The sequence below is a fragment of the Prenolepis imparis genome, unplaced genomic scaffold (genome assembly GCF_030444845.1).
Source record: "Prenolepis imparis isolate NDT839.2.m4 unplaced genomic scaffold, iyPreImpa1.0 SCAF_5, whole genome shotgun sequence".
Classification (NCBI taxonomy): domain Eukaryota; kingdom Metazoa; phylum Arthropoda; class Insecta; order Hymenoptera; family Formicidae; genus Prenolepis; species Prenolepis imparis.
In genome coordinates, this window is record NW_028141163.1 from 19484592 (window position 1) to 19556680 (window position 72089).

Consider the following 72089-nt stretch of genomic DNA (forward strand, 5'->3'; position numbering starts at 1 on the left):
GTAGTGAACAGAATTATATTCGAAGTTGATAAACATCAGGAATGGCGTTTAGAACAGTTAAAAGATCCTATAGTTTCAGTTTTCCTTTTAGGAAAAGAAATTGAAAAGCGACCTGAAAGACAAGAAGTAGAAAAAGATGTGACAGCTAAAATTTATTACAATTATTGGGAATCATTATTTGTTGAGAACGGAGTTCTGTTTAAGAAATGGGTGTCTTCAAATCTTAAAACAAATATTTTTCAGATAATCGTTCCACAAAGAAAATTCAGGAAATTTTGAAAGAGGCTCATGACTCTCCTTCTGGTGGCCACTTTGGAATTAATAAGACCTTGGAAAGAATTCGAAAAAGATTCTATTGGGCAACTTGTAAGAAAGATGTCGAGAATTGGTGTAATTCTTGTGAAATTTGTATAGCAAGGAAAGGACCTTCAGATAAAGGAAAAGCACCCATGCAAATCTATAATGTAGGAGCTCCTTTTGAAAGAATGCAAATGGATATTCTTGGTCCACTTCCTGTTACTTCTTCTGGAAATAAATACTTGTTAGTTATTGACTGTTTTACAAAATGGGTTGAAGCATTTCCTCTTAAAAATATAAAAGCTACAACAGTAGCAGAAACTTTTGTTCAACAAATAATTACTCGCTATGGTGTTCCTCTTGAGTTATATACTGATCAAGGAAGGAATTTTGATTCGAAATTATTTCAAGAATTAGCGTGTTTGTTAGGAATTAGGAAAACTAGAACTACAGCACTTCATCCTCAGTCTGACGGTCAGGTAGAACGTCAACAGAGAACCATTTTAGATTATTTAGCAAAGTTTATTAGTGATAATCAAAGAGATTGGGATAGATGGATTCCAATGTATTTGTTAGCTTACAGATCTTCAAAACATGAAACTACAGGGGCGACTCCAGCTGAATTGTGCTTTCTCAGGATTTAAGATTACCTTTGGATCTTCACTCGACGGTCGTCCAATACAATATCATGGATTTTATTGACTATTTCTTCAGTTGTGACCTCATTCGGACGTCCCGGGCGCTCAGCATCATTCGTGCTTGTACGACCACAACGAAATTCAGTGAACCACTTGTGAACCATTCCATGCGACAGAGCAGAGTCCCCATAATACTTTTTTAGCTTTTCTTCAGTTTCTTTAATGGTTTTTCCACGCAAAAAGTAATGTTTTATTAGCACACGAAATTCACTTTTTTCCATTTTAGCAAAAAACTTATCCGCTTTAGAACGCTGTCAAAAAATTTCTATTTGACAGATCTACTTGAAACTTGGTGTGTATACTTAAATAAGATGGTAAATATCAGAAATAAAATTAGATTGCGATTTGAGTGCCATATCTTGTAAAAGTCACTGACTTATCGAACTGCCCTCGTATAAGTACTTTCTTGTTATGATACCATCCTATATTATTTTTTTCATAAGAATATATCAATGTTAATATAATAAAGTAAGAGGACTTCCGTTTCCGGTTGCGTGATAGAAGGTTGAAGTGCTGTCAGAGAGTGTGTTGTGAGTGGTTATTAGAGGTAGGAGGAAGAGAAAAGGTGAGAGAGAGTGAGTCAGTGAGAGTCTGGAGTGAGTGCATGCCGGGGGAGTGCAGGCGAGTTGGTTGAGAAGGGAAAAGAGCGGTGAGAAGGGAGTAAAGTGGTGCAGGTGGAGTGAGTCAGCAGTTAGGGAGATAGGTCAGGGGCGCAGAGGAAGAGGAGGGGAACTAGGAAAGGTGGGAACAGGTGTAGAGGGACCGGAGCAGGTGTAGTAGGTATAGGGAAAGAGAAAGAGGTAGGTGGCGCGAGAAAAGTCACTAGACATAGAGTAAGGGAAGTATAGAAGGGAAATGGATGAGGTGCAAAGAATAAAGAATGTTGAGAAGAGGGAGAGAAGGGGTAGCACGGGGACGCCGGAAGAGGTTTTGAAAAGGAAAAGGGATGAATTAGAAGATATAGGATTGAGAAAAGAGATGGAGGAGAAAGGGGATTTACAGTGGATATTTAGGAAAAGTAAAGAGGTGATAAGATCACCAGATACAGAAAGGAGAGAGAAGGCAGGAGGGATGGGGGAGAGCATAAGAGAGATGGGGAGGGAATGGAAAGAGGAAATAATCAGAGAGATGAGAGAGATAAGAAGAGAAATTAAAGAGGAGATTAAGGAGGGAATAAGAGGACAGGAAGAAATAAGAGAGGAGATAAGGGAGCTGAAGAAAGAAATGGAGGAGAAGGAGAGAAGGTGGGGGAGGGAGAAGGAGGGGTTGGAGGGGAGGATTTTAGAATTAGGGATGAAAGTGGAAGAATTGGAGCTGAGGAAGAGGGGGGAGAAGAGGGGGGAGGAAAAGGGAGAGGAGATGGTTGAGATGAAAGGTAGGATTAATATGATGGAATGGAGGTGGGAGAGGAAGGAAAGGGAGGAAAAGAGAGGGAACATTATAGTAAAAGGTATAAAGGGTGGGGAAGGAGGAGTAAAAGGGGAAGTGGAGAGAATATTAAAAGAGATTGTTGAAGAGGGGCCGGTGGGGGAGGTGAGAAAAATTGGGGGAGGGAAGGAGAGATGGGACTAGTATGGCATTAGTAAGGGTAGGAAATATGGAGGTTAAAAAGGAAATAATGGAAAAGAAAAGAAGATTGAGGGGGAGAGAGGAGAGGATTGAGGAAGATCTTACGTGGAAAGAAAGAAGGATGATGTGGAGATTAGGAAAGATCGCTAGGGGGGAAGAAAGAGAGGGAGGGAGGACGTGGGTACGATATGGAAGAATATGGATGAGGGGTAAATGGTGGAGGTGGGATGAGGTGAGAGAGGAGATGAAGGAGGAAGGGGGAGAAGAAGGGAAGGGGGTAGAGAGGAGAGGAGGGGACGAGGAGGAAATGGAGGTAGACATATTGCAGGAAGCAAAAAAGGAAGGGAGAGAACGAGTAGGAGAAGGAAGGTGAAAAAGGGAAAAGGGAGAGAGGGGGGGAGGGAGAGAGGGAGAGTTGGGGAGAGGAGGAGAAGAAAGAAAGAGCGATGAAGAGGGAAGGGAGGAAGGATGGAAAGTGGCATTTTGGAATGTGGCGGGGCTAAAGAATAAGGATGCGGAATTCTGGGAAGCGATAAGGGAATGGGACGTAATGTTCTTGTTAGAAACATGGATAGATGAGAAAGGGTGGGAGAAGATAAGAGGGAGGTTGCCTTTGGGATTTAAGTGGGAGGTGCAATATGCGAGGAAGAAAAATAGGAAAGGAAGGGCAATGGGGGGAATAATAGTAGGGGTAAGAAAAGGGTTAGGAATAGAAGGAAAGGGCGGGGCGGATAAGGAAGGAATGATGGAGGTGATGATAAAAAAAAGGGGGAGGGATGGAGATTGGTGGGTGTGTACGTAAATGGGGATTTAGAAGAAAAATTAGGAGAGATGAGGGAGTGGATGGAGGAGGAGGGAGGTGGGATTAGAACGATAATAGGGGGGGATTTTAATGCTAGAACAGGAGAATTGGGGGGAAGGGTAAGGATAGAGGAGGAGGGAGAAGAGGAGGGAAAGGAAAGAAGGTCGAAGGATGCAAAGGTAAATGGGGAAGGGAAATTGTTAGTGAGAAGATTAGAGGAAATAGGGTGGGCAATAGTGAATGGAGGGGTAGCAGGAGATGAGGAGGGGAGCTGGACGTACATGGGGCCGAATGGGAGATCAGTCATTGATTATGTGATAGTGAAGGAGGAAATTATGAGGGTAGAGATAGGAGATAGGATTGACTCGGACCACATGCCGGTAGTGGTAAGGATCAGAGGGGAAAGAGGAGGATTGGAGAAGAAGGTAAAAAAGAGGGAAAGGAGGTGGAACTGGTCGGGCGAGGGGAAGAAGTAGTTCAGGGAGAGGTTAGGAGTGATAGGGGAGAGGCAGGGAGAGGAACAAGAAGAGAGAGGGGTAGAGGAGGAGTGGGAGAGGATGGAAAAAAATACAGGAAGTTCTAAGTAAGGGAAATGGGGGGGAAAGTAGGGAGGAGAGAAGAAAAAGGGGAGGGTGGTTTGATGAGGAGTGCAGAGAAGATAAGGGGGAGGTGGCAAAGGAGTTGAAAAGATGGAAGAGTGAAGGGGGGAGGGAAAGGAATATAAGAGAAGAAAGAAGGAGTACAAGGGATTATGTAGGAAGAAGAAAGAGGAGGAGAATGAAGAGTGGACTAGGAGGGCAATGGAAGCGGGGACGGAGGGGCAGGTATGGGAGGTAATTAGGAAAGAGAGGAGAAGGGGGAAATGAGGGGGGGAGAAGGGATTGAGATGGAAGAATGGAACAGTTATTTTAGGGATTTATTAGGGGGGGTGGAGTCGAGAGTGGTGTTGGGAAGAAGTAGGAGGGTAAGGGGGAAGGTGGAAGATCAGGAAGACCAGATAGAAAAGGGAGAAATTAGGAGGGCGATAGGAAGGATAAAAGATAGGAAGGCGGTGGGGGTGGATGGAATACCAGGAGAAGTGTAGAAATATGGTGGAGAGGGGCTAGAGGAGTGGGTGTGGGAATTATGTAATAGGATATGGAAGGGGGAAGGGTGGATTAGGGAATGGTGTGAGGGGTTGGTGATACCAATTTTGAAAAGAGGAGAGGGAAGGGAGGTCTCAGATTACAGGGGAGTAACGCTGGCACCGTCGTTATACAAAGTGAATGCGACGGTGTTAGCAGAGAGGCTGAGGGGTGAAGTGGAGGAAGGAGGGATGGTGCCACCGAATCAAACGGGGTTCAGGAGAGGGATGGGGACAGTAGATAATATTTACGTGTTAAACTATCTGATAAATAGACAGATAAGCAGGAAAGGAAGACAAATGGTGCTATTTTTTGTGGACCTGAGGGCGGCGTTTGATTCGGTGGACAGGGTGAAATTAATAGCGGCGTTGAGAGGGAGGGGGGTGAAGGAAGGGATGGTAAGGAGATGTGAGGAGATAGTAGGGGAGATAGGATTCAGGGTTAGAATAGGGGAGGAGAGGGGAGAAAAGTTCTGGACAGGGAGGGGAGTGAGGCAGGGGTGTCCTCTGAGTCCGCTGCTATTTAATATGATGATGGCGGACTTGGAGGAGGAGATGAGGAAAGGGAGATGGGGAGGAGTGAGGTTGGGAGAGGATAGGATATATACGCTAGCGTACGCGGATGATGTGGTGATGATGGCAGAGGATTAGGGGGGAATGAGGTGTATGATGGAAAGATTAGGAAGATATTTGGAGGAGAAGGGATTGGAGTTGAATGAGAGCAAGTCGAAGGTGATGAGGTGCAGGAAGGGGGGAGGGAGGCTGAAGAAAGCTAGTTGGTATTGGAAGAGAAAGAAGTTGGAGGAGGTAAAGGAGTACAAATATTTAGGCTATGTAGTACAAAGGAATGGGAGGCAGGATGGACAGGTGAGGGAGAGGTTGAGGAGGGGGGCAGCAGTAATGGGGCAAGTATAGGGGATAGGAAAGAGAAGATTTGGGGGTAATTGGGGGAGGAGATTATGGCTTTTTGATGCGTTAGTGTGGACGGTTTTAGGGTATGGGGTTGAGATATGGGGGTGGGAGGAGAGAGAGGGATTGGAAAGGGTACAGGAAAGGTATATGAGATGGATGTTAGGAGTGGATTGGGGAACGCCGGGGTATATGATAAGGGAGGAGCTTCAAAGGGAAAAGATAAGATCAAGGATGGGAAGGAGGGCGTGGGGATATGAGAGGAGGTTGGAGGAGGGAAAGGGGGGGGTTGGCAAGAGTATGTTTAGAGGAAATTAAGGAGAGGGCTAAAAAGGGAGGGGAAATATCGGAGTGGGAGAAAGAAAGAAAAGAGTTTTTTGAGGGTAAATGGATGAATTTAAGGGAGGTGGAGGAAAGAAGGGAAAGAGGGGAGTTTAGGTGGGAGGAGGTTGAGGAATGGGAAAAGAAAGGACAGAGGGAGGAGAGATGGGAAAAGATTGAGAATTCGGAGTATAATAAATGGTACAAGCAGGTAAAGGGGGAGGGAGTACCGAGGTATCTGAGGAAAGGGTGGACGGAAGGAAGGTGGCAGAGGATGGCGAAGTACAAATTGGGGAATGGGATGAGGGGAAATTGATATTGGGAGAAGGAGGAGGAAAGGAGATGTAGGATGTGTGGGGGAGGGGCGGAGACGTGGGAACATGTATGGGAGGAATGTATGGAATGGGGAAGGGAAGAGAGCTGGCAGGAAATGGTGAGGGAGGTACTAGGAGAGGAAGGAGAAGGGGAATTGTGGGTAAAATTGTTGGAGGAAGCGAGAGGGGACGGGGAAGGAGGTGAGGGGAAGGGGGAGAGTGAGTGAGAGAGAGAGAGAGAGGGAGGGAGGGAGAGGGAGAGAGAGAGAGAGAGAGAGAGAGAGAGAGAGAGAGAGAGAGTGGAGGAGGAAAGGCAAAAGTAGCCGGAAGCGGAGGTCCCACTTTAGAGTAAGTTAGTTGTAAGTTAGTTATAAGTATAAGTATAAGATATAAGACTGAGTAAGATAGGAGGGAAAGAGCGAGAGAGTAAATGGTGCGGCGAGATAAGGCAAGCGTGAGGCGGAGTTAAATATTGTATATAGGTTAAGTTATAGGTTAAGGATTATGTAAAGGATAAAGGTTTGGGACCGCTCCTTAGGAAAAAAGCGCCTTGTAATCCCCAATTGGGGCAGCAATAAAATTATCTAATCTATCTATAATAAAGTAAGAAAATGAATAAAATCTTATAATATAATAAATAACGTAAAGAGAAAAGTCATAAAGAATATGCATTTTTAATAGTAGCAAGATTTACATTTTCTACATACAGGTGATATTCAATCAATACTACATATATATGATATACTAATTTCTTTCGTTATAATATTTTCTTGTTACGCTGCCATCCTACTGTTTCTTTCATAAGTACATAAATGTTGGTATAATTTTTTATCATTTATTGACTTCTTTATTTTATATCAGTAATTATTTATGAAATAACAACTAGTTGGATGATTTTATATAACATGTGCAGTTTAAGTGCGCGAATTGCGGTGTAGTGCGCGGACGCGAGTGCGAGAGAGACAGTACAAGAAAGACAGAATCGAACGACACAAAAGAATAATTGAAACAGCACTATATTTACAGATAATGTACAATGTGGTTTTATATTTATGCTCAATATAAAACGCGGTGAGTGATATTCGGCGATTGCGAGAAGTGCAATGATTGCGCGATTCTTATTTATCCGCTGGAAGTGCGAAATGAAAAAGAGACTGTCTGCGAACTGCGATCTATCGGTGTGAACGACGTCAAGACGAGTGAGAGCGAGCGGCGCTAAACGGGCAGCTTTATCCTTCCGACCTTCGAGAAAGTTCCAAAAAATGAGATTATCAATTTTGGTCTCATGACGGAGCGATAAAGGACTCTCTCGAAAGCCGGAGGACAAAGCTGTTTGTTTTCCCCGCGTTTGTTTTCTCGCGATGATTCGAAAGGCCGGTGTTTCGAGCGAGCGATATTTGTCAACGCGCTAGAGCGAGAGCGCGCGGGTTTGCGCCGACGTACAGACCGGCGGCTCTAATTCATCAGCCGTCGCGCTGAATATGATCGCCGGAATTACATATGCATTGTTAGCACAAAATGTGCACGCTTACCCACCCACCCACCCACACACACACACACACACACACACACACACACACACACACACACACACGCACACGCACACACACACACACACACACGCACGCACATGCATGCTTATATTTGCGATATAACAAGAAAGTATAATTTTATTATAAAAGAAATATAGTACATCACATGTATGTAGTATCGCATATCACATGTATATATTTCTTTTATATTAAATACTTTATCTTATATATTAAACTTTGATTTACATTGAATTTTAATCTCTTTCATGTGCAATAAATTTCATGAAAATAATATTAAATTAATAATTTAAACAAACATTTTACATTCAATATCTCATTATTATTTAAATAATAAGCTAATATTATTCAAAGAACATAGTTTTTCTATTCAGTGATTAAAGATTACATTGGTTTTGATGGACAGCACTTTTTGAATATCTTTTGCAATAAATTTCATGAAAATAAATGTTAAGTTAAAATATTATATTCTTTGTAATACTTTTAAACTAAGCCAGTTTTCGTTATTGTCAGGTCTTTAATTGCTTCATGTGTCTCTGTGTATATATATATATAATTTTTTTCATTTGACAAATTTATATTCTCTGAAAGAAATAACGTAAATGACGTAAAAAAGAAAAGTCATAAAAATTTGATAACTTATAATTACATATTATAAGTCCTATAAGCTATAAGCTATCAAGTTTTAGAAAGCGGTTTATTGTTTCAAAAAAACATAAGAGGTAATTATCATCAGTATTAGAAAATTGTTTTTAATTTGATACTTTATTTAGGAAACACTTTGTATATACATTTGTTTATATCACCTAGTATTTCTTTCTTCTGACATCATCATTAAAAACCCATATTAACCTGGCACTTACATCACAAAAAATCAGATTTGGCTATAGTGTATAATTAAGTTCTGATTTGTTGTTAATTTATTGCTCTAAACGCGAATTTATTGCTTCTACCTATTAGCAGGAAAATGAAATTAAAGATGGGGATACTGACTTGCCATTAAGCACAAATTAGACATTACATATCTTGAAACCAATAAATTAGGGAGATATTTTAATACTAAAATTATAACAACAATTGCGTTGATATAGTTTCCCACGCAACAATTCGACGTTCTTTGGATGTCTAAAGGACGTCCTGTTTATCATACATGGACAGCCTTATGACGTACGAAACATATACCAAAGACGTACAATGTACCGCCCAAGTACGTCCAATAGACATTATTAGTACATTCATTGTATCGCTTTAAAACATTCAGTAGACGTAGTATGTACATCGTTAGTACATACGTACAATGACGTAGTATGTACATCGTTAGTACATACATACAATGACATATCTAATGGACGTCTATATATAAGCAATATATATAGGTCTGTTTTTTATTGCTGAACTGGCTGAATTAGTTCAAAGTTTATTTTTTACTCCATATTGGAAGAAAAAAAAAACTCTCAACTTATCAGCTATTCAGCCGCAGTTCAGGCAGCAATAAAAAACAGACCTAATGTATCGCTCAGACATCCAATCAATAATGTCAATTTGTTATGTTATGGAAGCCAAAATCTATAGTCGAAATATAACTAAAACAATTGCAATTTGTATTCAATGAGCAAGAAATATTATTAAATGGAGATTATTATATTCGCAAGAAAACGCGACGGAAAAAATAAAATTAGATTAATATAATTATTTTTTATTTTGAAAAAATAGTTTATAATGTACATTTTACTTTTGGAATTATAAAATAAATATAATATATTGCTGTGAAATGTTCAAAAGAAATTTCAGATATTTCTTTTATTTTATAAAACTAAATAGATAAACAAAACAAATAGATAAACTAAATAAAACATAAAATAAAAAGTAATTTCTTATTGAAAAAAAATTACTATTACAAGTGACTTTACTTACCATTAACTTAAGACAATAGATAAAAATAGAAATAGATAAAAATAGTAGAAAGTATATGATCGTATAAAATAATAATGACTAAAGTAGAACTTAGTTATTCGTATCGCGATTTTTCGGAATCCTGTCCGCTGCTCGTCGGAACCAATCAATTATTGTACTTTCAATGGTACGATCATCAATTTTTCGGTACCGCTTTTTTACAGCATTTGTAAATTGTATATACGTATATTTTTTGAAAGTATACAAATTCATATATTATAATGAAGTACATATAATTAATGCAGTACATTTAAAAATTACTTTATTTTTATAATGAGTTTTTCTTTTGAAGGAAGATGTTAATTGTACAAATATAAATTTGAATAACACCTCGTTTATTAACAGTAAATGGATCATAAAACATTCCAGATTTGTCTAGGACAGAAAATCCATATTTTGAGTGGATTTAAAATATGGAATTGCAGATTCCAAAAATACGGGTTTTTAACCTGCATAAATCTTGACAAATGTGAAGTTTTCGATAGGATCTGTGTACTTTAAGTTAATAAACAAGGTTTCAATAAATTTGTAGAATTAAGATTTCCTTTAAAAGAGAACTCATTTTATATTTATTTGTAAGAAAACTAATTTTTTACTTATTATATATAGACTTCCATATTTTTAAAATTCCATTTTAAAAAGATATTTACCAAATAGTATACGGGCGAAATGAATTCCTTCCAATCTCTGGTTTTTCTTTCTTCCCAACCATGAAATTTGAAGAGACAAATGAGGAGTGAAAATATATACCAGCATACGTCGTATTAATTCGGCCGGAACTTTTCCTCCGCGGTTATAAAATATATTTTCCTTTCAAAAGAAAAAATGAGATGGCAGATTGACTTAATTATAGTTAATTTTTAATATGTTAGGGTGGATCGAAAATGGGAGTTAACATTTAAACAATAAAGAGTATAAAAACTTAATGTACTTTTATAGCAGTAACTTTTTTTTTATATTATATTAACTATGTCAATGTGATAAAATGATAATACATGATCAAACTGATCAGACTTACAAGTTGTGCGCGTGCGATGTCTTTAGTTTGTAATAAATTTTCCAAATCAAGAAAATTTTGCCAGTTTTCTAAAGGAAAAGTTGGCAAAATATTTTCTTTTGATTTTTCTTCGCCCGTTGATGTTTTAAGATTCATTTTTCTCACTCCAGGTCTGGCTCAATGTTGTCACTATTTCTAGAATTGCTCGCATATCAAATTTGATTATTGTCAAATCCCTGACTATCTGTTTCTCGAATTCTATTGAAAAATTAAAATGTAAAACTTACAAAGTGTTTGAGATTTCCCGCGATCGCGACAATCACCGCGACGAAGAGATGAGCGATCGATAATCCGATCGATGGCGACATCCTTAGGCGCCTAACGCAAATGATGTAACCGCACCTAATTCCGCTTTCGCCCACGTGGGTTAGCGCAATACATACGCCGAGCGCGTGGCGTTACGTAATTGGGTCGCGAACCGAATTCTGCCGCTGATAGGCGATAAAAAGGAACTAGCCGATTAGATGCTTCCGGAAAAGAAGCCTACCGGCAGATTACGCTCAGATCTCGCCCTGTTAACACGGTTTCGACAAGTGAACGAATTACACATTCAAACAGCTCTAATCTTTCGATCCTTTCGAGAGTATCGATCTCGCGATACAATCTCTGCAATATGTGGTGATCATCAACGTAATGCTTTCGAACAGTCAGTAGTGGCGATCAACTATTGATCGAACTCATGAATGTGCGAGTTAACAATTACATTCCTTGTGTCCATTAACGGAAAATAAAACTACCGGTGATACCGGAACATTGGAGAATAAATCAGTGGTGCTGACTTCCCGTCTTATCCATCTTTCTCTGACTTGCGATAACCAAAAGAGCCGATCAGACTCGGATCGTCCGAGTCCCGTTCGAGTCGGAGAAAAGTTGCAAGCAGAGCTTCTCAAACATAAATTTGGTCCTTCGAGCCGGATTATCGGTAAGTGAAGTACCCGGTTTACTCATTAAGTAAGAAAATTCTCTAAGTCTCTCTCTTTCTCTCTCACATATCATCGCGTGGCGCGGCGAGTCTGGCAGAAGATCTCCGTCGGCCATTTTCAGAACATTCTCCGAGTCGTCCAATAGCAGTTAGCTATTGAGAAAGAAGATTTCCGGTCGAGCTAAATAATAAATTCCTAAACTAAAATTAATTTTTATACATAAAATTAATAAATTTAAATCAAAAGATCCATTCAATTTAAATAATTTTACGATATAAATAAATAAGGGTACAGAAATAAATATAGTATATATTAATAAATAATATGCAGCAGTTAAACGCTCATAATTTATACCCCAATAAATAATTATTATAAATGTAGGAATTAATCTTAATTCAAATATTAAATAAAATATTATTAAATTTAATGAAGAAAAGAATAATAATAAAATTATTAATATAAAAATAAATATTAATAATTTTTCCTTATAATTTTTTTCTTCTCTTTCTATTTGGATTACTATAAATATTAACCTCAAAACTCATATTCTTAAAATTAATAAAAAAAAAGAATAAAAATCTCTCCCAAATATCAGTCTTAAGTTAATTCATAAAATATCCTTAAATATAAATTTGAATATAAATAAAACACTCAAAAGAAAACATATATTATAATAAAATATATTTTTTTTATTAAATAAACTTATTAATCTTAAAAATAAAATTATAAAAATAAATTTTATCATATAAACTTAAAATTTTCTTATATTATATATATAATATAATTCATTTCCATATATTCGTACAATTAAAATTAATAACGATAAACCTAAGACCCCTTCACAAACTCTAAAAACTAAATAATAAATTATATATACTTCCAAATTATAAAATCTAAAAATCATATATATTATTAAAGATAAAATTAAAATTACTAATTCTACTACTATTAAAACTACTAATATATATTTATATATAAAAAATAATATAATTAATATAATTATATAAAAATAAATATAAATTAAAATATCAAAACCTATAGCTTTATATAGTTTATAAAAACATTAATTTTGTAAATTAAAAATATTAATATATTAATTATTAGCTAATCTTAATTTTTTTTATTAATTAATTTAATTATTATTAATCAAAAAAATAATTTAATTAAATTATACCTTTAATCTCCAAAATTAATATTCTTATTTAACTGTTTTTTGAAATAATTTAAAATTAATCATTTATATTTTTAAACTTTTTATATCTTATATATGAATAAAGAATTCCAAATTTTATTTATTATTATTATCTTAATATTAATATTTATATTATTTTTTATATCAATAAATATTATACTTATACATCCTACTATTATTATAATTAATCTTTTAATTTATTCATTCTTAATTTGTATAGAAATATCTTTATGAAAATCAAATTACTTATACTCAATTATATTATTTCTAATTATAATTAGAGGTTTACTTATTATCTTTCTTTACTTTTCAAGTTTAATTTCTAATGAACAAATTAATTTTAAATTAAATATATTTCTCTCATATTCCTTTATTTTAAATTATACAATTTTAATTATATATATATATATACTATTAATTTTATAATACCAATAAAATTTAATTTTAATGAAATTAAAATAGTTTATAAATTAAATGAAAAAATTTTTCAAAATATTTTAAATTTATATGAATATCCTTTAAATAACTTAACAATTATAACTATATTTTATCTTCTATTAGCTTTATTTATTATTATTAAAATTAGATCAACTAAATCAATTTCTCTACGTAAAATTAATTAATTTTAAATAACTACTAATCTTAATAATATCTATTATTAAATTAACTTATATGAATAAAAATTTACTTACTCTTATTAATTTAACATTATTAAAATTACCAACACCTATTAATATCTCTTATTGATGAAATTTCGGATCATTACTAGGCTTATTTTTAATAATTCAAATTATTAGAGGATTTTTTTTATCTATACATTACTGTCCTAATACTATATATGCATTTAATAGTATTGTTCATATTATTCAAAATATTAAACTAGGATGATTAATACATAATATTCATATTAATAGGACTTCTATATTTTTTATTTGTATATATTTTCATATTGGTCGAGGACTTTACTATAACTCTTATAAATTTTTTAATACATGATTAATTGGGGTATCTATTTATTTACTATCTATAGCTACCGCCTTTCTTGGTTATGTTTTACCATGAGGTCAAATATCTTTTTGAGGTGCTACAGTAATTACTAATTTAGTCACAACAATTCCTTATATTGGCAATTTAATTGTAGAGTGAATTTGAGGAGGATTTTCAATTAATAATGCTACTTTAAATCGATTTTATTCAATTCATTTTATTTTACCTTTTATTATTTCAATAATAGTAATCATACATTTATTTTTTCTTCATTTAACTGGCTCTTCCAACCCTCTAGGAACTAATAGAAATCTAAATAAAATTCCTTTCCATATTTATTTCACTTCTAAAGATATTTACGGATTTATAATTTTTTTCTTAATTTTTTCTATTATCAATCTTGAATCTCCCTATATATTTACAGATCCTGATAACTTTTTACCGGCAAATTCTATAGTTACCCCAATTCACATTCAACCAGAATGATATTTTTTATTTGCTTATGCAATTTTACGATCAATTCCTAATAAGCTAGGAGGAGTAATTGCACTACTTTTATCAATTATTATTTTATATTTTATACCCATAATTTCTATAAAATTCAATTCTCTATTATTTTACCCATTTAGACAACATATATTTTGAATTTTTCTAAATATTTTTATCCTTTTAATTTGAGCAGGAGCACAATCAGTTGAACCCCCTTATATTTTTATTAGACAATTATTATCTTCTTGTTATTTTATTTATTTTATTCTTTCATTTTTTTCATAAAAATTTGAGATATAATAATATTTAAAAATTTAAATTTATTATAATTTTTAATTAAGCTTAAATCTTAAACTATTATTAAAAATTATATTATTATTTAAAAAAAAAATTTTTTTCTATTAATTATATTATTTTATTAATTAATAATTCTATACTTATATATTTATTAAATTTATTAAATTAATTTAACTAAAATACTTATAATTATTAATTAGTTAATGATCTTGACTTAAGTCTATGTTTTGAAAACATATTAAAGAAATTTAAATTTTCTATTAACTTAAAAAAATAATTATATACATTTTATATTAAATAAATTAATTATCTAATAAAATCTTTTCTAACTAAATATTAATATTAAAAATTTAAATCTAAAAATAAATAATACATAAATTAAAATTAAAGGTAAAATAATTTTTCAACATAAATATATTAACTCATCATATCGTATACGCGGTAACATACCTCGTATAAAAATAATTAAAAAACAAATTAAATTAACTATAAAAAAAATTATAAATAATGAATTTAATAATAAATTAGTAAATATTAACACACAAACTAAACTAAAAAAAATAATTATTCCATATTCAGATAAAAAAATTAATGTAAAACCTCCTCTAAAATATTCAATATTAAACCCTGAAACTAATTCTGACTCTCCTTCAATAAAATCTATAGGCCTTCGATTTAATTCTGCTAAAATTCTAATAAAAAATATTAAAAATAAAGAATATATAATTATATATATATCAAAAATACTCTTGATATAAAACAAAACCAATGAATGAATATCTCTCACTTATAACTATTAAAACCAAAATAATTAAAATAAATCTCACCTCATAAGATAATATCTGAGAAACAGACCGAATAGACCCTATTATTGAGTACACAGAATTTGCCGATCAACCTATAAATACTACTACATAACTACTAATTGTTATTAAAATAATTATTAATAAAACAGAATAATTTAAGAAATAAATATTAGTAATGTAAGGAAACAATAATCACCTTATCAATATAAAAATAAATATAATTAAAGGACTTAAATAAAAAAAATTATAATTAGATTTATAAATATAAAATAATTCTTTTCTAAGTAATTTAATAGCATCTCTAAAAGGCTGAAAAATCCCAATAATCCCTACTTTATTTGGACCTTTTCGAATTTGAATATAAAAATTTTCCGCTCTAATAAAGTTAAAAAAGCAATTCCTATTAATAAAATTAATACTAAAATCACTAAACTTAAAATATTTAATTTTAAATAACTATAAAAATTTAAATAAATTATTACTTGTATAAATTACAATAAAATAATATTTTTATACTTAATTAAATTCTAAATTTAATACACTTAAATCTGCCAAAGTAATATATTAAAAAATTAATTTTATTCTTTAAATAAAAATTAAATTTTAGAAAAAAGTCCTTTCGTACAAAATTTCTTTATTAAATCTATTATAGATAGAAACCGATCTGGCTTACGCCGATCTGAACTCAAATCATGTAAAATTTTAATAGTCGAACAGACTAAAATATTAAACTTCTTCATTTAATTTTTATTTTAATTCAACATCGAGGTCGCAAACATTTTTATCAATAAGATCTTTTTAAAAATATTACGCTGTTATCCCTAAGGTAATTAATTCTTTAATAATTTTTTTAATTATAAAATTATTCAATTATTCATACATTAATGTTTTATTATTTAAATTAAATTAAAGTTAATTATATTTAAATGTCCTCCCAACAAAATATATTATATATATAATATTCCTTATTCCAATATTACTTTATACATATAATATATTAAATTCAATAGGGTCTTCTCGTCCCATAATTTTATTTAAGAATTTTAACTTAAAATTTAAATTTTAAATTAATAATTAAGACAGTTTTAATTTCATAAATTCCTTCATTCTAGTTTTTAATTAAAAAACAATTGATTATGCTACCTTAGCACAGTTAATATACTGCGGCTATTTAACCCAAAATCATTGAGCAGAACTAATTTTAAAATATTAAATCAAAAAACCATGTTTTTGATAAACAGGTGAACTAAATATATTTAACTAATAAATATAAATTTTTGCCTAATTCCTTACTTATAAATATTAATAAAATTACTCTTTAAATCAAATACTATTATATATTTTTTAAATAATATAAATTTATACTACAATAATATTATCATTATTTATTTTAATAAATAATTTTTTAAAATATTTATTTAATTAATTTAAATCAATTTATAAATTATATATATTTATTATCATAAATTATTAAATTTTTATAAAAAATTTTAAATACTAAAAATATTTATAATTTAATAAACTTTTTAACTATTTCTTTTTATATTTATTTTAAATTTAATTTATAGATTATCCCATAAATTTTTTATATAAATTTATTAATAAAATATATCATTTTAATAATTTAATTAATTTATAATTTATATATAAATTAAATTTATATAAAAAAAAAACTAGATATCATAAAAATTGAATAATATATCACTTCTAAATATAAATTTAAAATAATTATTTAACATTAATTTTAATTAATATTTAATTCATTTTATTTCGAGAATTTTTAATTTTTTAAAATATTTAATTTAATAATTCCTGATACAAAAGGTACAATAAATAAAATCTACTTTATTATACTTAATATAATAATTATTCACTTACATTACTATCATTATAATTTAATTAATTATTTAATTATTATTAACTTAAACTTTTTTATTTTTTAATATAACTTTATTGATTAATAAAAATATTTTAATTAAAAATTAAAAATTTATTTTAACTTAAATTAAAATTTTAATAATTTATTAATTAATCTTTTCATTGTAAATGAAATATTTTATTTTAAAATAAAATCTTAAATATAAATAAAACTAATATATTTCTAAATTATCTAAATGCATCTTCCAATACATTTATTTTGTTACGACTTTTCCTATACAAATTTTATTTAATAAGAATGACGGGCAATTTGTACATAATTTAAATAAAATTCAATTTATAAATTTATATAAATTTACATTTAAATTCATTTTAAAATAAATCTTTAATTAAAATTTTTATTTACCAAAACTTTTTTTTATTGTAACTCATTAAATCTTAATAATTCTACATTTTGATTTGAATTAAAATTAAATTCTTTAATTTTCAAATTATTTATCTCTTAATATAAATTTTCAACAACAATATATAAAATATATTTATTAAGTATTTCTACTTGTGGATTATCAAATTAATTAACAAATTCCTCTAATATTATAAATTACCGCCAAATTTTTTATCTTTAATGTTTTACATTTAATATTTAATTTTATATATTCTTTAATTTAAATAATAGGGTATCTAATCCTAATTTCTCTTTAACTTAATTAAAATTATTTAAAATCATCTTAAAATTTTTTAATCTAATCTATATTAATATTTCACCATAAGTATAAACTCTTAATAATTTTATATTTTTTTACCTATAAAACTTAATAAATTAAATATAATTTATTTTTATTATCAGTCTAACCGCAATTGCTGGCACCTAAATTTATTAATAAATATTATATAATTTTCTATTATAATTTTCATTAAAATAATTATTCTAAATATTAATATTTTTATATTAAAAATCATTTAAATTTTTAAAATATTGTAAATTTTTATTTATACTTAAATTTTAAAATAAATTTTATAAAAAAAAATTAATTTATCATATTTATCTATTTAATTTATTTTTTAATCAATATATAATTTTTTAATTTATTAAATTTTAATATATATATAAATTATAAATACACTAAAATATAAATATATAAATTTTAATTTTTTTTAAAAATTATTTAATTTTATATATATTTATATATAAATAATTTATATATATATATATATAAATATAAATAATTAAATTATTTATATAATTTAAATATATAATAAATTTATATAATAATAATTAAAAAATTTATTTTAATATATATAAAATATTTTATTATCATTATTTCTTTCTTATATATAAATATTTTATATAATTAAATAAACATTAAAGTTAATTTATATTAATTATTTATAATAAATTAATAATTATAAATAAATATATTAAATATTAATTATATTTATATATATATATAAAAATATATAAATATTTAATTATTATAAAATATTTAATAATAATTATTTTTAATGACACTTATAATTTTTATTTTTTTTTTTTTTAAATATATTTAAATTTCAATTAATTTATTATATTTAATTTTATTAAATTTTAATTATATATTTCTATATAAATTATTTTAATAATTTGAAATATAATAAATTTAAGGTTTTTATTATATATATTAATTATATTTATCAACCCCCCCCATATACCGAAAAAATTTTTTTATTATTTATTATAATTTACTTTTATTAATTATAATATTAAACTTTATACATTTAAAATAATTCATTAAAAATAATTTATTTTTAATGATATGCCTGAAAAAAGGATTATTTTGATAGAATAAATTATACATTTTCTTAATGTTTTCATTATTCATTATTAATCACTTTTTAATATTTCATATAATTTTTATCTATATAAATTCATAATTAATTTAAATAATTTTTTTTTTATTTTTTTTTAAATAAGTAAGCTAAAATTTAAAGCTTTTAGGTTCATACCCTAAATATAGAAATTTTATTAATTTTCTCTTATTTACTTATTTATTTTATATTTATTTATTAATTTAACTAACTTACTTTTTATTTTTCTTTTTTAATCATGAATTAAATTTCTAATTATATTTAATAGAATTAAACTATTTCTTGAAACTTCAAAAATTTCTATGCTTCATCTACATTAAAATATACTTAAATATTTATTTAATTATAATTTTTATTAATTTAAATGATTTTTTAAATCATTATTTTAAATATTAATTTAATTTTAATATTTAATTTATTTATTAAATATTTTATTATATTTAATTTAATTATATTTTCTTTCATTTCTTTATTTATTCATGATATTTTATTAATTTGATTTTTAATAGAAATTAATAATTTTATATTTATCTGTTATATATGTATAGAAATAAAATTAAAAAAAAATATTTTTTTATTTTATATTATTCAAGTTTTAACATCCTTATTATTAATTTTTCCTTTAATTATTAATTATTCTTTTTTAATAAATAAAAATTCTATAATTTTAAATTTTTATCTTTCTTTAATATTAAAATTAGGTATTCCACCATTTCATATATGAATAATTTATATATCTTTTCATATAACATGAATACTTTTATTTATTTTTTTAACTTTTCAAAAAATTATTCCTTTTTATATATTATCTTTAATCGAATTAAATATATTAATTTTAATATTTTTAATTTTAATATCATCATATATTCCTATTATTAAAATATTTAATTTATTAAACTTTAAAATTTTATTGACATATTCATCTATTAATCAATCAAGATGAATATTATTGTTAATTTTTTTTAAAAATTTATTTTGATTTATATATATATTTATTTATAGATTAATTTTATTAATAATTATTTTTTATATTAATTTTTTTAAATCTAAATATAATTTTTACATTAATTTTTTTAAAAAACTAAATTTTAATTTTTTATCAATTTTTTTAATATTCAATTTTTCTAGAATTCCCCCTTTATCTTTCTTTATTATAAAATGATTTTCAATTTTTATTTTTTTATATAACTCTAAAATATTTTTTATTTTTATTTTAATAATATTTAATTCTTTTATTTTAATTTATATTTATATTAATATAATATCTTTAATAATATTTTTCTATTTATATAAATCTAAATTAAATTTATTTAATTATTTTAAATCATCATCAAATTTACTTTTTCCTAATATTATATTATTAAGATTTTTTTCTTCTTTATTTATAATTATAATTTAACTTTAATCAAAGATTTTAAGTTAAACCTTCAAAGTTTATTATATAATTTTTATTTTATAAATCTTATATTTTAATTTTATTATAAAATTTCTTTAAATTTGCAATTTAATATTTTACTTACTTATAAACTATAAAATATATAAATTTTTAAATTTATCTTAAATAATAAAAATAAAAAATAATAATATTAGAAAATATATTTTTCTTAAATAAATTTACAATTTATTACTTAAATCAGACATAATATTTCTATATGAACAAATGAATATATTCTACAAATCATAAAGATATTGGTATTCTTTATTTTTTATTTGCTATCTGAGCCGGAATAATTGGATCTTCAATAAGAATACTTATTCGTTTAGAATTAGGTTCTTCAAATTCATTAATTAATAATGATCAAGTTTTTAATTCTATAGTTACTAGACATGCTATTATTATAATTTTTTTTATAGTTATACCTTTTATAATTGGAGGATTTGGAAATTTCTTAGTTCCTTTAATACTAGGATCTCCAGATATAGCCTATCCTCGAATAAATAATATAAGATTTTGACTTTTACCTCTTTCAATTAGTTTACTTTTATTAAGAAATTTTATTAATGATGGAGTAGGAACAGGATGAACTGTTTACCCTCCATTAGCTTCAAATATTTTTCATAATGGTCCTTCAGTTGATCTAACAATTTTTTCACTCCATATTGCAGGTATATCCTCTATTCTAGGAGCTATTAATTTTATTGCAACAATTTTAAATATACGACATAAAAATTTTTCTACTGATAAAATTCCCCTACTTGTTTGATCTATCTTAATTACAGCAATTTTACTTCTTCTTTCTTTACCAGTTCTAGCAGGAGCTATTACTATACTACTAACTGATCGAAATCTTAATACTTCTTTTTTTGACCCCTCAGGAGGAGGGGACTCTGTTCTTTATCAACATTTATTTTGATTTTTTGGTCACCCTGAAGTTTATATTTTAATTCTTCCTGGATTTGGATTAATTTCTCATATTATTATAAATGAAAGAGGTAAAAAAGAAACTTTTGGTTCATTAGGAATAATTTATGCTCTAATAGCAATTGGATTTTTAGGATTTGTCGTTTGAGCTCATCATATATTTACTATTGGACTAGATGTGGATACACGAGCCTACTTTACTTCAGCAACTATAATTATTGCAATTCCAACTGGAATTAAAATTTTTAGTTGAATTACAACTCTTCATGGAACTAAAATTAATAATAATTCTTCTTTATGATGAGCTATAGGATTTATTTTTTTATTTACTATAGGGGGTCTAACAGGTGTTATATTATCTAATTCTTCAGTTGATATCATTCTTCATGATACATATTATGTTGTTGCTCATTTTCATTATGTTTTATCAATAGGTGCTGTATTCGCTATTATTGCTAGATTTATTCACTGGTATCCTTTAATTACAGGATTTTCTTTAAATAATTTTTATTTAAATATTCAATTTATTTGTATTTTTATTGGAGTTAATATAACATTTTTTCCTCAACATTTTTTAGGTTTAAGAGGTATACCTCGCCGATATTCTGATTATCCTGATACATATTTATCTTGAAACATTATCTCCTCTATTGGATCATTAATTTCAATCATTAGTTTAATTTTTATTATATATTTAATTTGAGAATCATTATCTTCTAAGCGATTAATTTTAAATATATTTTTTATAAATACATCATTAGAATGATTGAGATCATTCCCTCCCATTAATCATAGTTATAATGAAATTCCAGCAATTTAAATTCTTAAAGTTAATAAAATAACTTAACATTATTTTCATTATCTTTCATTTTATTGTAATTTTTTAATTTTAATATGGCAGAAATTAGTGCATTGGACTTAAATCCCAATTATAAAGATAATTCTTTTATTAAAAATTAATACTTGAGCATTATCTCTTCAAAATTCTCGAATATATGATATAATAATTTTCTTCCATGATTTTACTATAATAATCTTAATTTTTATTACTCTTTTAATTTTTTTTATTATATTTACAATAATTAATAATAAATTTATTAATCGATTTCTTCTTCAAGGTCATCTTATTGAATTAATTTGGACATTCACCCCTATAATTATCTTAATTTTTATTACTATTCCATCAGTTAAAATTTTATATATTACTGATGAAATATATAATAATAAACTTACAATTAAATCTTTAGGTCATCAATGATATTGAAGATATGAATATTCAGATTTCTTAGATATTGAATTTGATTCATTTATAATTCCTTCTAATCAGTTAAAGTCAAATGAATTTCGCCTACTTGATACTGATAATCGATGTATTCTACCTTATAATTATCCTATCCGAATTTTAACAACTTCATTAGATGTAATTCATTCATGAACTATGCCAGCCTTAGGAATTAAAATAGACTCTACTCCAGGTCGACTTAATCAATCTTTATTATTTATAAACCGCCCAGGTCTATACTTTGGTCAATGTTCTGAAATTTGTGGTATAAACCATAGATTCATACCTATTGTTATTGAATCTACTAATTTATTAAACTTTATAAATTGATTAAAATCATTTTATAATTTCTAATAATTATTTTTAATAATATATTTATCATAATTACCCATTAAATAATTAAAAAATAATTTTTTAAATATAATTTAATAAATTATACTTTAATTTTTTATAATACTAATTATATATTAATGTCTATCAAAAGAATTAGTTTAATTTTATTAAAACATTAAATTGTCAATATAAAATATTTTTTTTTTTTAAATACTCTTTTATTCCACATATAATACCAATACTTTGAATACTTACATTAATAATATTATTAATAATATTATCTTTAATTACTATAATTACATATTTTATATATTTTCCAACATCTAAAACAATCATTAAAACTCAAGAAAATCAAATTATCTATAGTAATACCTATAAATGAAATTGAAAATGACTATAAATTTATTTTCTATTTTTGATCCATCTACAAATATATCATTATCATTAAATTGATTAAGAATACTTATTATTTTTATAATTTTTCCTTATCAATTTTGAATTATTCCATCTCGATTTACAATAATATGAAATATTTTATTAAAATTTTTATTCAAAGAATTTAAAATTATAATTAATTATTCATTTTCTAACTTAATTATTTTTTTAAGATTATTTATATTCATCATTACTAATAATTTTTTAGGATTATTCCCTTATATCTTTACTGCTTCTAGGCACTTAAGATTTTGTTTATCAATTTCATTAACTATATGAATTTCTATAATTCTATTTAGTTTCATAAATTATTTAAATGACTTTATATCTCATCTGACTCCCCAAGGTACCCCAAGATTATTAATACCATTCATAGTTATTATTGAATCAATTAGACTTATTATTCGCCCATTTACTCTAGCTATTCGACTAACTGCAAATATAATTGCAGGTCATTTATTATTATCCCTTTTAGGGACTACAGGTCAACTAATTCATAATAACCCTTTAATTTTTATAATTATAATTTTCTCCCAATTACTTTTATTAATTTTAGAAATTTCAGTTTCAATAATTCAAGCTTATGTATTTTCTATTCTATCTTCATTATATAGAAGAGAAATTTAATTATTATTTTAAATTTATTTATTAATTTATATTATGACAAAAATATTATTTAATTACTCATTCATCTTATCCTTTTATTAAACCAAACTAATTATTATTTTAATTAAATTATTAAATATATTAAAAATAAATATTCTTTAAATTTCTTAAATATTTAATTTAATTCATTTATAATTTCTTACAATAAATTAAATTAAATAAATTTTAACTTTTTTATACTAACAATTAATTTAATATATATTATCTTACCTTACAATTAATTATCCTATTCAAACTTTAATAACTTTATTAAATACAATTCACTTATAAACTTTGATAATCTTAAAAATTAAAATAAATTTCTCTCCAAATTAACTGAATTAATATTTATTACTGTCTATACATATATTTGCTAAAATCTTATTATACTTTAATCAATATATTAAAATTTATAATATTAAATTTATATACACACCATTATTGAATCAACTAACTTCTTTATAGTAAATTTATTATCATTTTATAATTTTTAATATTTATTTTTTAATAATTATATTTATTTACCTTATAATTATACATTAAATGACTGAAAAATAAGTATTGATTTTTTAAATCAAATATAATAGAACCCCTATTTTTAATGATCATCCACTTATATTTTATTTATTAAAAAAATTAACTTAATTTTTATTAATAACTTTAAATTATTAATTTAAAAATATTTTTATTCAATATTTAATTAATACTAATATTATAAATATTTATATTAATAATAAATAATTTTATCTTTAACTATTATAATTATATATATTTATAAAATTTCTCATATATAAAATAAAATTCAAAAAAAAATCAAATCTATTAAAATTCTTATAAATAAATATATCTATAAATTTATTTTTAATTTTTATTTATCTATCTATATATATCTTATTAAATTGATTAAAAATATTTATTATTTTTATAATTTTTACCTTTAACTCTAATTATTTTATTTATTATTTTTTATTAACTTATAATAATTTAAAATATTTTAATTAAAATTTTTATTTAAAATTTTTATTTAAAAAATTTAAAATTTATAATTTATTTTTTTTAAATTATTTTTTTTAAATTATTTATATTTTATAACTATTAATTTTTTTAAATTTCTCATATATTTTACTACTTTTTTAATTACTTAAAATTTTATTTATTAATTTCATTAACTACAAATTTTTATAATTTTATAATTTTATATATTATATAAATAACCTTTCCTACCTTTCTTTCCAACTCTCCAATACGCTCTAAATTATTAATATTATTTATAATCATTATTAAATTATAATTAAATTATAATTAAATTATAACTATTAATTATTTACCTATATTTTATTACCATCCAACTATTGATATAACCAAAAATTATTTATTATTTTTTTTAAAAATCTATATAAATTAATTAATTCATAATAATTCTTAAATTTTTATTATTAAAATTTTCTTCTAATTACTTTTATTAATTTTAAAAATTTTAACTTAAATAATTTAAACTTATTTATTTCTAATTCTTACTCATTATAAAACAATAAATTTAATTATTATTTTAAATTTACTTATTAATTTAATTTATGACAAAAATATTATATAATCATCCATTCCATTTAGTTTCTGTTAGACCATGACCAATTATTATTTCAATTAGATTATTAAATAATTTAATTTCAATTATTATATCATTTCATAGAATAAATTATATAATCTTTTTATCACTCCCATGTACATTAATATGTATATATCAATGATGACGTGATATCACCCGAGAATCAACATTACAAGGTCATCATACTCTTTTTGTTTATTTAGGACTACGATTAGGAATAATTTTATTTATTATTTCTGAAATCTTTTTTTTTATCTCATTCTTCTGAGCCTATTTTCACTCATCTCTAGCCCCATCGATAGAAATTGGTCAATTATGACCTCCTCTAGGTATTAAACCTTTCAACCCTTTTGATATCCCCTTAATAAATACAATTATTTTAATTACTTCAGGTATAACAGTCACATGAACTCATCATTCTATCTTAAATAAAAATTATTATGAAAGATATATAAGACTATTAATTACTATTATATTAGGAATATATTTTACTACTCTTCAATTAATCGAATATATTGAATCACCTTTTACTATTTCAGATTCAATTTATGGAACTTCATTCTTTGTAGCAACAGGTTTCCATGGAATTCATGTAATTATTGGAACACTTTTTTTATTAACTTGTTTTTACCGTATAAATTTACTTCATTTTTCTAAATCTCACTACTTTGGATTTGAAGCAGCTGCATGATACTGACCTTTCGTTGATGTAATTTGACTATTTCTTTATATTTCAATTTACTGATGAAGATACTAATACTTAATATTTAATTTAAAAAAATTTTATTTATATAATTTTTTTTATAATTTATTTATATAGTATATATTAAAAATTACATTTAATTTCCAATTAAAAAAATTAATTTAAATTAATATAAATAATTTTAACTTTTTTATTTATTACAATTATATTCTCTCTATTATCTACTTTTATTCTATTTATTAATTTTTTTATATCAATTAAATTACTTAAAAATCGTGAAAAAATTTCACCCTTTGAATGTGGATTTGACCCACTATCTAACTCCCGAATCCCATTTAGAATTCAATTTTTTATTATAAGTTTAATCTTTTTAATTTTTGACATTGAAATTACTATATTAATTCCATTAATTTATATATTTTTTTACATAAATAAAATTATAATCTTCTCATCTTTATTATTTTTAATTATTCTTATTTTTGGTATTATAATTGAATATATAGAACAATCATTAGAATGAAAAATTTAAAAATATAAATATATTATTATTATATTTTAAGGATTTTAGTTAAACTAACATAATATTTAAATTGCATTTAAAAGTTATATTTATATATAAATCTTAAACCTTTTAAAGTAAAAAAAATTACATTTAATTTCGACTTAAATATTGATTATCTTAAATTAATCTAAAAGAAAAATCTTTAATTGAAACCAAAAAGAGGCTAATTATTGTTAATAATTAAATTGAGAGTTATCTCCAATTAATTTTTTTTACTTTAGAGATAAAATCTAATTGAACTTCTAATTCAATATTAATGATATATATAATCATTTTATTTCATTATTTATATAGTTTAAAAATAAAACATTATATTTTCATTATAATAATAATATTATTTATTAAATAAATATTTATAAATTTATTTATCTAAAAATAATAAATTCTATATTTTCTTAATATCTTCAATATTATACTTTAATTTTATAAGCTATTTAAATTAAATAATATTTTTAATTAATATTTAAAATCTTAATAATAATATAAATAAAAATTACAACAAATATAAATATAAAAATTTTTATTAATAAATTAATTTTAATCAAACTAACTTCATTTTTTATATTTAATATTAATTTTTTACCAAAAAATTCAATTCATTTTTTATCTAAATTATAGCCTTCTCCACTAAAAATAAAATATGGTTTATAAATAATTCTATATATATAATTTATGAATCATATGGAACTAAAAAAAAATCTATATATATATATTTGCAATAAATTTTTTATTGCTACTATCCCTATATAAAATCCTATAATTAATATTATAGGAGTAAGTATTTTTATATTTACTCTTATATAAATTAAATACTTATCAAAAAAAAATATTCAATTTAACAATCCCCCACTTACTATTCTAAAAATCAACAAAAATAATATAGATAAATTTATTAATTTATCTTCTTTAAAATATATAAATCTATTTTTTATTTCTCTAAAATAAATATAATAAAATAAACGTATTGAGTAAGAAACTGTAAAAGAAAGTGATAATAAAATAAATACTAAAATAAATATATTAATATCTATCAAGTAAATCATTTCTATAATTAAATCTTTTGAATAAAATCCAGATAAAAATGGAAATCCTATTAAGGCCAATCTAGATACATAAAATCTTAATATAGTAAATGGAATAAATTCATTTAATTTACCACATAATCGAATATCTTGATTATTACTTATTAAATGAATTATAATACCTGCACATATGAATAATAAAGACTTAAAAATAGCATGAGTTAACAAATGATAAAAAGACAATAATTTCAATCCTAATCTCAAAATTATTATTATTAATCCTAATTGTCTTAATGTAGATAAGGCAATAATTTTTTTTAAATCAATTTCAAGATTCGCTATTAAACCCGATATAAATATAGTTAAAATTGATATATAAAATAAAATTTTACTAACACCCCTACTAACTATAAACTCATTAAATCGAATTATTAAGTATACCCCAGCAGTAACCAATGTTGAAGAGTGAACTAAAGCTGAAACTGGAGTTGGTGCTGCTATTGCTATGGGTAATCAAACTGAAAATGGAATCTGAGCTCTTTTAGTAATTGCAGCTAAAAAAATTATTATCATAATCAATTTTACCCTATACCTATTTAATATAAATATATTTCATCTACCGAATATAAATATTAAACTAATTGTTATTAATACCCCAATATCACCAATTCGATTACATAAAACTGTTACTATACCAGAATTAAAAGATATATAATTCTGATAAAAAATTACTAAACAATAAGAAATTAATCCTAATCCATCCCAACCAAATAAAATTCTAATTAAATTTGGTCTAATAATTATTAAAATTATAGATAAAATAAATAAAATTACTAATTTAATAAATCGATCCAAAAAAATTTCCCCTTCTATATAAATTATCCTATACAATATAATTATACTTGAAATTAATATAACAATTCTAATAAATAATAATGTAATTCAATCTAATAATAAAAATACTTCTATATTAATTGAATTTAAATTAAATATTATTCATTCTAATATATACCTTAATCCTATTAAATTTATAACTAATCTTATAAATAAAAAAATAATAAATATTTTAAATATAAAAAAAAAATAAATATATAAATTTATATAAATTATCTATTTAATTTATTAAGTTTTATAGGTATTCTCGGAGTCCCAGACTCGGGAGAAGATTTCCGATCGTATCCTCGTTGATTCCTAGAGGCTCACCATCGTAAGCATTATACAAGATGAAGGAGCTCCTTGAACAGCAGAAAGTGGTCATGCGCTCGATAGGGCGCGCAGTGGTAAATTTGAAGAAAACTGGTAAGACAAAATTATCAGTTGCAATTATCCAGCAACGAATCTCCATGGTTAAAGCATCGTTCGCGCAATGTGAATTGAATCACGCTAAACTGATCGCTTCTTCTACACCAGAGTATCGCGCTGAAGAGACATATTTCACCGAGGATCACTTCCTGGACTGTGAAGAAGAATTCTTCGAGGCCTTGGATTATATGACAGACCGCCAAGCGCAGTTAACACCTGTCAGCACGAAACACCTTCACGACGCTTCAAATAGCAGCAGTTCATCGTCGCCCGGCGCTAGGATCACACCGTCTCTCCCTAAGATAAGTCTTCCGACATTTAGCGGCGCGTTTATCGAATGGGAGACATTTCGCGATCACTTTCATTCAGTTGTCATAGACAACCCGGATTTAGCGGATGTAACACGTATGCACTATTTGTTATCATGCTTAAAGGGCGAAGCTAGCGATCTCGTGAAAACGTTGCCAATAACCGAGGCTAACTTTCAAGTAGCTTAGAAAACTCTTTTAGCGCGTTATGACAATCATCGTAGACTTGTTTACGAACATGTACACGCGTTGCATTCGTTACCGATCATTCACTCGGAATCAGCGTCCGAATTAACTGCGTTACGGGATAAAACATCCATGGCGATACAAGCATTACGGGATCTCGGTCGACCAGTCGAACATTCGGACGATTTTATTGTCTATCTGATCTCTCAACGATTAGACAAATCGATGCGAAAGGCATGGGAATTGCATTTAGGCGACACAACAGATTGTCCGACCTACGAAGCTCTCGAGAAATTTCTTGCCGCTCGAATTCGCGCTTTCAAAAACATCCTATCGGCGATCGGAGCTCAAAAAAGAACGAATAACAAATCGGTCGTTCAAAGTCATACCGCGAACACACTCAAATGTCCGGTTTGCAAGCAAAATCACATGCTATCTTTGTGTACAGATTTCAAATTCAAATCGGTTCAACAGCGACGCGAGCTAGTAAATAAATTGCATCGCTGCTTTAACTGCCTGAGTCATAAACATGTACGGAAAGATTGTCGAAGCAAATACTCATGTAGAGTCTGTCAGAAGTCACATCATTCTCTACTTCATGATGACTCTGGCATATCGACAGCTGACACAGCTACAATAAAAACGTCCGCGTTAAAGCCTGTGGAAACAGCTCATGTGTCGTCTCATTTACAATCACATATGATCAAATCTGGTGTTTTGCTTGCTACCGCGTGGATAAGAGTTAGTTCACAGGACGGACGTTTCAATATATTTCGCGCTATGCTCGACCAAGGTTCCGCAATGACTCTTGTAACAGAACGCTTAGCTCAACGGTTGCGCTTAAGGAAACAGCGCGTTTCAATCGCGATATCGGGCGTTGGCGGCGCTTCAATAGCTGCCCAATATGCAGTGCATGTCAACGTTGCGGCGCGTAGTGGGCAAGGACCCTCGTATCATACCTCCGCACTCGTGTTAAAGTCGCTATCGACGTACGTTCCTCCGCGAACACATAATATTAATTCGTTCGAATATCTGCAAGGATTGGAGCTTGCAAATCAGTCTCCGTCGAGTCATGAGAAGATCGACATACTTATCGGTGCCGATTTATACGGATTTCTTTTGCGAGACGGTATGCGACGTCGCGCGTTTAATGAACCGGTCGCACAATATACCATCTTTGGCTGGATTCTGTCTGGAGTAATCTCTGCAGAATCTCAATCAATCTCGCCGGTGATTACAACTCAGCATTGTTGTACAAATGCCGAATTGATAACTCAACTGCGGCAGTTTTGGGAAATCGAGGAAGCTCCAGTGCGCACGCACCTCACAGAAGAGGAAAAGCGGTGCGAGGAACATTTTCTTACGACTCATCGGCGGGACAATTCCGGTCGATATATAGTTCGCCTCCCTTTCAAGAGCGCCCCTCCGATTGAAATCGGAGATTCGAAATATTCTGCGCTGTGTCTGTTTCGCAAAACAGAACAGCGCTTGACAGCGAATCTCAGTCATGCTACCGAATATAATGAGTTCTTACGCGAGTATCTCGATCTCGCGCACATGACACGCGTACTTTCTACCGAAAATGAGTCGCAGCAAATATACCACATCACGCGGTATTTCGAGACACGAGCACGACCAGCCGTCTACGCGTTGTCTTTAACGCGTCTCATAAGACGTCAAACGGTCGTTCATTAAATGATAATTTGATGGTAGGTCCGAAACTGCAGAAGGACATTGTCGCGATCGTGTTGCGATGGCGTCAATCTCGATATTGTTACACCGCGGACATCGCAAAAATGTATAGGCAGATTAAAGTCGATATTCGTGACGTCGATTATCAACGTATTTTTTGCAGATTTCCGACGGATGAGGCCGTCAGCGAATACTGTCTAAAGACAGTAACGTATGGAACCGCATGTGCGCCATACTTGGCCTTGCGCGTGTTAGATCAACTTTCGCACGACGACGGTAAAGAATATCCGCTAGCCGCACCTGTTCTTCGCGAAAACGTTTACGTCGACGACTGCCTATTCGGGGCCGATGATCCGCTACTCGCGAAACAAACGAGAGATCAACTCAGACAATTACTCGGTAACGCTGGTTTTCATTTACGCAAATGGGCAAGTAACTGTCAATCACTCGTTTCCGATATAGATCCTACGGATCACGGATTAGCCAGTGACAAACTTTTCTCGGAGGATAAAAATATTAAAATCCTCGGCATTTCGTGGAATCCGGAGAGCGATTCGTTCCGTTTTAAAACATCGCTGTCGCGTCAGCTTGTGCCGACAAAGCGCACAATTCTCTCATTAATAGCTCGAATGTATGATCCATTAGGGTGGGTTACTCCGATAATGATAACCGCCAAAATTTTTATACAAAAATTGTGGTTTCATGGCTGTGCATGGGATGATCCCTTGCCAGAGGATTTGCAATCGCAATGGAACAAATTTTATAGAGAACTTCCATTGCTTCATTCCATCAGAATTCCTCGTTGGGTAGGCCGAGGCGCCGAGACACTCAATTGCGAGATACACGGTTTTTCAGACGCTTCGACATCCACGTACGGAACTGTCGTATATCTGCGCATCTGCAACCTCGACGGAACCATTCGCATTTCGCTACTACTGGGCAAATCAAAGGTTGCCCCTCTTAAACCAATGAGCATTCCGCGATTGGAGTTATCTGCGGCGCTGCTTTTGGTCAAGTGCATAAATATCGTTCAGGATTCGCTCTCTTTCACGGCGATTCCTTGCCATGCACGAATTCAACCGTCGCTCTTACATGGATTCGACACCATCCATCAAGATGGAAGTCATTTGTCGCAAATCGTGTTTGTGAGATTCAAACACGTCTATCTCAAGCAATCTGGCATCACGTTCCAACTGCGATGAACCCCGCCAACTCAGCATCGCGCGGTCAGTCGGCCGCGGGATTCGAGAAACATTCGCTATGGTGGAACGGACCAGAGTGGCTATTGCTGTCACCTGAGCAATGGCCAACTACGACGAAGAAACTCGTTTCTGAAATCGCAGTCGAGGAAAGACCTCCAGTATCGCATCATATGGTTCCCACCATCAATTGGGATCTCGCTGAACGGTACTCGTCATGGAAAAAACTGCTCCGAGTCACCGCATATGTGATCCGCTTCTGTGATCTATTGAGATTCACTAGTCCGACGAAAGATTCTGAATTAATCAATAGATCGTTTCAGTCATCAGTTCATGAAATAAAGCGCTCATTCATCTTCTGGATACGCTTTATTCAGATGCAGCTATTTCACGACGAACTGTTGCAGCTGCAGAATAAGGTTTCGATATCAAAACGAAGCAAATTATCGGCGCTTAATCCATTCATCGATAAGGATGGGTTAATTCGAGTCGGTGGTCGCCTGCGACATTCCGAGTTGCCAGAGACCACCAAGCATCCGATCGTTGTCGCTTCACATCCTCTCGTAAAGCTCATTATTAGAGAGACTCATGTGCAAGCTCACCATTCCGGCAATACTCTAACTTTACATCTACTGCGTGAAAACTACTGGTTGTTGCGTGCGCGGCAAGTTGTACGTGCAGCTCTGCACAAATGCGTTACGTGCGCTCGATACAAAGCTGAAACTGCGACCGAATTGATGGCCGATTTGCCACAATTTCGCGTTCGTCCATCACTCCGAGCATTCATCCATTGCGGGGTGGATTACGCCGGACCCCTGCTCATTCGCTATGCGCCGGGACGCGGCCAGAAAAGTCACAAAGCTTACATCTCGTTATTTGTTTGTATGGTGACTCGCGCGATACATCTCGAACTCGTGAGTGATTGTTCCTCGGCAGCGTTTATTGCGGCGTATAATCGTTTCTGCGCGCGCCGCGGATTACCGAGCTTCATGTACTCGGATAACGCGACCAACTTTCGAGGCGCTCAACGCGAGCTTGCACTTAGCAGGCAACGACGACGGATCCGAATGTAATCTCAAAATTATCTGACGATGGCATCACTTGGCGCTTCCTACCTCCTTCTGCGCCGCACTTTGGCGGGCTGTGGGAGGCGGGAGTGCGCAGCCTAAAACACCATCTTAAACGAGTTGTCGGTTCACATACTTTGACATTTGAAGAGATGTCAACACTGATCTGTCAAATAGAAGCGTGCTTAAATTCGCGCCCTCTCGCACCAATATCAGACAATATCGAGGATTACTCAGCACTGACGCCGGGTCATTTTTTGATTGGTTCTGCAATTACCGCGATTCCTGAGCCAACTCTCTTAGATGAGAAGGAAAATCGTTTGACACGATGGCAATTATTGAGTAAGCTGCGCGATCAATTTTGGAAAGCGTGGCTCAATGATTATCTGCATTCATTGCAGCAAAGACTAAAATGGCGTACCGTGCAATTGCTTGCGCGAATCGGAAGAATTGTTCTAATTCGGAATTCTCTAGCTCCGCCAAGCCAGTGGGAGCTCGGTCGATTAATCGAGTGTCATCCGGGACAAGACGGGTATATTCGAGTGGCAACAGTCAAAACCGCAAAGTCTGTTTATAAACGTCCGATTACTAAGCTTTGCTTTCTTCTGGTTGACATAAACGAACAAAGCGATACTATCTCTGACGAAAGTCGGGAAGCCAATGAGACTTCATTGTAAATAGTTCCTCTTTCTCCGCTACTGCGTTATGCGAGATATAAGATCTCAATGTATATAATTACTTAGTATTTTCAAGTTTTCGCGTTACCAGATTATAATACCCCCCTTTTTTTTGTTTCTTGTACTAGTCAAAGGAAACTTGCTTACAAAGTTTCCTCTTTATTGTATAGTTAGTTTATAAGACAATTAGTTCTAAGGCTTTGTTATACTTATATATTCTCATTTACTTTAGTTTAAAAAACTTCTCTCCGCCAACTTGTCATGGCGGGCGGGTGTTCCTCGTTTTCTTGATGTAAAACATTTCTGCCACCTCTCTCTTACGCAATTGTTTTTCTTTGTGTAAAATTATGGGATTCTTCCAATCGAAATCATAGCGTCATTTATATGTTAGAGTAAGGGAGCACGAACGAAACATCAATGGCTCTAAAGATAATTATTCAGTTATCACAGATCATCGTCTCACGGAAAACCATGATTTCGATTGGAAGAATCCCATAATTTTACACAAAGAAAAACAATTGCGTAAGAGAGAGGTGGCAGAAATGTTTTAAATCAAGAAAACGAGGAACACCATTAACTTACAAAAAGACACAGAGAGCCTGAATAATGTATATGATAATTTGTTTTTAATTTAAATTGTTATGTTAGCACTGTGTTTACTGATGGTTGTTTATTCGCTTGACTCCTTGTCATTTAATTATCGCCATGTTCTATTATAAACCGAACATCGTTTGAATATAGACGTTTCACAAAATAACGTGAGACGGTGAGCGATTACCATCAATTCGCGTGTTTGATGTGAGTTGGAATTATAATTAAATTTGTGTTTTTTTGGTAGTTAGTTAATTTTATAATGGTTTTTACAGTGTACTCGAAAAGGATCACAAGCAGTGATCGAAACGTTGTAATTGTTTTACGTAATAAAATAAGCCAGTTTTGGTCAATTTAACGAACTACATATTTAGTATTTAATTTCTTACTGGCGATATATAATATGAATTCATTTGATAAATAAAATATTTTTACAGAGAAATATTTTTAGAAATATTTTTACTTTTTAAAAATTTATACATTTTTAAAATTTTCTTAAATAATCTAATAATGTTAGAATACACACTTTTCATAACTTACGGAAAACATTCGGATTAAAAATTTTAAAAATGTATGAATTTTTAAAAAATTAAAATATTTCTAAAAATATTTCTCTGTAAAAATATTTTATTTATATTATTATTATTTTATACATTTTAAATATATAAGAAGATATATGCGTATCTAAAAAACAATAAATATATGCCGAATATTTATGTCTACGTAATAAATAATACATATAACATATACATAAAAAATAATAAGAAACAAAAAAAAGTTATGCCATCCCAAGTTTTGAACCTGGGATCGATCCCCACAGTTACTACTCTTGTGTTCTCCCGCTGCGCCAGCGGTACTAATCAAAACTGTGTCTTTCTTTAGGCCTTATAACAAACATGAAAATTTCTCTAAATATCCAATATAAAAAAAAAATATTACTTATAAGGCGCATTGGACGAAAAGCTCGAACACGGATCAACTTAAATTCAATACAGATTCACCATAAAAAAGGAGATCAAAATCGGTAAAGAGTCAACCGCGATCTCTCCTTAAAAGTATTGTTAAAAAGTTACAGAATAGGGGTCAGGGGCAAAGTCTTTTGGTAAAGTTAACGGAGTTTAGCACGGACTCGAACCAGGGGCAAAGTGTGTCGGTAAGGGGCAAAGTCTGTCGCACGGAAATGCCGGTCTTGCCTTTTTCAGACCTTTGGCTATCTGTCTATTAATCTGTGCCCAGGCAAACTCCGAATTGATGTTGGAGACCTCACGCGGTGACAACGCGAAACTCCGATTTCAGTGTTGCCAACGCTGAGAAACTAACTCTCAGGTTTTATGTAGTGGTGTATGTCTGCACACGTACACACACCATTGCATTGCTCACGCGGACGCACGGTAGAGAGACAAGGATCGATAATCACGTTATCCTTGTTCCTCTACCGTGCTAATCACGTGACATGCTACACGCGAGATACGGCCTGAAAATGCTTTCTGGCCTTCTGTAGCAGAAGGCAGTAACGTAGCAAGACTAATAAGCACCCGTTTGTTTTATATATGCTTATGCACATATATATACAAATAGTATCAAAAATTTATATATATGTTTCCAAATTGTACAATGATATATAATAATAATAAAATAATAATTCGTAGCGTGAACTAGTACACAGCATGTAAGGCATGGGCGCTTATTAGGCTTGGCAATTTATTGCTTTTTCACTTATACTTTTCATCGATATTTTTTATGTATCGTCAGCGCGATAGAGAGATAATAGGAGAGTCTTGTTTCATTATCCTGTAGCAATTATAGATTGGCGAATATGTTGAATCTTTATTTCTTTTACATTATTGATGTTATTGTATAATCTCTACTCCATAAATACTTATAACGTGTAAGAACTTTTAGGAGTAACGTATGATGGCTCAATGAAAGAATAATTTTCAGTCTGTCACCCAGAAAACTTGAGTTCAAATTTATCAATATCAATTTTTTTATAATACATTGGCATATACAAAAATTATTAAAAAATATATTTTGTAAAGGCGACAAACTTAAAAATTTTTAAATATTGAAAATATTATCATTTTACAACTACACACATCCCAAGTAGCACAAGAATGTATAAAAAATGTATAAAACTCATTTTCAAAGATATTTTAAAAATGTTAAAATAATGAGAAGTCCCTTTATATTAATTAAAAAAACATTCATTATTTTTAAATATAAATCGGTAATAGATAGGCTATTCGAGCCGTACGCGGATGTCGGTGCGTCGATTCCAACGAAAAATTAATTTTTCGTTGAAATTAACTAATTGTGCACGGGGCACACATTTTGTTTGGTACACCGCCAAGACTTTATTACGGAACAATCTCAATTCGAGATTTTTAATTCCAAAGATCCCCTCTAACCCCCCTACAGAATTATAGGCGAGAAAAATATAGATCCGAAAGTCGCTGAATCGGGAATCGAACCCGAGACCTTTCGCTTGCCAGGCGACTGCTCTCACCATCTGAGCTATTCAGACCCTTCGACTCTATATTTTTCTCTGCCTTGATAAATAACTATTTGTAAATAACTTATAAATATTCATTATTTTTATTTAAAGTTTAATATTTAAACAAGGTTTAAGATTTTATTGACCAACACTGACTAAGACTAATTCTTATATTATAAGACTTTATTTGGGAATAATCTCAATTCAAGATTTATTTCCCGACTCCCCTCTAACCCCCCTACAAAATTATAGGCGAGAAAAATATAGATCCGAAAGTCGCTGAATCGGGAATCGAACCCGAGACCTTTCGCTTGCCAGGCGACTGCTCTCACCATCTGAGCTATTCAGACCCTTCGACTCTATATTTTTCTCTGCCTTGATAAATAACTATTTGTAAATAACTTATAAATATTCATTATTTTTATTTAAAGTTTAATATTTAAACAAGGTTTAAGATTTTATTGACCAACACTGACTAAGACTAATTCTTATATTATAAGACTTTATTTGGGAATAATCTCAATTCGAGATTTATTTCCCGACTCCCCTCTAACCCCCCTATAAAATTATAATCAACACCATTATTAGTCAACACCAAATAAAGTCTTATAATATAAGAATTAGTCTTAGTCAGTGTTGGTCAATAAAATCTTAAACCTTGTTTAAAAATTCGACTGGCAAATCACATCTTACATATTGTTATTTACACACCTGGACCTAATAATGGTGTTGATTGAAATTGTTTATCAAGACAGAGAAAAGTATAGAATCGAAGGGTCTGAATAGCTCAGTTGGTGAGAGCAGTCGCCCGGCAAGCGAAAGGTCTCGGGTTCGATTCCCGATTCAGCGACTTTCGGATCTATATTTTTCTCGCCTATAATTTTATAGGGGGGTTAGAGGGGAGTCGGGAAATAAATCTCGAATTGAGATTATTCCCAAATAAAGTCTTATAATATAAGAATTAGTCTTAGTCAGTGTTGGTCAATAAAATCTTAAACCTTGTTTAAAAATTCGACTGGCAAATCACATCTTACATATTGTTATTTACACACCTGGACCTAATAATGGTGTTGATTGAAATTGTTTATCAAGACAGAGAAAAGTATAGAATCGAAGGGTCTGAATAGCTCAGTTGGTGAGAGCAGTCGCCCGGCAAGCGAAAGGTCTCGGGTTCGATTCCCGATTCAGCGGCTTTCGGATCTATATTTTTCTCGCCTATAATTTTATAGGGGGGTTAGAGGGGAGTCGGGAAATAAATCTCGAATTGAGATTATTCCCAAATAAAGTCTTATAATATAAGAATTAGTCTTAGTCAGTGTTGGTCAATAAAATCTTAAACCTTGTTTAAAAATTCGACTGGCAAATCACATCTTACATATTGTTATTTAATATTTAATATTTCATTAATAAAATATTAATAAAATATTAATGCAATAAATACATATTTATTTTATTAGTATTTTATTCATATTTTATTAATGAAATTAAGTTAACGTTAAATTAATATTTATATGTATATTACATTAACGTGAAAATAAACGTTTTTTAAATGAATTAAAAGGGTCTTATTTTTTTACTTTCTCTCTCTCTCTCTCTCTCTCTCTCTCTCTCTCTCTCTCTCTCTCTTGCTACTTGGGACATTGTATATAAATGCAAAATAATTCTGTAAATAAATTAATCCAGTAATAAATCTATATAGCAGCTGTGTGTGTGTGTGTGTGTGTGTGTGTGTGTGTGTGTGTGTGAGTGAGTGAGTGAGTGAGCGTACATGTGTAGTTGCAATTGATTTATTACTGGATTTATTTATTTTAATTATTTAGCATTTCTATACAATGTGCATGTAGTTGTAAAATGATTGAAATATTTTCAATATTAAAAAATTTTTAAGTTAATCTTCTTTTAAAAATATATTTTTTTACTAATTTTTGTATATTCCAATATATTATTAAAAAAATTGATATCGATAGATTTGAATTCGAGTTTCTTGGGTAACACACTGAACATGCTATCATACATTATTCGTAAGTTCTTTCACGTTATAAATATTGGAGCAGATGTCCTTACACATCAATATAATCGAAAAAAATCAAGATAATACTTGTCAGTCATATATATCGGGTGTTAAAAAAGTGGCGGATACGCTGTATAGGGGTGAATTCCTGAGGTTATTTGAAGACAATTTTTCCTCAACGAAAATGTCGAGAGAAGTCATCATTTTTTGCAAGCTCCCAATTTTTGCCATCATATATCTTGGTAACTAAGCCTTAAATTAAAATTCTATTAAATTAAAGTCGACTTGAAATTAATTGTAGAATGTAGTTTTGTTAATATTTTAATTCCACAATACTTAGTTTACGAAAAGCCCTTTATTTTCAATTACTTATAACTCGAAAATTATTGGTGCCTCGACATTTTCACTGAGGAAAAATCGTCTCCAAATAACCTCAGGAATTCATCCCTATACAGCGTATCCGCCACTTTTTTAACACCCTGTATATATACATATATATATGTCGGCATAATATATATGTGTGTGTGTATGTGTGTGTTTGTGTGTGTGTGTGTGTGTGTGTATATATATATACTTATATTTTATATTTTATAAATAAGAAATGAATAAATATTATGCAGACAATATTAAGTACAAGATGTTCAATCTGTACCATATATGTTAAAAGCTCAAGCTTCCATCAATAATTAATAGTCCAATGAATATAGTAATCAACAATTATTTTTATATATTCAAATATACAATTTTATATAAAAATAATTGTTGATTACTATATTCATTGGACTATTAATTATTGATGGAAGCTTTGAGCTTTTATATGGCACAGACTGAACATCTTGTACTTAATATTGTCGGCATAATATTTATTCATTTAACTTATTGCTTTCAACATATAATGAGCAAATGTTTACATAAGCGTTTTTTTTTTTTTTTAAGTGGGGGAAACCTTCAAAAGGCACCCCGGGTTTCCGCGGTAGTGTGAGATTCTTACTCACTAAAACCCCCCCTGTGCATACGTTACCTGCTGCAATACAATGGCGTTGATTCAGTGGTATCCACGCCTCTCCATTTAAAGTGATCCGCCCTTCAGACATGTTTACTCCAAATCTATCTGCAACAATAAGCAACTCTATGCTGCATACATAGATTAATATCTATATGATTATAATAAAAGAAATTATTCATTTTAAAATCTGAAAAGAAAACAATGTGAATTATATTATATTTTGGCGGGTTTATCCGTTCGCTTATTTATTTCTTTTCGTGATGCTCCGCTGAGCCGCTAGGAGTGGACGCTGGTAGGTCTGCGTTTCACGACAGTCGATGTGTAATTTTATCCAGTCTTTATTGGATATATTATATACACTATGTACAAGTCTTGATGTTTGAATATTTTGTGTGGCCCTGAAAAGGGCCGTTAGTGCGCGAGCGTTGGTTCAGCACAGCCGCTCTCTCCACTCGATCCTCGGTATCGCGTCGGTGTATCTTCGAGGGCCCCACCTGCGCAGCGCTGGAGGAGTACCTGGTGGTGTGTAGCTTTCTCTCTCTACACTCGTTACCCGTGTCTCGCGGACAGGTGTTTACTTCGATGGTCTCCCAGTCAGAGAGATCTGACTGGGTCGCCTGGTCCCTAGTGTAGCCTTCGCACTGCGTCGCTGCCTCTCGTAGGGATACTTGGCTCTATGTGCCCTTATGGACGCGGCTTGTTGTACCGGTCTGTGTGCCCGCTGACGTGGTCCGTCTCCGAAGTGGCGGTGACTCGGGTAGCGGCGACAACAAAGGTGGCACCTGCCACGGTATGGAGGGTGAGGTGTAGCGCCTCACTCGTATATCCCACGTGGTCAGCAGATCCCGAGGGGGTCTGGTCAGTCGTGCTGGAGACAGGTCTAGTGGATGTAACTGCCACTCCTGTGGAGTCCACTGGACACTTTTTTTCTGCTTGACTGGTGTCCCCTCGGCGGCTGGCTGCAGCGATGGCCCAGGTGACATGGGCGGCAGCAATTGGCGTGGGCGGCCCTTCCAATCGCTGTTATTGTTTACGTCCGTCAATTCGGCGGCCTGTAAACAGGGTTGGCGGTGCGAACCCGCCTTTGCTCGCTGCTCGGCTGTCTCAAAAAGCGAGGTAGTTTTACCTCTACAGCACGAGCCGCGACTCTGGTCCCGGGTCGCTACTGCCGCTTTATATGGCTCACTGGTCGAATTTCATATTCGAGAAACGGTAGCCTCGTAGCTGCAAGCACGCGAATTTTTCTGCGCGCTCGCGCTCGTGGCACGTGCACGGGCCGTGATAAGCCACGCGCCCGTCCGTGCTCGCCGGCGCACGGTTCCTCGTTATCCTGGCTGTCAATGGGTAGGCGTAATTGTGGTGGTGCTTGTGTGGCCGCCACATATATTAAAATATCAATTAGTTATAATAAAATCATAATTTTTTGCGCTTATCGAAAACACAACAACAGAAGCGCTATAACATATTGTTACATATTCTTATCCCGAAAATCGTTATATATAAATATTTAATACAAAATATTGTAAAAATATATAATATAAATATAAAAATATTAATTTATTAATATAAATAATAAAAAATGTTAACAAAAGTATGATATATGCAATTTTTTTCCAATGCAATCAAACATTTAATTTATTAATTATATATATTTAATTGTATTTTTGAGATCTTTTCTATTTTAAATTTTTTAATGCAGTACGATTACTCATCTCATGGGATAAAGATATATAATAATATGTATACAATGTACAGTAAACAATAGCAAGCAATGGACGGGAGGGGAGATGGCGGCGGAAGTAGTGACAAGCGTGTGGTAGTGCTCCGTGTTGGAGCGAGGAAAAGGAGGTGTTAAGAACGAGATGGAGTAAGTGGAATGGAGTTTTTGGATAGAGGAGAGAAGGTGGAGTTGGGAGAAATGGTGGAGTGTATGGAGTGTAAGGAGAAGGCTCTAGCGAAAGGTGGAAAATAAGGGCAGCATGACGAAGGAAAAAGGAGACGTGGCGTAGAGAAGAAGTGAATGAAGAGGGCGCTGGTACAAGAGGAAAAGGATAAGGCGGAGGAAAGGTAGATCGAGGGAGATGGCGCTGCAGAGGTACGAGGTAGTGAGAAAGGAGAGAGAGCGGAGAGAGGGCGCAGCGGACGACGGGGAAGGATCGACAGAACAAATCGATAATCGATACAGCTGACGGATAAGAGGTTATGGAGAAGGTGGCACACGTGCGTTACGGGAGAAAGAAGCTGCGGAGAGTATTTATTTATTGATTTGTTCGGGTATCTGTTTGAAAGGAAGGAGACAGGAGGATGGAGTCGAAGGAGGGTGTTAAGGAATTAAGACAAATAAAGGAGCTTTTGGTAAGGATTGTGAAGATACTAGAAGGAAGGACAGGAGAGAGAGTGAAGGTACTGAGAGAGAGTCAAGGAGAGACAGAGGCAAGGAAGGAATGGAGAAAAGAAGGAGAGATAGCAGAAGGAGAGAAAAGAGAGGTGAGAGGGATGAAATCATGGGAAGGAGTAACTCGAAGAAAAGAAGAGGGAAGAAAAGAGGACAGCCGGAGGTCAGAGGAGGAAAATATGTCAGTCGATAGAAGGGGAGAGGAGGAGAAGTTGGAGGAAGGAAGGTACAAAGTTGGTGAAACAGAGAAGGAGGGAATAAAAGATGGAGGAGAGAAATTGAAGGAGAAGGGAGAGGATAGGAGAGAGGGAGAGAAGAAAGAGAGAGAGGAAAGAGAAGAAGATGTGGAAGCATGGAGATTAGATGAGGGGGAGTTGGAGAGCAGGGGGGAAAGCGAGGAAAGAGAAGAGGATCAGGAGGAAGGCAGAGCGGAATGGTGGAAGATGGTAAAGGAAGAAGAGGACCGGAGCGCGAGGGAGAAAATAAAACGGAACGTGAGGAGGGAAGGAGAGAGAGAGAGGGAAGAAGAGCAAATAAAAGAAGAAAAGGGCAGAGGGGACAGAGGAAAGGAGGAGGTAGATAGTAAAGAAAGGGACCACAAAGAAGTGGAGGTGTGGAAGAAAATAGAAGAGAGAGAAGAGAAGTGGAGAAGAGAGAGGGAAAGGAGAGAGAATATTAGAAAGGAGAGAGAGGAGAGAGGAACAGGAGAGAAGAAGGAAGAGAAGAAGGAACCTGATTTGGAAAGGAGTGGATGGAGAGGACCAGGGAGAAAGGAGAATTTTTGTGGAGAAAATCATAGAGAGAGCAATAGGGAAGGAAGCAAAAGTAGGAGTGATAACGGAGAGGACAGGAGAAACAGGAGTCTGGGTACTAATTGTGGAGATGAAGGAGGAAAAGGATAAGGAGGAGATGCTGAGAAGATGCGGGGAGATTCATGAGAGATGGGAAGTGTGGATCGACGAGGATTTGACGATGGAGGAGAGAAGTGCAAGGTGGAGGATAATGGAGAAGGCGAGGCTGGAGAGAAAAAGAGGGAGGACGGTGGAGATGACGAATAGGAGACTATGGATTGACAGCAAAGAGTGGTTCTGGGACACGGAAGGAGGGAGATGGGTAGAGGAAAAATGAGAGGGGCGAAGGAAAGAGGCGGGTGAGAAGCCGGAAGAAGGGAGGAAGAAAGAAGAGAGAAAGCGGAGAGTCCACTGAAGGAAGTGGAGGGTAGAGAAGGAGTAAGAAGAGAGAGAGGAAGAAAGAAGAAGGATCATAGAAGAGCGGAAGGAGGAAAGAAGAGGAGGATAAAGAGATGAAGAGAAAGGAGGCAGCAAGAGAGACAGGAGGACGAGGATAGGAGAAGGAGAGAGGACAAGAAAAGGGAGAGGAGATGGCGCAGAGGGAGAATTGTTATGGTTAGGTTTATGTTTATGTTTTTGATTTATATGTGAAGGTAAAGGAAAGGGAACTTGGAGAGGAAGGAGCACACGTTGAAGGAGACGGAGTAAGACAGGAGATAAGAGAGAAGGAAGGATGAGTCTGGATGAGAGGAGAGAAGGAGGAGAGAAGATGGAATAATTCTGTATTTGTATTTTAGAGATATTGTGAGGTCGCAAGTGGCCAGGTGGAAGAAGGGAGATTGTAATGGGTTGGAGCTACCCTAAAGCTCCTAGGCAAACCCTTAGGGGACGCCGAATAAAGACATACATACATACAATAGCAAGCAATGTACATAGAAACATACATACATTTAAATATCTGTTTTATTAATTTCTATTCTACTCTATAATTTGAAGTTAATAAAAATTTAAATCTATGTAACTGCTATTGTTTGTCTGCATAATATTTAATAAACAACACGAATTAATAATTCGAGTGGATCGCAATTTAAACTAAGTTAAATGATTGTGTCGCAAAATGACCTCAACCATATTATGGGAAGTATACTGTATAAAATATTTCTTGTTATTTTACATGCAACTTTGTTTATATCATTTCATGTATATGTGTTTCTATACTTGTATTTTGTAATTTGTTTAATTTTCATCTGCCTATTACTATATTTTTGAAAATAGTACATTGCAAAACAAAACCTATCTACCTATCTGATATTAACACTTTGCGACGCAATCATCTCAGTTCAAATTGCGATCTAATTTGCAATGCACTATTTTCAAAACAAAAGTATAACAAAATTTAATTGTCATAATAAATTTTAATATTACATATATCAAATATAGAATGGGCCCCTCCGACGCCCATTCCCGTGAGAACGCAACCAATATCCTTTTATCGTCTCTCCGAGATTTTAATTCACATGCGAGATAGAGTAACAATTACATGTTACTATATGTTCTATACAATGACAATTGCAGATAACTTCTACCATCTTATTTTATCATTGCTCATTTTTGCATTATGGCAGCAATAAAAGCTTACAAAGATGGAATAATGAAAAATATTAATTCGGGAAAGGCAATAATTTGTTGCTTTCTAGAATTTTAATTAAATGACGTCTCATGCATTTTACGTCACTGGAATATTTTTCATTACAAGGATTTCCTTTCAAGGCTTAAGTTGTAGCGAAAGCCGCAGCATAAATTCCACAAGAGGTACAATCCGGTTGTGTTTGTACCTCTTCGAAAATTATATCATATTTGTTAATCTTGGGATAACGAAGGCGAATATATTCTTTTTCTTTAGCAGCCAATTTATCGTACTATCAGCTAGGCTGTCGTACGCGTCGGGGCCCACTTCCCCGTTAGAGCCTCGGCTCGTATGTGGTAAGGGATGGTGACCCGGAATTCAAACGCCCGGTGGCATGGCATCGTTAGGAGAGGACACTGCACGGCGCTTCGGTGCTTGTCCTCCCGCCATGCAGTCTGCGGCCCCGGCCGTCGGGGTTCTGTTCCGTGTCTCTGAGGGGGGGGTGGTTTCGGGGTTTATTCCCGGGGGTGTCCCCCCCGGGGTCTCGGGGTGGGGTTTCATGCAGCGAGGGCCGCAGGGGGAGGGGGACCAGCCGTGACTACCCAAGGGGCCTTGCCCGGAGGGATTACCCGAGGGGCGTTACCCGGAGCGAGTCACGGCGGTCAGTCGCCGGGACCGCTCGGACTATTCCGAGGCGGGGCCCGGCGACGAGTAGGAGCCTCAGGGTGCTGGTTGGAGGGTTCGTCCTCGTCCCAGCGTCCCTGGGGTTGGCCGCACCCGGGCCACTCGGAATTATTCCGAGCTCGGGCCGGGAGCGGCGGAGGAGGCCTGCATGGTTACCCGAGGGGCTTTGCCCGGAGGGGTTACCCAAGGGGCATCGCCCGGAGGGTGCCACGCGGGTCTATCGTCGGGGCCGCTCGGACATTTCCGAGGCGGGGCCCAGCGGCGAGAGTAAGTACTCCTGGCCGGCCGGGACCGTCTCCCTTTCCGAACCGGCCGGTCAGGAGAAGGTGTGTCCCTTTCGCCGGCTGTGATTGACCGGCGGGGGGACGGCTGGTCGCCACGGCGTGTAGGGCAGAGCCGGGGAGCGGCGACCCTGTCCAAAGCGTCCGTGGGGCCCCCCGAGTGGCGTCACCTGCGGAGGTGCCCCCGTTGTCGGAGGCGGGGGACCCTTGAAACCCCATGGGGGAGTCAAACCCCTCATGGGGGAGTAAGGGGCTCGGAGTCCTGTGCCGGGGGTGCGGTATCCCCCCCGGCCCGCGACATAAGCCGGCCCCCCAGGAGTCCCCGGGGCACCGGCTTGGGGGGCGATTCCGGTCATGTTTCGGGTCGTCCCCTGGCCGGTGGGAGATTCGCCGGCCGGTCGAGCCTCCGCAGGGAGTGGGAAAAACCAAAATGCAGACCCTTAAAAACATCACGACGAAGGAGGGAGGTGGGATGGCAGTGAGGACCAAACCAGGTCCCAAATCTAGCAAGCCGCGGGTTACTGAGATGCGAAAGGTCTCAGTATGCCTGAGGCGCGAGGATGTGGAGGCGGTAGCGGGCCCTCCCAGAATGCAGAAAGAGGACCTGGCAACACCGCAAAGCCAAACAGTCACATTCGCTGACTTGCCAAGAATGGCAACGACGAACCGCCTGCCCAGCGCGAAAAAGCGCAACATGGGCAGTTGCCAGATGCTTCCTGCAAACGGGAACGAGACGGCAGGGAACGACGGGGATAGAATGGAGATATCAACCGATGAGAAGGTTGATGTTACGGACTTCCCCGAATGGATTACGGGCCAGAAGGGCAAGAAGAGGGGGCGCCCCGTCTCCATCGGGGAATTTGAGAAGAAAAAAGCCTTACAGGCTAAGGAACGCGCCGAAAAAGAACGCAGGGAAGAGGCAGAGATGCACGACCCGACCACGCCAATAAGCAACAGCAAGGCTCGAGTGGGACAGGCTCGAGCAGAAGGCAGCCGAATTTGCCGACGAGGTCTTGCAAGCGCCGACACTTATTGTTGCCGCCAAAGGGTTGGAGAGCATTACCGTGCTAAAAAAATGCGCGGTAATGAGCAAAAACTTGAAAGGGACGGTACAAAAAGATATGGCGGACGCGGCCTGCTACCTTCAGGCCGCGATAGCCGCTCTGACCGCGTCGGCTACGACGGCCACAATTACTAGCAGCCGAGAAGGGGAGAACGAGTTGGAGGCGCTTCAACGCCAGAATAAGGAGCTCAGGGCTGAAATGCTCACCCTGAAAAATGAGATGAAGCGCCTCAGGGAAGAAAGAGGAAAAACGAAGGGGAAGAAACCCCAAGTGACGCCTCCAAGGGTAGCACACGGTGAGAAAGATCCTAGCAGGGAAAAGGAAAACATCCCTCAACCCTCACCGGTCCTACCAGTGACGGAGTTGGAGATGGACGAGTTGGTGGAGACCACACCGCACGCGGCACTGCCAACGGTTAACAGACCCCCTGTAAAGGGGGCCGTGAAAAGGCTAGAGGACTATCCCCCCGGAATAGGTCGAGAAGATATGAGCGCGTATGACGAGCTCACCTCGCGAATACAGGGACTGCTTGACCTGAGGGAGAAGCTTAAGAGGGGAGCCAATGGCCCCCCTACGAGACCTCCCCCGAGCATAGCGGTCCCCTCCGACGCCAACCGACAGTACGCCGTGCCCCCGAAGAGACCGGTCCCTGCCGAGGTAAACGCCGGGAAGAAGGCTAAGAAAAAGGGCGACTCCCAAAAGGGTGGGAACCCACAGGGAGGCCCAAGTAAGGATGGGCCCAAGCCAATAAAGGCTAAGGCCCAAATAAAGGACCTCTCCCAACAATCCTCCCCAGCTCCCGCGACCTTCGGATGCCCAGGATTCCACCTGGGTGAAGGTTGTCGGGAGGATAGAGGCGAGGAAAAGCCGGGCATCAACAGCAGCGCCAGTTAAACCCTCCTCCGCGAACAGTAGCGGGGCAAAAAAGGTCTCCCCCCTCTCAACAAAGAGTGGGCCGAGGGAAAGGCCGCCCCCAAGGCTGCTGGGAGGAGATCGGGGAGGATTCTAAGGACGGCGGCGGTGACAGTACCTTGCCCCGAAGGCACATACGGCGAGACCATCACCTTGGCTCGCCAAAAGGTGAACCTGGAGGAGCTAGACATCAAAGATGTCAAGGCCCGCCGAGCAGCCACCGGGGCAATCCTATACGAGATCCCTGGCGAAGGAAAGGGACAGAAGGCAGACCTCTTTGCGGCGAAACTCAAAGAGGCTCTGGAAGGAAAGGAAGGAGTCCGGGTGACCCGCCCCTGTAAGAGGGGCGATATCAGGGTCCATGGGCTAGATGAGTCCGCAACCGTGGACGAGATTAAGGCCGAAGTAGCGAAAGTTGGAGGGTGCCAGGCCTCCGAAATCAGATCGGGACAAATCCGTTTCAGCAAGGGGGCCATGGGCACCCTGTGGATCCAGTGCCCAGTCGCGGCCGCGGTGGGCAAAGTGAAAGTAGGATGGGTGGTGGCCAGGGTGGAGCCTCTTAAAGCGCGCCCTCTCCAGTGCTTCCGTTGCATGGGGAGAGGGCACGTTAAGGAGCAATGCAGCAGCCCAACTGATCGAAGTGGCTGCTGCTATAACTGCGGCTCCCCTGGCCACAGGGCTACTGAGTGCCGAAACAAGACGCAGTGCGTCTTATGCGCTGAGGCCGGATTGCCGGCAAATCACCGCGCTGGCGGCGATAGCTGCCGCGCAAAGAAGGGAGGAAGGGCAGCCAGGAAGGGCAGCAATCAGATGGAGAAGAAGGGAGGAGCCAAGGGGGGCTTAGGGGATGGCGGGGCCTCCCCCGGGCCTTCCCAAGGCAAAAAGAAAGAGGAGAAAGGAGGGGCTAAGGGGGGCTCCGGGGATGGCCCTGCCTCCCCCGAGCTCGCCCAAAGCCAAACAAAGGAGGCGCCCAAACCACAACGCACGCGTAAGGTAAGGGGCGCCTCCAATAAGGCAAAGGCAGGAGCAAACGCGCCCCCGGCTCAAAATAGCGAGCCAATGGAGGTGGTCACGGAGGAGGCCTAAGCATCGCCAGTTATGGCGAAGAAAATAGGCCTCCTCCAGGCGAATCTTAATCACTGCGCCAGGGCCCAGAATCTTTTCTTGCACACCCTGGCGCAGTGCAAATGCGGAGTGGGGATTGCGGCCGAGCCGTATCGTGTCCCACCGGATAATCCGTGTTGGGCAACTAACGATACTGGCTCGGTCACAATCACGTGGAGAAGGGAGACGGGCTCGCCTCCATGCATAAAAATTGGAGGCGGGCGAGCGTGTGTAGCCGTGGAGTGAGGCCCACTGTGGATTGTAGGACGTTACATTCCCCCCAGTGTCGACCCTGCCACGTTCGGGGATATCCTCGATGAGATCTCAATTATCGTGCAGAGGAGACTCCCCGAACCCATTGTGGTCACTGGGGACTTCAATGCCCATTCGGCGCATTGGGGTTCCCGGCGAACGAACCGCAAAGGCAGGGTCTTGGAGGATTGGGCAGCGGTTCTCGGCCTCTGTATTGTTAATCAGGGGTCGAGCAGCACCCTCGTCAGGCCGCAGGGGGAGTCCATTGTGGACTTAACATGGGCATCTCCCTCTGCGGCGGACAGGATTGAGGACTGGCGGGTGACGGACGACGAGACCCTCTCCGATCATCTATACATTCGGATGAGGGTGGACGTCGCCCGCCGGGGGGTGCTGAACCGCGCCCAAGGGGGGGACCTACCCCAAAGGTGGGCCCTACGGAGATTGGACTCCGACAGGTTGGTGGCAGCCATGCTCTCGGCCACCTGGCCCGGTGCGAACGCACCGCAAGGGATCGAGGACCAGGTGGCATGGCTCGGGGCAATAATCAGAGATGCCTGTGACATCTCAATGCCCCGAGTCAGGCCGAGGCCGCAGAGAGCGGCGTACTGGTGGACGGAGGAGATTGCGGATCTCAGACGCACCTCCGCCCAAGCCAGGCGCCGCTTCAAGCGACTAAGAAGGAGAGGCCTCGGCGAAGACGACGAGAGCATGGCAGAGGCGCTCGAGCGTTACAGAACAGCACGTAATGCTCTGAGCGCTGCCATCAGGAAGTCAAAGGCGAGGTCCTGGGACGAACAACTCCAGGGCCTCAATGCGACTCTTGGGGGCGCCCATATAAAGCAGTTATGAAGAAACTGAGAAGATGGACGCCCCCCGTGACGGAGGCACTGGACACAGATGTGTTAAATAACATATTATCCACCCTCTTCCCACAGTACGACCGGGTCCCCGAATTATACATAAGGGAGCCCGTCGCGTGGGAAGGGGAATACGAAGTGTCCAGTGCCGAGCTGGCCGGGATTGCCAAGAGGCTTAGAGCCCGGAGTAACAAGGCCCCGGGGCCAGATGGCATTCCCGGAAGGGTCTGGCTATATGCTTTGACTTACCTGTCGGAGCCAATCAAACGGCTATACACAGACTGCCTACGGGCAGGGGACTTCCCCCCAGTCTGGGGTAAGGCCAATTTAGTCCTTATCCCCAAAGGGGGCAGAACGGACGGAGCGCCTTCCGCGTACAGGCCAATCTGTCTGCTTGACGAAGTCGGGAAGATATTCGAGCGAATAATAGCCGACCGACTCGTCAAGAGGATGAGGGAAGTGGGGCCGGACCTCCACGAGGACCAGTTCGGATTCCGCGAAAATAGATCGACAACGGACGCGATTCTACGCGTCCGTTCTTTCGCGGAGTCCGAAACTGAAGAGAGCAGGGTGGTGGTTGGTGTCTCGTTGGACATCACCAACGCATTCAACACCCTGCCCTGGGGAAAGGTGATGGGCGCCCTCATAGAACATGACGCCCCTCTATATCTCGTGGAGGTCGTTAAGGCCTACTTTCGTGACAGGTGCCTGGAGTACCGGGACAAGACCGGTGCTCTACGCGGAAGGACGGTGTCGTGTGGTGTCCCGCAGGGGTCAGTCCTGGGCCCATTGCTGTGGGACATCACATACGACAAAGTGCTCCGTTCTGCCTTCCCCCCGGCTGTCGTGTTGTCTGCTATGCGGACGACACTATAGTCCTGGCCGGGGAGAGTGACTGGGGGGAAGCAAAGAGGAAGGCCAATATAGCAGTGGCCTGCGTGGTGCGCTCTATTAAGGAATTGGGCCTTAAGGTGGCTCCCCATAAGACCGAGGCCATCTTCTTTCACGATGGCTCTCGGGGGAAGCCACCAAAGGCCCACGTTATCGTGGACGGCATCCCCGTCCAGCTGGGGCTAAACATCAAATATTTAGTGCTCTGGCTGGACGGAACTTGGCGTTTTGGCGACTATTTCGATCGTCTGGCCGAAAAAGCCAACCGGGTAGCGGCGGCACTTAGCCACCTGCTGCCCAATCTTGGCGGGCCAGACGATCGGATTCGTAAGCTGTATGCGAACGTGGTTAACTCGGTGACCCTATATGGGTCACCAGTTTGGGCGGACGAGGCGATGGCCACGCGACGTATCAGGAACGTCCTCCGTCGAATTCAACGGAGAGTGGCCATTCGCTTCGTCCGAGGTTATCGAACAGTGTCGCATGCAGCTGCCTCGGCCCTGGCGGGATTGGCTCCCATGGAGCTCCACGCGTACACCCATAAAAGGGTGTACGAAAGAATTAGGGAGCTCCGTGGGATGAACTTCCGTATAATGGAAAGAGTCCGGGGCGTCGTCAGAACGCAGGCCCGACGACGCATGATTGAGGAATGGGGGGATTGTTTGGAAAACATCCCCCCAACTAACTCAGGAAGAAGAGTCGTCGGGGCCATGAGACCGGTCTTGGAAGAGTGGGTAGATAGGTCTCACGGCAGGATGTCGTTTCACCTTACACAGGTGTTCGCCGGACACGGATGTTTCGGCGAATACCTGTGTAAGATAGGGAAGGAGCGCACCACGCAGTGCCATCATTGCGAGGAGGACAGGGACACGGCGCAGCACACGCTGGAGTTCTGTCCGGCGTGGGCAGAGGAGCGCCGTGTCCTTGTCCAAATCATCGGAAGTGACCTCTCGCTCCCGGCCATCGTTGCCAAGATGGTCGGGTGCGAGGAGGCGTGGAAGGCGGTCTGCTCCTTCTGCTTCAAAGTTATGACGCAGAAGGAGGAGGCAGAGAGGAAGCGGGAGAGACGGGGGAGGCGGGGTAGGCTTACCCCCGAATCCCGCGAAGAGAGGGATGACCCCACCTGGGTGCCTCGGCGTGGAAGGGCCGAGAGGGCACGAGAGAGAGACGGTGCCCGAGGCAGGGGAGGCGGCGACGGGGGCGGCCCGCCGAGCCAAGGACGCAGAGGCGGACCCCCTCGTCGCCGAAGGAGAAGACGCCACCGGAGGGAGTGGACGATTAGACGGGGCGTTGGGCGAGGGGCGCTGTGCCCCCCTCGCCCAAGGAGAATGGAGGAGGAGGCCCGTAAGAGCGGAATAGCTGGGCGAGGGGCGTGGTGCCCCCCTCGCCCAGAGATAAGGAGGGTGGCCCGTGAGAGCGGGCAGTCCTAGGAGGGCGGGGGCGGGTGTCGCCCGGCTGGCGGCCGCACGGCGCAAGCTCTGCGGCCGGGGGTCGGGCGGCATCCGTCCCCGCCCCTGCCGAGTTCCGCCCCTAGGGGAGGGCCTCGGCGGTGCCCCCAGACCGATGGTCGGATCCCTTAAAGAGAGGGGACCGTAGCCTGGGGGCACGGGGGATCGCAGGGGCCCGGAAACATGCTGGGTCCCATTGCACGTGATCCCCTGGGAAGGGACGCGGCAGTGGCGGCCCTCTCATCGGTGCCATAGAGCGCCGGTGGGAGGGCACCGCTGCCTGCGGTGAGGACTCCCCCCTTCTGGGGTAGCCCTCAGGAGAAGAGCTCCTGGAGCGTCGGCCGAATCTCCCGTCCCTTTAGGGAGGGAGAGGGAGCCCCGTTCCGGGAGCGGGGGGTGGCGGCTGGAGCGGGAACACTCGAGCCGTGACCTCGCCCACCAAACTCTTTGGGAGGGCGCGGCGTGGGGGCGGTGCCCCCCTGCGCCGCAACCGGGAAAGGACCGCACGACCAATTCGCGGGGGAGAGTATCCTCCTCTCGGGGAGGATGCTCTCCTGAGTAGGTAGGGCCAGAGGATGGCAAGAAGTTATGCAATAGCTGGTTCCTGGCGATCCCCATAAGCGCCAGCGAAGGCACCCGCTGTGGTTTTAGTGAGGTAGGTCTTGGACCCCACCGTCGATCCATATGTGGATCGGCGATGGGGGACAACGAGTCCCACATAACCCTCATCCCCTACCCGGGGCGTGAGTGGTACCATGAGGTTTCCACAGCGCAAAAAAAAAAAAAAAGGCTGTCGTACACGTGAAGTTTGGTGCCATCAAAATAAATCCATCGCCAATAATCTGTGCAATTTCCGCCAATAATTTGTAAGCTTTTATTGCTACGACTAGCTTCAATTATGTGCGGGTATTCTAAATATAACACACTTTGTGTTTCAAAGCAAGAAGTCTCTCTTACAATGCGTAAAAATAAATCTAACGATTCATCATTTTATTTACCATCTATGGGCAAAACATTATTCTTTACTAATAAAAGAGAAGGTATCACATCATCTAACATTTTTCTTAGTCTTTTTATCCGCAGTTACATCTCGTTTTTCATTCGAGTAATCAGTTATAATGCAATCGTCATCTTGCTCTATTTCTGGAATAGCAACAGTGGTAGTAGTGCTTTCGATAACACTTTCCACTTTCATCTCATTTTTCCGAGCCGCTTGTGCTTCGATGACATACTGCGGTTCCCGAATAGGCATATTTCTTGCTACTCTACTATCTATTATTTCAGGAACCAAGCAGTCCTCGTAGAATCGTTTAAGCAGTGCTGACATTTTTGTTTCCCAAAATCTGTCATCACGCTCGACAATCGTGTACTTCAATCCAAAGGGTGTCCACACAGCAAAAATGCAATACTTTCTTTGAGTTATGTGGAGTTGTCCCTGCACTTGGAAGTAGTACGCGTGTCTTTGATTCATTCGAATGTCATCCGTTTTATCAAATATTCTATAAATATGTGAAATCTTATTGAGCATTGCAGTGATAGGAGACATATGCCGCGCCGCATAAGGACATTTAATCTCAACGATAGTATCGTCTCCGACAATGTCGTCAGGCGTCGCGGCAAGATATGTAATAGTTTCATCTATAAATATACCACAATTATTAATTTTTATCCCTAATTCCATCTGCAATTGCTCTCGTGCCATCATCTCTTTTTCTTTACCCCACTCAACAGCCGCGCTCGTCAATCAAGGAGGATAAAGAATTGCTTTCACAAGATTTTGGCACGAAGTTGTTTCTCTTCTGCTACAAACCTTTCCAAAGTTTGAAGCAATGAGAAGATTTTACCGTACGTTGTGCCACTCCGGGTTTTCATGCTGATCCCGTGTAGCACACTCCAATACAGCACAATTACGTTGTTGATCTAATAACATTTCATAATGATTAAGTCTCAGCTGTTCGTACATATTACCTTCGATATCTGGCCGTTCTGCATTTGGTCCATAATCTTTATCAGCCGTTATTTTAGCGGAAAATTTAGATGTACGAACAGAGAGACCTAAATCTTTCGCCGCACGTGTTCGTTTAAGTTGGTTGGCATTTTTTTTTATATTTCTATTTTCAATTATTTCTGTTTGTGTGGGTGGTTTTTTATCCATTGTACGACAAACAGAACTCAAGGTTCGCGAAATATTAAATTGCACTACGGATGCTTTAACGCGTGTTTGATAAGAGCTTTTCATAGCATAATGAACGCGCTTGCCACCAATAAATTTACTTATAATTGCATTACAACTTTCAACAGAATTACAACTTCAACAGAACAACTAAATTGATATAGTAAGTTATCGGCATTTTCTATTATGCGTTTCATAGCATTTTCTACTTTTTGTAATAAGCCTGCACGTTGTAATTGGGACACAAGATTTTTCTCGCCTTCTTTCTGTTGTCCATTACAGAAATATTGAAGCAAAGCACAATCTTTATGTTCACCCAATACATGGCTAGGTATATTATTTAAATCTTTAATTAATTCTGAAATTTTTGTTTGCCAACTAACTTTACGATTGCGACGAAAGTCGACAGCCTTTACAACAGCGTTTCGAATTTTCATAACGCTGCTCGCAACGGCCTTCTTCAATTTTGAAATATTTCTACTACCGGTACTACCTGCTTCACGTATTTTATTACAAAGATTGCGGAGAAGATGATTCGTGCATTCAATCTTCTCCACAACGATATTTGCATACGGTGGAAAATCTCTCAATTTTCTTAATACGTTACTATCACCGTCACCGATATATTTACTATAAATAAGGCTATGCATTTCTAAACTAAGTCGGAAGCCTTCGAGGATTATATCACTTTCCATACTGGTGGAGCTCTGATTGCTTCCCCAATTTTTAAAACATAAATGTTCTTTTGCTACTGCATTAATTTTAGCTACTCTCGCGCAGACAATACAATATTTATTTCGGACACCAACAAATAATACTTTTTTAGAATGATATCCCGTAATAATAGCTGCTCCGGATGGAGAATCTTAACTACCAGTACAGTAGGATCTCTTCATCCACGAACCGTCTGTTATCACGGGTATATGCGGAATTCCGTCTATGATATATCTTCTTTCAATTGCCAAACGTTTTTCCTCTTCGCCAGCCACGCGCATTTCTTCTTCCGCGGCGGCGGCGAAGGCTTCCGACATTTCATTATGATGCTTTATATATTTTTTATTATTCATGCATGGAATATCTGCAGCAGCAAGACTTCTTCAAGCTGCTTATGACCAGTCCCTGTCAATATAGTACCGGATACGATACCACTATTGACATCCAATATTCTGTCGTCTTTTGGTTCACTCCAAAAGCTCTTTGAGAAGTGACACATTCGACATTTAACAAAAAATTTGGTTTGCAGACCGTCACGCTTCGTTTCGCTTATTACAAAATCAATAAAACGACATTCGCCGATCCAATGAGTGGACAGTTTCTGCAATTCAGCAAAAACATGCCCAAAATCAACGATATATCGTCCACTAATTTCTTCAGAATACAAACGATTTGCATCGATATTCCCATCAGTATGCAAAACAATATTTTCGATATCTTTGACGTCTTCAACATTTTCAACGTCTTCAACATTTTCGACGTCTTCGATATCTTCGATATTGTTTTGCATTATACTTTCCGAATCTGTCAGTATGCATGCATCTGCAGAACTTTCAAGAAATTCATTCAACGACTGCGGTATGAACGCATCATTATCTGTTATCATATTTCTCTCATCTGTATATGCGTGCGGCTCGTTCATCGACAAACTTGTCAAATTTTTACAAAATTCACGAATGTTTGATACTGATCCTACAGATGAATCATCATCATCTAAAATATTAATAGTATTTTCCGATTCAAATTTCTGTATCGCGCATGCATCGACAGATGATTGAGAAAATATTTCCATAAAAGATAATGATGTCAACGTGTCGTTATCTACATTTACCTGGAATTTCCATGAAATTCGGTACGCATTCCAATGATCCTTTCCCGGAGACGTTCTCATCAATTCTTTCTTGATTCACAAAAGAATTGTCACAAAAATTCTTGTCACGCGTTTGTCGCATGTGACGCATTTTTTGTGATAAAGACACACGTTTTACCGAAATTGTTTTATTCTTCTTAGTATATTTAGGCATAATGAATGTATAATATGCTCTAAATAATACTACTCTAATAAATACTATGATAAAAAAGAGAACACTGTACTGACAATAAAACACTGGTACAAAACAATACTCTATACTCTGTGCTACTAAAATCACATGAGAGTTAGGTCGCCCGATATAGTATTGCACGATGTAATTGCACTCGATCTCGATAATCGATAGTACATGTTTGCATAATGGTGAACCATCAACGTGGTAAGTAATTGTTCTTTTTATTTATATATGTATTTATATATGTATATATATATGTACATATTATGCACAAAATATTTGAAATATTGGATTTTATATTTATATGAAGCATTCATTTATCTATTTATGGCATAAAATTGTAATTCTTGTAAGCAATGATTTTTTTCTAACCTGTAATAACCTATTTGACCTTTGCATATTTATCAATGTATATACATATACGTATATAAATACATATGCATATATTGTACGCATTATATAGTATATATATATATATATATAAAATTAACATTTTTGCAGCAATACCGATGCCGCCCGTTCCTGGCTACATGCCAGCGAATTTCGTGCCGCCCGCGCCCAGAGCAGTGTACATCATTTATATGCAAGCACCACCAGCTGTGAGTGTTTTGATAAAATATTTATAATATTACATTCCTTTTTTATTTATGAATATAATTATCATAAAGAAAATAATTATAATTTATTTTTTAGACTAATAATATTCAAACGGAACGTCGACGACGTTATCGCCAACGTCGTCGTGAGCGGCGACAACAGCAGCAGCAGCAGGTGCAAGTGCCTCCGCTACCACTGCCGCCGCCACCACAGTTTCCACCGCCGCCGTCGTCACCATCACCACCACCACCACCACCAGAAGAGGTATTTGCACCGCCTCCGCCAGCAGAGCAAATACCTCATCCGCCATCACCGCCACACCAGCAAAACATTAGGGATCGGGGGGGAAGAGGTGGAAGAGGTGGTAGAGGTGGAAGAGGAAGAGGAAGAGGAAGAATTTTCCAATTCAATTTTTATTGATAAAAAAGATGAAAAAAAAAGCAAAAGTAACATAACGTTCGTTATAATTTCTCACTCAACAATGTAACTGTTACGTACAAGGCATGTTATATTGCAGTTACATTATTGAGTGGGAAATTATAACATTGATGTTATGTTACTTTTTTGCTTTGTGTTTACTGATGGGTACTTACTTATACTATTCAAAATAAATATTTTATATTTTATCCGTACGTGTATATTTATTTCATGTTATTTTATACATAAAAAACGTTTTTTTTTATATCTATATATGCGTGTGTGTGTGTGTGTGTGTGTGCGCGTGTGTACATATATTTATATGTATGTATGTATGTATGTATGTATATTATTCTATAATTTGAAGTGCATACCCAGGTAGAACATAAAACTCATAATGACATCATCATGATTTTATTCATCACTTAAAAGTTATCTGGACAAAAATGATTCAAAAATGATTTAAAGATGACAAAAGTAATCATTAGATTTAAATCCCCTTTATAAAATAATTGCATTATGACTTTTAAAAAGTTTATGTTGCTTGAATAATTGTTAGAATATGTGTGAACTGTGAACAATAAACAAATAATTGTAATATATAAAAAATTTTTTCCAAAATCACTTTTAAATGACGTCATCAGATGTCATTATGAGTTTTATGTTCTACCTGGGTAATTATTACATTATTATTATTATTACATTATTATTATTACATTATCTCTCAATAATCGCATCCGTGTACTCAACGTATTAGTGTATGTTCCTACATGAACGCTACACATATGCAATGCAAGAGAGACAAAGACAGAATGATACTCTCTCCTTGTCAAGCTGTCAGTATGTTACTACAGAAATTTCCCCATGACTTTTGCTCCTTATAGATCTAGTGAGATTCGTTTATTCCAGATTTCTTATCAAATAAGTGACATAGGTTCATGATTTTTAAAAAAATATATTCTTTATGTAATAATGCAATCCGCTAAAGAGCCCGATTTTGCATTTTTGCTCTAAAAATTTATAATAAGCTCTTATACGGACTCGCGGCTAACCCAACCTTACCCGTTGCTAGCTGCGCATTTCCCCAAGTTTATTATAAATATTATTTTCATCTTTTTTCCAAAAAATAGCTCTTTAGCGGATTACCGCCGAGTATACTGATTAAGAATATCGTAAATTTAATGAGATTCATTAAGTATTTTGGCTAAAATATGGAATAAACGAATCCGTAGTTCCCGGCCGGCCGCTGGAGGTCTCCACCATGTCGCCTGCCGACCCTTAAGCAAGGTTAGAAAATCTGTCATATGTGCAGTAGGAGATGTAGAAAAATGCTCCATTCGAATATTTTTATTATTTAAATAATAAATTATTCTTTAAATATTGGATGATTGCAAAAGTTCGTGCCTGATTTGCATAGATGGTGGTAATAACTTCAAATCGGGCACGAACTTTTGCAATCATTCAATAGAAATAAATTATTTTTTTATTTATTTTTATTTAAATAATATTCTAACAGAGCGTTCTTCTACAGTGCCTACTCCAGATATGACAGATATTCTAACCTTGCTTCCGTTTCTGTTTTAATATCATGTGTTTCTAATATTATACATGTGTAAGTTTACGGGATATTGTCCCTTTTTACGACATGACGCATTGGATAGGCAATTTTTCTAACATAAGAGAATTCGAGTATTTTAGCAACATGAAACAAGTGGATGTTTCCTAACAGCATATCCAAAAAACGTTCAGAGGACATCCAAAGGATATCCTAACATCCTCTGGATGTCCCTTGAACGTCTTTCGGATGTGTGATGTTGTATAAGACACATTTAATTAAAAGTGAGTATTGCGGTTATATTTTCATAATTTATAGGTAATAAAGAGTAAGTAATAGAGTATGCAACATAACTTTAATCATTTTTCAGTTAATCAATTTTCTTCTATTTACAGTGGACTTTTTGAAATAATGCATGGTGTAAAACACATATAAGTGCTGAGATAAATATGATGCAATCACAGTATGAAACATTTTCACTTTATTTTCTTATAGTTTGTTAAATCTAAAGGAAGTCTAAATTATTATAATGACAATTATACAGGTAATTTCAGTACACACAAAGGATCTTTACGTCACGCTGCTTATTAATATTATATCATATTTATTTTCATTTTAGCAGAATACAACAATAGATGAATGATAATCTGCATCTTACCATTACAGATCCAAGTTGCACCGAATATCAAGAATGAATCCATTACAAAGCATGAGAATCTTTTATGCGAGAGCTTAATATTATAGTCTCCGCTAATAGAATCTTGTGATCTGTAATGGAATGATCAACGCTTCTTCACTAGCTTGCAGTATCTGTGAAAGTGTCTGTTGAAGCAATAATGATTTCATATATTTGACATGTTAGAAGATTGAATAGCATTTGTATTGCTATTTAATTACTGAATACATCAGCGAAGACAGTGCTTTAGCATGACACACCCAAATACAGAATTTTGTACATTATTTATATCACAAAAGAAAAATCTTATATTTTTTTTTAACTGATTCATCACATTTATAATTACATTGGAATGTACATATACAGGGTGTCCGGTAATAGTCGCATCAACCGTCGTGTGCAGGTAGAGCTAGTTAAACCGAGTAGAAAAGTCCTCTACCATTTTGTGATATTCTCAATAATAAGAGAGATATTAATTAATAAAGATCGGCCAATTCGCGTGACGACGGCGAGAAGAGACAGCCCAGTTTTATGTCGTTACTAAGCATGCGGCGAAAAGAAACAGTATAATGTTACACGGTTGCTAAGCGCGCGATGAAGCGGGGAGGAGCGCACAAAAGACAGTAACTCCATACGAGTAGCGCTAACTCTGGACCCCCGAGTGGGCTGTCTCTTCTCGCCGCACGCTTACCATCACGTGAATTGGCTGATTTTCTTTAATTTATTTCTCTCTTATTATTGAGAATATCGCAAAATGGTAGAGGACTTTTCTACTCGGTTTAACTAACTCTACCTGCACACGACGGTTGATGCGACTATTACCGGACACCCTGTATATATATACTATTTGTCAGAAAAATAATATTGTATCAATGTTATAATTATATTTATACATTTTAATAATTATATTTAAATGTTTATGTACTATCTCAAATAATGCATATATGTAATTTAAATAAAGAATTTGCATAGATATATTATAAATTTGTATATTTGATTATCGGTGTGTTTTGTATGGTATGCTGCCGTAAATAATTAAGAACTGTACTGTGTACTTTTTCTGTACTTAAAATCTCATGATGTACTGACATGAGATTTTCAAGTGCGAAAGAGTACAGTACAATTCTTAATATTGTTTACAGGCAGTATACCATACGCAAAATACTGATATAAAAATATACAAATATTTAAATATATCTATTCTAGTAGAATTTTTAAATATGTATATGCATTATGCGAGACAGTACATAAACATTCATGTATAATTATTATAAATATTATAAATATGATTATTATAAATATTATAAATATGATTATCATACTAATACAAAATTATTTCTCTGATAAATAGTGTATTCACATATATTCACTCCAATGTAATTGTAAAAATTGGTTAAGAATAAAATATTATAAGATTTTCTGTTATTTTACAGATAATATACAATATGCTGTATTTAGGTATGGCATGCTAAAGCATGCATTTTATATTGAATGACTTGTGCTGATACAGAGGTGTGATTCAACCCATTAAGTGTATGCAGTGATATACTAAAATCGTTGTTTCGATTGATTTTCTGAACTTAACGCATATACTTTTTCCTTTTTTTTCTTTCTCTCCTTCTTTTTCACAATATATATATTGTATATTTATATTGAATAGTAATTGTTTATTTTTTTGTCTTTATTTCTTCAAATATAAAATATATAATTATAAATGTAATAAACAGTTACTAACAGATACAAAGGAACACTCATATATCATATTGTTACTATCGCATTGCTACATATTTACTAGTTTCTGTCCTAATTTTATAAATTTATATTACTAAGTAAAAAAAAATCTTTTTTACAAGCTGAACGTGTAAACTAAGAGACATATATACATATATCCCAAGTAGCAAAGTGACGTCAGAAGACGACATTATGACGTCTATTTTTAGTCATTTTTGGTCCATGACGTCAGTGACTAATAATGGACGTTTATAAGACGTTATTTTTTAGATCAACTAAAGACGTTATTTTGAAGACGTCTTAAGACGTCTTAAATTCGTCCTTTAGTTCTTTCATTTATGCGACGCGCGATGCACTATCTATCTCGTATTTAAGTTTTAGTCATGGAATTATATAAAGCTAGCAAACAACTGCTATTAAAATTAAAAGTATCATATAAGTACCAAGTATCTCTAACTATAAGGTACACTTGGCAACAGAAGAATGCCTTTTTAACAAATAAATTTACGTGTGCGCGTAAATTTATTTGTTAAGGCATTCTTCTGTTGTCAAATATACTTTCAACTTTTATATTCTAATTATCTAATTTATCGAATATGTAATATATTTATCGAATGATTTATTCTTACTGGGCTAAAACTGATGCCATGTATTAATTGTTAAAATATCGAAGTTTTGTCAATTTTAAGTATTATATTCGTCATATTATGTCGTCAATAAGAAGTCAGAAAATGACGTCTTGTGGATGTGACATATCGACGTCATTTTCGGGTCTTATAAGACTTAATTAAGACGTCTAATCGGTCTTTTTGTGACCAAAATTTACCGTCATTATGACGTCATTTTGCTACTTGGGATATGTATATATAATATAAACAATGTCTGACGATACGTATCAAATAAAAAATACATATTGAATGAATTATCCCTAACAATAAATTCTCTATCGTTTTGCGAATAACCATTCAAATTTCTGAGTTATTAATTACAAAAGCGTCATGGAGATTTTAAATAATTTATAACTGAAATTTTTTTCGTGTTTGTTTACAAAATAGTTGAAGACCAGTTTTATTCAGGACTTAATCTATATATATTTTATATTTGATACTATTGTGAAAGATACTCTAATGTATATGTATATGTATATACTTATACATATAGGTATGTGTATATAGTTATTTTAAAAATAAAATTAAAAGAGAACAAATAAAGAAAAATCAAAATTTCAGAATTATTAATTAAGAAAGCCTTTATATAATATGGCCATTTTCAATAATTAATAACTCTAAATTTTTCGTGGTTTGCAAAAAATAATGATAGCTTTTGTTCAGGATGACCAAATCTACATGCATATTTTTTACTCAAAACTTTTCGTCACACACCTTAATATAAATATAATATAATAATATAATAATATAAATTATATAATAATTATATAATTATATAATAATATAATAATAATATAATAATATAAATTAATATAAATATAAATATAATAATATAAATATAATATACATATATCAATATAAATTAATATAAATATAAATATAATATACATATATCAATATAATAATATAAATATAAATATAAATAAATATAAATATATATATATAAATTAAATATACATATAAATGTACACAGAATAGATTTTTTGACATTTTAATCAATCCACCGGAATATTTCAGAGCTCTTAAGTTTAAAACAAAAATGTTTCAAGTAAAAGTTATTTGATGTTGAGGGGATCATCTGATAGTGATCTTTATTTGACTTTGAAGTCTAATCGAAGTCCAGAGGATTATTTCAAGGTCAATTAAATTTTTTAAAATCACTATAATTTTTTTATTTAAATCGATTCCTTGCATTATTTGGCATAAAAAGTTATAAGTGGGATGACTAGAAAGTGAATAGTTTACGAGATATTTTGTACTTTATTGTGATTTAACTTTACATAAACTATGAAATATCTTGTAAAATATTTATTTTCCTATATTCTTATCTCGATACTTTTATGCACAAAATAATGAGAAAAATCAATTGATGTAAAGAAAACACATAGTTGTTTTTAAGAAAAAATATGTAGTTGCTAGTTGCAAATTACATATTTTTTAAAAACAACTATGTATTTTCTTTACTTCAATTGATTTCTTTCATTATTTTGCATAAAAATACTAAGGTAAGATCATAGAAAAATATTTTATAAGATATTCCATAGTTTTTTGACGAGAAAAATCCAATAATAAATAAGCATGAACTAAGAAAACTGTAGAGCAGAAACGCATTAGAAGTCGATTGATTGAATTCGATTGTGCACGTAATTCCACTCCTGGGGGTCGATTGTGTATCTTGGGTGAGTTGCTCACGAGGTGAATATTACAAAAGTGAGGAAATTCACTAGAGTATCTACAATTTTATTTGTCGAAATCTAGTAAATTTGTGAGCAACTCACTCAAGATACACAATCGAACCCCTGGCCTAAATATAAGTTTAGGAACTTGTTTTCTTAATTTATTTATTCTAACAGTACGCGCTAGTTGGCAGGGTTGAATGACACTCGCCTAGATTCTATTTTTAATAACAAATATATTTTATATCTATATATACGGTTAACAAAATAATCTCTTTCTTCAGGTGCTCTTATAACGACTTGCGTCCGTATCGGATAGCGATCACTAGGAAAGTAAATATATGACTAGCGGGAATGGAATGCAAGATGGCGCCGGTGCGTTCGTGAATGCGCTCGTCCGTGGTTGTTCGGGTTAGAGGCGCCACAATCACTCCCTCTTAGTGGCTCCGTTCTTGGAGTCACGAATCTGATCCTACGTATCGGGTGTCTCTTTTCTATATCGGCTGTTGAAGGTCCTGGAACGGGGTCGTTCTCCGGAGGTCGTTGGCCTTCTCCAACCGCTTCGATGAACGCAGGTTTTAGCCTATCTATATTAATCTCGGTTGGTTGGCCCTTGTAGTTGATCCTGTACAGAAAATCGGTTAGTCTTTCAATTATAGGAAAGGGTCCTTCGTATGGCTGTTCCAATGATCTGCTCATTCGGTCGACTCTGACGAAGACGTGTGTACAGTCCTCTATTCCTTGTGGATGAAAGTCCTCTGTTTGATGTGGTGAGCTGTGGGTTTCGATCCTACTTCCCGCATCCGCTCGCGTAATTTTTGCACGAACATGTCCGGGCATCCCATTGGTTCGTCAGCTGTAAAATATTCACCAGGTACTCGCAGTGTGGTTCCGTACACCATCTCCGCTGCAGATGTTTTTATGTCGTCCTTAAAACTGTTTCGGAGTCCCAGAAGTACCATAGGGAGTACGTCTACCCAGTCTCTGGTACCGTGACACATGATGGCTGCTTTGAGTGAGCGATGCCACCGCTCAATCATCCCGTTGGACTGCGGATGGTACGCCGTTGTCCGGATTCTTCGGCTTCCTATGAGTTTTATCATGGCCTCGAATATCGCTGACTCAAATTGTGCTCCTCTGTCTGTTGTGATCACACTAGGCTCCAAATCGTGCGATCCACGTGTTGAAAAATGCGTTTGTGACTGTGTTTGCGGAAATATCTGTTATTGGTGTAGCTTCCGGCCATCTTGTTGTTCTGTCTATCATTGTTAGACAGTATCTTAGTCCTTTAGAGCTCGGCAAGGGTCCCACGATGTCTATGTGTATGTTGGAATCTGTCGTCCGGCACTGGTATTTGCTCCGGTATTCTGTGGTTGTGTCTGTGAATTTTTACTTTCTGGCACGATAAACATGTCTTAGCCCAGTTAGCAATATCATTTTGCATACCTGGCCAGACGAATCTTTGTGCGATTGTCTTCCTCGTCGCTCTTCCGCTTGGATGTGATAGGTTATGTGTGTTGTCGAAAATTCGTTTCCGTAAGGACCCTGGCACGTAGATGCGTATCTCCTTGTCGATGCTGCAGTAGATGGTCTTGTCTCCTCCGTCTAATCGAAGTTGCTTCAACGATAGTGATGTCTCTGATTCCAATAAGGCCTTGAGTTCCTCATCCTTTTGCTGTTCCTCGTAAAGTTCTGTGGTAACTATTACGGGCATGTTGATTGCTTCCACGCGTGACAAGGCATCTGCAACCTGATTTTTGTATCCTGCAATATAGACAATATTAGTAGTGATTTGACTTATAAAGTCTAGCTGTCTTCTTTGTCTTTTTGATCCCTTTATTGGAAGTTTGTGAAAATGCGTATTGCAATGGTCTGTGGTCTGTCAGTATTGTCACATTTCGTCCTTCTGTCATGTGCCGGAAGAATTTCAATGAAGAATAAATTGCCAGGAGCTCTCTGTCATATGTGCTGTAGCGTTGCTGTGTGTCCGATAATTTCTTGGAATAGAATCCTAATGGCTTGTATCCTCTTTCTTGACATTGCTCTAATACCGCGCCCATGGCTGTGTTCGAGGCGTCGGTTCTGAGAAGGAGTTTGGCGTTTTCCTTTGGATGTACTAAAAGAGTGGTTTCTGATAAGCGTTTCTTGCTTTCCTGGAAAGCCTCTTCTGCTTGTACGATCCATTCTATTGATCGTTTGTCTCTTTTCTTTGCTCCTACGAGATTTTTGTTCAAGGGAGCTAAAACAGCAGCTGCGTTCTTGATGAATCTGTGATAGAAGTTAATGATTCCGAGGTATCTTCTGTGTTCGCTTATGTTGTTCGGCTTTTTGAAGTTGCTGATAGCCTTGATTCTGTCGGTGGTTGGACGTATTCCTTCCTTGTTTACCGTGTATCCGAGATATTCTACCTCTTCTTCCTCGAACTTGCTTTTTGCCACGTTGATTGATAATCCGTGTTCTTTCAAACGCTGAAATATCTGCTCGAGGTGTCTTCGATGTTCTTTTTCGTCCCTCGATGCTACCAACAGGTCGTCGATGTAACCGTAACAAAAATTAAGTCCTCGCAGCACTGCATCGATGAATCTTTGAAAGGTTTGCACCGCATTTCGCAAACCGAATGGCATTCTGTTGAATTAATACAACCCAAATGGCGTAGTTACCGCTGTCTTGTGACGGTCTTCTTCTGCCACTGGAATCTGGAAGTATGCCTTGACTAGGTCTATTTTGGAGAAAACAGTGCATCCGGCTAAATGGTAAGTAAAATTCTGGATGTGAGGCAATGGATACTTATCTAAGGTCGTCACGCTGTTCAGCTTACGAAAATCACCGCAAGGTCTCCATTCGTCATTGTTTTTGCGCACCAGGTGCAATGGACTTGCCCACTGTGATGAGGAGGGCCGGCATATTCCTTGCGCCATCATGGACTCGAACTCTCGCCTTGCTGCTGCGTATTTTTCAGGAGTCTGTGTGGTCTTTCTGCAACTAGTAGTCCGTTTGTGATTATATGATGTTTCACGTCGTGTACGGTCTTCGTGAGCGCCGTAGGACGAGTGATCTCAACGTATTTGCGTAGAAGCTCCTTGGCCTTGCATCCTTCATTTATCGTTGCGACGGTGGTCTGTTTCCCTGCGGTCACCCGGGCTTTACCGGAACTTAACAAGGTTTGTTCGTCGATGAGTCTCTTATTTTTAAGGTCTGGCAGGATGCCGTGGTGTGCCAGGAAGTCGGCGCCTATGATCGGTTGTTTGACATCGGCTATTGTAAACTGCCATCTGAATGACCAATCCAAGATCCATTGTCCGCGTCCTGTTGCCGTAAGTATTGATGACCGTATTGTTTGCTGCAAACAATTGAAAGTCCTCAGGTGTGAGTTTTCCTCGTATCATCTTCCTTGGAATTACCGATATATCCGCTCCGGTGTCTATCAGGTAAGTAATGCCATCCTTCTTATCAGTTATTGCCAAGCGTTTATTTCTTCTGATTGCTCCGTTAACGACCGCCTGGATTCGTGACGGCGGCTTTAGTTTTCCACCGCCTTTGGCTTGTTAAATGGCTGTGAACACTTAAATGCTTTGTCACCAAATCTATCGTGATAATAACAGTACTCAGCTGAGGTGTTACCGCTGTGATCTTGACGATAACGTGAACGTTCTCGGTTACCCGACCGTCCTCGGCTTCCGGGTCATCCTCGCGACCTGCTGCGTTGTCTATGTTTGTCTCGAAAGGTAAGTTTCTTAAACTGTTTCTTTAGCTCTGAGATTTCTTGCAGGATCTTATTATCTGCGTCGGCCTGTCCTCCGCTGACTGTTTGGATGGCTGCTGATGCTGGTCTCGCCATCTCGACCACTTTGTCCGCCTGAGCTGCTAGTTTCGCTAGGTCTTGAACTTCGCTGATCGCCAAGATTGTGCGCACGTTCTCTGGAAGTTGTTCCATAAATATAGATTTTAAAATTTCGTCCGTTACCTGACCCACTGCCAGGTTGCGTAAACGTTGGAGAAAGATAGAGGGTTTTTCGTCCCCTAATTCGTGCGAGCCTAAGAGTTTCCTAATTTTCGTCGCACTGGTCTCTCCTAATACTGAGCATATACGTTCCTTTAGTGTTTGGTATTTGTTTTGCTCTGGTGGGTTGGTTATCAAATGGGCAGAACGGATTGATCAGCGTGAAGTACTACGTAACGAAACTTTGATTCGTCACCTGTTATCCGATGAATTGCGAAAGCTGCTTCGACCTGTGCGAACCATAGAGCTGGGTTATCCTTCCAAAATGGAGGCAGGCGTACCGTCTGCGTCGCGTCGATATTCGCACGCTGTGGGCCTTCTCCGTCGCCATCCATATTCTCGCGCTGCGGGGTACCAGGCGGTCCGTTTGCAGCAAGCGTAGTATCCTGGGTTGCGCTTCCTTCAGGTAGGTTAGTCGGCGAGCGCCCGGCTGGCATATCCAACCTCACTCGTCACTTGCCACGTGGCGAGCGGCGTAAAATTGCTGACTCACGTCGGCGGGTCACTACTTTAGGAACTTGTTTTCTTAATTTATTTATTCTAACAGTACGCGCTAGTTGGCAGGGTTGAATGACACTCGCCTAGATTCTATTTTTAATAACAAATATATTTTATATCTATATATAAGGTTAACAAAATAATCTCTTTCTTCAGGTACTCTTATAACGACTTGCGTTCGTATCGGATAGCGATCACTAGGAAAGTAAGTATATGACTAGCGGGAATGGAATGCAAGATGGCGCCGGTGCGTTCGTGAATGCGCCCGTCCGTGGTTCGGGTTAGAGGCGCCACATAAGATCGGACTATGAATACCAGCCTTAAGGTTGTGGTACATAGAAAAATGTAAGCATAAGCAGTATGGCCGGCATTCATAGTCCGTTCTTATTTCAAGACTGTCTTAAGTAATGTCACAGAGTACATACAGTAGCGCAACTCTCTGTCGGCACCATGAAGAATAGAGATAAGGAGGCCGAACTAGCATATGGAGGAATTTTCGAAAAGTGCGACATAATGCCAAGCCTAAATGTAGTTTATTAAAGCTCCGCAAGGTTGCGCTTTTGCTTCACGGGACTCACACGTACACGGTGGACTTTTGTGTTAGTCATTCTCTATCCTTCTTGCTCCCCATCCTGCAATCTCTCCTCTTTCTCAAACTAACGAGCATCTTGTGATTGCAATGCCATCTATAGGTATCAATAGGTACTATTGCCGGGCCTCGGTTTGGGTCGCATAGCCCGAACACACAGTTCGGCCTCCTTATCTCTATTCTTCATGGTCGGCACCTTTGATGTTCGCGTGGATGAAAATTAACTGCACATGCGCGAGCGAGGTATGTAACCAATCATGGCATACTCTTCTGTCTCACTTACTCTCCTTTATTATAACTTTCTCTCTCTCTTTATCTTATTATATACACTATATATATAAATGAATAAGTACAGTGTATGTTTCAAGTACAGTATATGTATGTACAGTATATGTCAGTTGCTTTACCCGATATAGTGTATGTACAATAAGATAAAAAGAGAGAGAAAATATAATAAGGAAGAGTAAGTGAGACAGAGAGCACTACAGTGATTGGTTACGTACCTCGCTCGCGCATGTGCAGTTCATTTTCGTCCACGCAGAAATTGCCAGAGTTGCGCTATTGTATATATTATGGTAATGTCTTAAGATGCAAATACGGCTCTGTGGTTGGTTAATCACATCTTAAGATTGTACTTAAGACCATTGACATCTGAATACATATAAACGGAGCATTAGCTATCGATTAGGACGAGGGGGGTGTGATATTTGCGGTAACAGGGTACTTCATGAACTTCGGTTGAATTCGGTTACGCCCGATAATGTTCGGCTAATATACAGGGTATCCGATAACTCGCGAACCACCTTTTGTGGGCAGGTAGAGCATGTTGAACTGAATAGAAAAGTCCTCTACCAATTTGCGATTTTCGCAATAATTAATAAGAAATAAATTAAAGATCAGCCAATTCGCGTAACGACGGCGAGAAGAGACAGCCCACTTTTATGTCGTTACTAAGCATGCGGCGAAAAGAAACAGTATAATGGGCTCCATATAGTTAACACCTCATCAACAACCGATTCGATTTCTTTTGGATGCAATCGTTTGATGGTCGTTTGACGGTCAATGATGGTCCATTATAAATGTTTAACGGTAATTAGTTTAATTATAAACAAAGAAACAAATTTTGGTAGTAACTTTTTTTCAGTTAGCACCTCATAGTAATATTTTTAATTTTTTTTTACATAAATTGATCTAGAATCGTTTGACGGCGATTGACGGTCTATTATTAATACAAAAATATTAATATTTTCTCTGCAATTGTAAAATAAAATTTGCTCAAATTCGCAATGCAATATCCCTAGACAACACGCATGCGCAGGGTCAGTTTACAACAACACGCATGCGCAGGGTCAGTTTACAACAACACGCATGCGCAGGGCCAATTTACAACACGCATGCGCAGGGCCAATTTACAACAACACGCATGCGCAGGGCCAGTTTACAATGCGTCGTTACAATGTGCCGCGAAGAATAACAACTATTTAAACCGATATAATTATTGTTGGTTAACCGGTGTGTTATTGTTGGTGTATAGCAAGAATTTTTCTAGAAAATAGAAAAAGAGTGTGTTAAGATATAGATAAGGATCGATGCACTCACAACAAAATTAAGAGACGTTTGTTCTTGTGAAAGACACTGAGCGTTTATTAGATAAACCTTTTAATACGAGTAACAAATTATTCGAGACAATTCGATACGAACAATCAAGCTATAGACGCGCGATGATACTCGGAAGAAAGTCGATCAAGGACTGATGATTTAAACAAACCGAACGATCGAGAAAGTCGAATTCGTTGGATATAGCCGCGTAGGCTGATATTTCGAGTCAGCTGATTGTCGCCGAAAAGGGACGGCGAGAGACGCGTGCGGCGAGACGCGCAGCTTTGAAAAAAACGCGTAAATACGAGAAACGGATATATCGACGATGCGGTGACTTCGGCGAAAGCTATTTATAAATGAAAAGAGACAGAAAATATAGGACGAAATTACTTATTTCGCTACTAAAGAAATTGAAATCATCGCTTGCTTAAATGCAGTTTACGACCGAAAATGATATGAAATACAGAAATAGAATTAAGTATTAACATTACCGCCCGCATCAGGGGCGTGACAGGCGCCGCTGATTAATTACGAGAAATGAAAATGAGTGAATGAGATATAATTATAGTGAGGATGAATGCTGACAATTGCAACGGAAAGAGCGAACACGTAATAAATGAAATAAAACAAGAAAGAAAGAGAAAGAGAAAACCGAGTGATCTCAGTTCGCGATGGGAAGCGGACAGAGTTTCACGATCGGTCGTTTGAATACAGAAGCTGCTGTGCGGACTGTAACGACGCGTACGCGACCGTCGGAACCTGGATGCAAATCGGTTATGCGGGCGAGAGGCCACTTGGCAGGTGGATAGCGCTCGTCAAGGACAAGGACGAGATCTCCGATTTGAAGTGACCTGGTCGATAGATGCCATTTGTTCCTTGTCTGCAAGCGTTGTAGATACTCCGTGGACCATCGAGTCCAGAATCTGTCCAGCATTTGGCGCAGGAGTTGCCACCGTGATAGGCGAGAGATCGGCACTTCGTTAAGAGGCGGCTCTGGTAGGACGATTAGAGGTTCGCCAATAAGGAAGTGCGCTGGAGTAAGGGCGCTGACATCCGCAGGATCGTCGGA

The 72089-nt window shown here is 35.7% G+C and overlaps 9 protein-coding genes and 3 pseudogenes across 9 annotated transcripts in view; 8 read left to right on the forward strand and 4 right to left on the reverse strand.

Moving 5' to 3' along the window:
• Window positions 1–9587: 9587 nt before the first annotated feature.
• Window positions 9588–10795, reverse strand: LOC145936491 (uncharacterized; annotated as a pseudogene).
• Window positions 10796–10799: 4 nt separating this feature from the next.
• Window positions 10800–14469, forward strand: LOC145936492 (cytochrome b-like; the record flags this gene model as incomplete). Its single annotated transcript, XM_083038748.1, is given in 2 exon segments — window positions 10800–10833; window positions 13403–14469. Coding segments are annotated over 2 exon segments (1101 nt in total), but the record flags the coding sequence as incomplete, so codon positions are not given.
• Window positions 12784–13331, forward strand: LOC145935987 (NADH-ubiquinone oxidoreductase chain 6-like). Its single transcript, XM_083037831.1, is given in 2 exon segments — window positions 12784–13114; window positions 13117–13331. Coding segments are annotated over 2 exon segments (546 nt in total).
• A 353-nt stretch (window positions 14470–14822) lies between the features above and the next one.
• LOC145936493 (NADH-ubiquinone oxidoreductase chain 1-like) lies at window positions 14823–17176 on the reverse strand (annotated as a pseudogene).
• A 3516-nt stretch (window positions 17177–20692) lies between these two features.
• LOC145936494 (cytochrome c oxidase subunit 1-like) lies at window positions 20693–21911 on the forward strand (the record flags this gene model as incomplete). The annotated part of the gene is given in 1 exon segment (XM_083038749.1): window positions 20693–21911. A coding segment is annotated over 1 exon segment (672 nt), but the record flags the coding sequence as incomplete, so codon positions are not given.
• Window positions 21912–23365: 1454 nt separating this feature from the next.
• On the forward strand, window positions 23366–24049 carry LOC145936108 (ATP synthase subunit a-like). The gene is given in 1 exon segment (XM_083038005.1): window positions 23366–24049. A coding segment is annotated over 1 exon segment (684 nt).
• Window positions 24050–25641: 1592 nt separating this feature from the next.
• On the forward strand, window positions 25642–26364 carry LOC145936495 (cytochrome c oxidase subunit 3-like). The gene is given in 1 exon segment (XM_083038750.1): window positions 25642–26364. A coding segment is annotated over 1 exon segment (723 nt).
• Window positions 26365–27615: 1251 nt separating this feature from the next.
• LOC145936496 (NADH-ubiquinone oxidoreductase chain 5 pseudogene) lies at window positions 27616–29305 on the reverse strand (annotated as a pseudogene).
• A 583-nt stretch (window positions 29306–29888) lies between these two features.
• LOC145936497 (uncharacterized) lies at window positions 29889–31451 on the forward strand. The gene has a single exon (XM_083038751.1). It carries the CDS (start codon window positions 29889–29891, stop codon window positions 31449–31451), a length of 1563 nt encoding a protein of 520 aa, XP_082894877.1.
• Window positions 31452–31462: 11 nt separating this feature from the next.
• On the forward strand, window positions 31463–32650 carry LOC145936499 (uncharacterized). The gene has a single exon (XM_083038752.1). The coding sequence runs from the start codon at window positions 31463–31465 to the stop codon at window positions 32648–32650; it is 1188 nt and encodes a 395-aa protein (XP_082894878.1).
• LOC145936500 (uncharacterized) lies at window positions 32647–33720 on the forward strand. The gene has a single exon (XM_083038753.1). The coding sequence runs from the start codon at window positions 32647–32649 to the stop codon at window positions 33718–33720; it is 1074 nt and encodes a 357-aa protein (XP_082894879.1).
• A 37961-nt stretch (window positions 33721–71681) lies between these two features.
• LOC145936501 (uncharacterized) overlaps window positions 71682–72089 on the reverse strand; it is a 3708-nt gene continuing 3300 nt past the window's right edge. Inside the window, exon 1 of the mRNA XM_083038755.1 lies at window positions 71682–72089. This exon is cut by the window's right edge and continues 3300 nt beyond it. Within this exon, the coding sequence (XP_082894881.1) occupies window positions 71682–72089 (408 nt within the window).

What these genes read in the sequence shown, in the direction of transcription:
- LOC145936497 (XM_083038751.1), top strand. Translation starts at nt 29,889, where the DNA reads ATGGCGATACAAGCATTACGGGATCTCGGTCGACCAGTCGAACATTCG.
- LOC145936499 (XM_083038752.1), top strand. Translation starts at nt 31,463, where the DNA reads ATGGTAGGTCCGAAACTGCAGAAGGACATTGTCGCGATCGTGTTGCGA.
- LOC145936500 (XM_083038753.1), top strand. Translation starts at nt 32,647, where the DNA reads ATGAACCCCGCCAACTCAGCATCGCGCGGTCAGTCGGCCGCGGGATTC.